Raw genomic sequence first — 71,090 nt, 5'->3', positions numbered from 1 at the left:
TACTGTCCCTCCAACAGAGCAATGTTCCCTCTGTGCTGCCCCTCCGACAGGGCAGCGCTCCCGCAATACAGCCCCTCCGTCAGTACAGCGCTACCTCAGTACTGCCGCCAGACTTTGCAGTGCTCCCTCAGTAATGCCCCACCGACAGTGCAGCGCACCTTCAGTACTGCCCCTCCAACAGTGCAGCACTCCCTCAGTACAGCCACTCCGACTGTGCGGAGCTCCCTCTGTACTAACACTCCAACAGTGCAGCGCTCCCTCAGTACTGCCCCTCCGACAGTGCAGCGCTCCCTCAGTACAGGCCCTCCGACAGAGCAGCGCTCCCTCAGCACAGCTCCTCCAACAATGTGGCGCTCCCTCATTACTGCCCGTCCGAAAGTGCAGCGCACCCTCAGTGCTGCCCCTCTGACAGTGCAGCGCACCCACAATACTGCCACTCCGACAGTGCAGCACACCCTGAGTACTGCCCCTCCGACAGTGTGATGCTACCTCAGTACAGCCCCTCCGACAGTGCTGTGCTTGCTCAGTACTGCCCCTCCGATAGTGCAGCGCACTTTCAGTACTGCCCTCCGACAGTGCAGCAGTCCCTCAGTACTGCCCCTCAGAAAGTGCAGTGCCCTCTGTACTGCCCCACCAACACTGCAGTGCTCCCTCAGTACAGCCCCTCAGACCGAGCAGCGCTAACTCAGTACAGCTCCTCCGACAGTGCAGCGCTCTAATTACTGCCCCTCCGACAGTGCAATGCACCCTAAGTACAGCCCGTCCAACAAGGCAGTGCTCCCTCAGTACCGCCCGTCCGACAGTGCAGCGCTCCCTCAGTACAGCCCCTCCGATAGTGCGGCGCTCCCTCAGTGCTCTCCTTCTGTCAGTGCAGTGCTCCCTTTGTACTGCCCTTCCAACAGTGCAGCGCTGCCTCAATACTGCCCCTCCGACAGAGCAGTGCTCCCTCAGTATTGCCCCTCCGACAGTGCAGCGCTCCCTCAGTACTGCCCCTCTGAGAGTGCAGCGCTCCCATAGTACTGCCCCTGCAACAGTGCAGCACTACCTCAGTACAGCCCCTCCGACAGTGCGGCGCTCCTTCAGTACTGTCATTCCTCCAGTGCAGCGCTCCCTCAGTACTGCCCCTCCCACAGTGCAGCAATCCCTCATTACCACCCCTCCGACAGTGCAGTGCTCCCTCAGTGCTGTCCCTCTGACAGTGCAGCGCTCCCTCAGTACTGCCCCTCCGACAGTGCAGCACTCCCTCAGTACTGCCCCTCAGCCACTGCATTGCTCCCTCAGTACTGACCCTCCGACAATGCAGCTCTCGCTCAGTATTGCCACTCCGACAGGGCAGCACTCCCTCAGTGCAGCCCCTCCGACAGTGCAGCGCTGCCTCAATACTGCCACTCCGACACAGCAGTGCACCCTCAGTACTGCTCCGCCAGCAGTGCAGCGCTCCCTTAGTACTGCCCCTCTGACTGTGTAGCACTCCCTCAGTACTGCCCCTTCAACAGTGCAGCACTCCCTCAAAACCACCCCTCCGACAGTGCAGTGTTCCCAGAGTACTGGCCCTCGCAAAGTGCAGCGCTCCCTCAGTACTGCCCATCTGACAGTGCAGTGCTCCCTCAGTACAGCCACTCCGACTGTGCGGCGCTCCCTCTGTACTACACCTCCAACAGTGCAGCGCTCCCTCAGTACTGTCTCTCCGACAGTCCAGTGCTCCCTCAGTACTTACCCTCCGACAGTGCTGCACTCCCTCAGTACTGCCCCCCGACAGTGCAGCGCTCTCAGTATTGCCCCGTTAACACTGCACTGTGCCCTTAGTACAGCCCCTCCGACAGGGCAGCGCTCCGTCAGTAGAGCCCCTTCGACAGTGCAGTGCTCCCTCAGTACTACCCTCCGACAGTGCAGCGCTCTCTCAGTACAGCCCTCCGACAGGGCAGCGCTCCCTCAGTACAGCCCCTCCGACATTGCAGCGCCCCCTCAGTACTGCCCCTCCAAAGAGCAGCACTACCTCAGTACAGCCCCTCCGACAGTGCAGCGCTCCTTCAGTACTGTCATTCCTCCAGTGCAGCGCTGCCTCAATACTGCCCCTCTGACAGTGCAGTGCTCCCTCAGTGCTGTCCCTCTGACAGTGCAGCGCTCCCTCAGTACTGCCCCTCCGACAGTGCAGCACACCCTCAGTACTGCCCCTCAGACACTGCAGTGCTTCCTCTGTACTGTCCATCCATCAGAGCAACGCTCCCTCTGTACTGCCCCTCCAACAGGACAGGGCTCCCTCAGTACAGCTCCTCCGACAGTGTAGCTCTCCCTCATTACCACCCCTCCAACAGTGCAGTGCTCCCTCAGTACAGCCCTCCGACAGTGCAGCACTCCCTCAGTACTGCCCCTCAGACACTTCAGTGCTTCCTCTGTACTGTCCATCCATCAGAGCAACGCTCCCCCTGTACTGCCCCTCCAACAGGACAGGGCTCCCTCAGTACAGCTCCTTCGACAGTGCAACTCTCCCTCATTACCACCCCTCCGACAGTGCAGTGCTCCCTCAGTACTGCCCCCCGACAGTGCAGCACTCCCTCAGTACTGCCCCGCAGACACTTCAGTGCTTCCTCTGTACTGTCCATCCATCAGAGCAATGCTCCCTCAGTACTGCCCCTCCGACAGTGCAGCGCACCCACCATACTGCCCTTCCGACAGTGCAGCACACACTCATTAATGCCCCACCGACAGTGCGGCACTCCCTCAGTACTCCTCCTCCGACAGTGCAGAACTCCCTCATTACAGCCCCTCCAACTGTGCGGTGCTCCCTCAGTACTGCCCCTCCAACAGTGTAGTGCACCCTAGGTACTGCCCCTCAGGCAGTGCAACACTACCTCAGTACTGCCATCCGACAGTGCAACGCATCCTTAGTATTGCCACTCCAACAGGGCAGAGCTCCCTCAGTACAGCACCTCCGACCCCTTAGACAGTGCAGCGCTCCCTCAGTACTGCCCTCCGACAGCGCAGTACTCTCTTAGTACAGCCCCTCTGACAGAGGAGTGCTCCCTCAGTACCGCCCCTCCGACAGAGCAGTGCTCCCTCAGTACTGCCCCTCTGACAGTGCAGCGCTCCCTCAGTAGTGCCCCTCTGAGAGTGCAGCACTCCCTCAGTACTGCCCCTCAGACACTGCAGCACTCCCCCTCAGACACTGCAGCACTCCCTCCTTACCGCCCCTCCGACAGTGCAGTGCTCCCTCAGTACTGACCCTCCAACACTGCAGACCTCCCTCAGTACTGCCCCTCTGACAGTGCAGCACTCCCTCAGTACTGCCCCTCAGACACTGCAGTGCTCCCTCAGTACTCTCCGTCCAACAGTGCAGCTCTCCCTCTTTACCACCCCTCCGACAGTGCAGTGCTCCCTCAGTACTGATCGTCTGACAGTGCAGCCCTCCCTCAGTACTGCCCCTCCAACAGTGCAGCACTCCATTAGTACTGACCTCAGACACTGCAGCACTCCCCCTCAGACACTGCAGCACTCCCTCCTTACCGCCCCTCCGACAGTGCAGTGCTCCCTCAGTACTGACCCTCCAACACTGCAGACCTCCCTCAGTACTGCCCCTCTGACAGTGCAGCACTCCCTCAGTACTGCCCCTCAGACACTGCAGTGCTCCCTCAGTACTCTCCGTCCAACAGTGCAGCTCTCCCTCTTTACCACCCCTCCGACAGTGCAGTGCTCCCTCAGTACTGATCGTCTGACAGTGCAGCCCTCCCTCAGTACTGCCCCTCCAACAGTGCAGCACTCCATTAGTACTGACCTCAGACACTGCAGTGCGCCCTCTGTACTGTCCCTCCAAAAGTGCAACGCTCCATCAGTGGTGCCTCTCCGACAGGGCAGCGCTCCCGCAGTACAGCCCCTTCAACAGTGCAGCGCTATCTCAGTACAGCACCCCAACTGTGCAGCGCTCCCGCAGTACTGCCCCTCCGACAGTACAGCGCTCCCTCAGTACAGCCCCTTCGAAAGTGTGGCGCTCCCTCAGTACAGCCCCTCCAACAGTGCAGCGTTCCCTCAGTACTGCCCCTCCGACAGTGCAGGGCTGCCTCAGTACAGCCCCTCCAACAGTGCAGTGCTCCCTCAGTACAGCTCCTCCGACAGTGCAGCGCTCCCTCAGTGCAGCCCCTCCGACAGTGCGGCACTCCCTCAGTAGTGACCCTCCGACAGCGCAGTGCTCCCTCAGTACTGCTCCGCAGACACTGCAGTGCTCCCTCTGTACTGTCCCTCCGACAGGGCAGCGCACCATCAGTACAGCCACTCCGACAGTGCAGTGCTCCTTCAGTCCTGCCCCTCCAACAGTGCAGCGCTCCCTCAGTACTTACACTCCGACAGTGCTGCACACCCTCAGTGCAGCGCTCCGTCAGCACTGCCCTTCCGACAGTCCCGTGCTCCCTCAGTACTTACAATCCGACAGTGCTGCACACCCTCAGTACTGCCCTCCGACACTGCAGCGCTCTCTCAGTACAGCCCCTTCGACAGTGCAGCGCTCCCTCAGTGCTGCCCCTCTGACAGTGCAGTGCCCCCTCAGTTCTGCCCCTCCAACAGTGCAGCGCGCCTTCAGTACGGCCCCACCGACAGTGCAGCGCTCCCTCAGTACAGCACAGCCGACAGTGCAGCGCACACTCAATACAGCCCCTCCGACATTGCGGCGCTCCCTCAGTACAACCCCTTTGACAGTGCAGTGCTCCCTCAGTACTGCCCCTCCAACAGTGCAGCACACATTCAGTACTGCCCCTCCAAAAATGCAGCGCTCCCTCAGTACAGCCCCTCCGACATTGCGGTGCTCCCTCAGTACTGTCTCTCCGACAGTCCAGTGCTCCCTCAGTACTGCGCCTCCGACAGTGCAGCGCTCTCAGTAGTGCCCCGTCAACACTGCATTGCTCCCTTAGAACAGCCCCTCCGACAGGGCAGCGCTCCGTCAGTAGAGCCCCTTCAACAGTGCAGTGCTCCCTCAGTACTGCCCTCCGACAGTGCAGTCATCTCTCAGTACAGCCCTCCGAAAGCGCAGCGCTCCCTCAGTACAGCCCCTCTGACATTGCAGCGCCCCCTCAGTACTGCCCCTCCTAAATGCAGCACTACCTCAGTACAGCCCCTCCGACAGTGCGGCGCTCCTTCAGTACTGTCATTCCTCCAGTGCAGCGCTCCCATAGTACTGCCCCTCCGACAGTGCAGCGCTGCCTCAATACTGCCCCTCTGACAGTGCAGTGCTCCCTCAGTGCTGTCCCTCTGACAGTGCAGCGCTCCCTCAGTACTGCCCCTCCGACAGTGCAGCACACCCTCAGTACTGCCCCTCAGACACTGCAGTGTTTCCTCTGTACTGTCCATCCATCAGAGCAACGCTCCCTCTGTACTGCCCCTCCAACAGGACAGGGCTCGCTCAGTGCAGCCCCTCCGACAGTGCAGCTCTCCCTCATTACCACCCCTCCGACAGTGCAGTGCTCCCTCAGTACTGCCCTCCGACAGTGCAGCACTACCTCAGTACTGCCCCTCAGACACTGCAGTGCTTCCTCTCTACTGTCCATCCATCAGAGCAACTCTCCCTCTGTACTGCCCCTCCAACAGGGCAGGGCTCCCTCAGTACAGCCCCTCCGACAGTGCGGCGCTGCCTCAATACTGCCACTCCGACACAACAGTGCACCCTCAGTACTGCTCCGCCAACAGTGCAGCGCTCCCTTAGTACTGCCCCTCTGACTGTGCAGCACTCCCTCAGTACTGCCCCTTCAACAGTGCAAACCTCCCTCAAAAACACCCCTCCGACAGTGCAGTTTTCCCTCAGTACTGACCCTCCCAATGTGCAGCGCTCCCTCAGTACTGCCCCTCCGACATTGCAGCACTCCCTCAGTACTGCCCCTCAGACACTGCAGTGCACCCTCAGTACACTCCCTCCAACAGTGCAGCACTCCCTCATTACCGCCCCTCTGACAGTGCAGTGCTCCCTCAGTACTGTCCCTCCAACAGTGCAGTGCTCCCTCAGTACTGACAACCCGACAGTGCAGCCCACCCTCTGTACTGTCCCTCCAACAGAGCAACGTTCCCTCAGTGCTGCCCCTCCGACAGTGCAGCGCACCCACCATACTGCCCTTCCGACAGTGCAGCACACACTCATTAATGCCCCACCGACAGTGCGGCACTCCCTCAGTACTCCTCCTCCGACAGTGCAGAACTCCCTCATTACAGCCCCTCCAACTGTGCGGTGCTCCCTCAGTACTGCCCCTCCAACAGTGTAGTGCACCCTAGGTACTGCCCCTCAGGCAGTGCAACACTACCTCAGTACTGCCATCCGACAGTGCAACGCATCCTTAGTATTGCCACTCCAACAGGGCAGAGCTCCCTCAGTACAGCACCTCCGAGAGTGCAGCGCTCCCTCAGTACAGCCCCTTAGACAGTGCAGCGCTCCCTCAGTACTGCCCTCCGACAGTGCAGCGCTCTCTCAGTACAGCCCCTCTGACAGTGGAGTGCTCCCTCAGTACCGCCCCTCCGACAGTGCAGCCCTCCCTCAGTACTGCCCTTCTGACAATGCAGCCCTCCCTTAATACTGATCCTCCGACAGAGGAGTGCTCCCTCAGTACTGCCCCTCTGACAGTGCAGCACTCCCTCAGTACTGCCCCTCAGACACTGCAGCACTCCCCCTCATACACTGCAGCACTCCCTCCTTACCGCCCCTCCGACAGTGCAGTGCTCCCTCAGTACTGACCCTCCAACACTGCAGACCTCCCTCATTACTGCCCCTCTGACAGTGCAGCACTTGCTCAGTACTGCCCCTCAGACACTGCAGTGCTCCCTCAGTACTCTCCGTCCAACAGTGCAGCTCTCCCTCATTACCACCCGTCCGACAATGCAGTGCTCCCTCAGTACTGACCGTCTGACAGTGCAGCCCTCCCTCAGTACTGCCCCTCCAACAGTGCAGCACTCCATTAGTACTGACCTCAGACACTGCAGTGTGCCCTCTGTACTGTCCCTCCAAAGTGCAATGCTCCATCAGTAGTGCCTCTCCGACAGGGCAGCGCTCCCGCAGTACAGCCCCTCCAACAGTGCAGCGCTATCTCAGTACAGCACCCCAACTGTGCAGCGCTCCCTCAGTACTGCCCCTCTGACAGTACAGCGCTCCCTCAGTACAGCCCCTTCGACAGTGCGGTGCTCCCTCAGTACTGCCCCGCCAACAGTGCAGCGTTCCCTCAGTACTGACCCTCCGACAGTGCAGGGCGCCCTCAGTAAAGCCCCTCCAACAGTGCAATGCTCCCTCAGTACAGCTCCTCCGACAGTGCAGCGCTCCCTCAGTACAGCCCCTCCGACAGTGCGGCACTCCCTCAGTACTGACCCTCCGACAGCGCAGTGCTCCCTCAGTACCGCTCCGCAGACACTGCAGTGCTCCCTCTGCACTGTCCCTCCAACAGGGCAGCGCACCATCAGTACAGCCCCTCCAACAGTGCAGCGCTCCCTCAGTACAGCCCCTCCCAGAGTGCAGTGCTCCCTCAGTAAAGCTTCTCCGACAGTGCAGCGCTCTCTCAGTACAGCCCCTCCGACATTGCGGCGCTCCCTCAGTACTGTCTCTCTGACAGTCCAGTAGTCCCTCAGTACTTACACTCTGCCAGTGCTGCACACCCTCAGTTCTGCCCCTCCGACAGTGCAGCGCTCCGTCAGTACTGCCCCTTCGACAGTGCAGCACTCTCAGTATTGCCCCGTCAACACTGTATTGCTCCCTTCGTACAGCCCCTCCGACAGTGCAGCACTCCCGCAGTATTATTCCACCGACAGTGCGGAATATCCTCAGTACTACCCCTCCGACAGTGCGGCACTCCCACTGCCCCTCCAACAGTGCAGTGCTCCCACATTACTGCCGCGCCAACAGTGCAGCGCCCTCTCAGTACAGCCCCTCCAACAGTGCAGCGCTCCCTTACTACTGCCCCTCCGACAGAGCAGCGCTCCCTCAGTACTGCCCCTCTGAAAGTGCAGCGCGCCCTCAGTACTGCCCTCCAAGAGTGCAGCACTCCCTCATTACCACCCCTCCGACAGTGCAGCCCTCCCTCAGTACCTCCCCTCCGACAGTGCAGCGCTTCCTCAGTACAGCCCCTCTGACAGTGCAGCACTCACTCAGTACTGCCCCTCCAACAGTGCAGCACTCCCTCGTTACCGCCCCTCCAACAGTGCAGTGCTCCCTCATTACTGACTCTCCGACAGTTCAGCCCCCCCTCAGTACTGCCCCTTCGACAGTGCAGCACTCCCTCATTACTGCCCCTCAGACACTGCAGTGCTCCCTCTGTACTGTCCCTCCAACAGTGCAACGCTCCCTCAGTACTGCCCCTTCGACAGGGCAGCGCTCCCGCAGTACTGCCCCTCCGACAGGGCAGCGCTCACTCTGTACAGCCCCTCCGACAGTGCAGCGTTCCCTCAGTACTGCCCATCCAACAGTGCAGCGCTCCTTCAGTACTGCCCCTCCGACAGTGCAGTGCACCCTCCGTGCTGCCCCTCCATCAATGCAGCGCTCCCTCAGTACTGCCCATCCGACAGTGCAGCGCACCCACCATACTGCCCTTCCGACAGTGCAGCACACACTCATTAATGCCCCACCGACAGTGCGGCACTCCCTCAGTACTCCTCCTCCGACAGTGCGGAACTCCCTCATTACAGCCCCTCCAACTGTGCGGCGCTCCCTCAGTACTGCCCCTCCAACAGTGCAGTGCACCCTAGGTACTGCCCCTCAGGCAGTGCAACACTACCTCAGTACTGCCATCCGACAGTGCAACGCATCCTTAGTATTGCCACTCCAACAGGGCAGAGCTCCCTCAGTACAGCACCTCCGACCGCTTAGACAGTGCAGCGCTCCCTCAGTACTTCCCTCCGACAGCGCAGTGCTCTCTTAGTACAGCCCCTCTGACAGTGGAGTGCTCCCTCAGTACCGCCCCTCCGACAGAGCAGTGCTCCCTCAGTACTGCCCCTCTGACAGTGCAGCGCTCCCTCAGTAGTGCCCCTCTGAGAGTGCAGCGCTCCCTCAGTACTGCCCCTCAGACACTGCAGCACTCCCTCTCAGACACTGCAGCACTCCCTCCTTACCGCCCCTCCGACAGTGCAGTGCTCCCTCAGTACTGACCCTCCAACACTGCAGACCTCCCTCAGTACTGCCCCTCCGACAGTACAGCGCTCCCTCAGTACAGCCCCTTCGAAAGTGCGGCGCTCCCTCAGTACTGCCCCGCCAACAGTGCAGCGTTCCCTCAGTACTGCCCCTCCGACAGTGCAGGGCTCCCTCAGTACAGCCCCTCCAACAGTGCAGTGCTCCCTCAGTACAGCTCCTCCGACAGTGCAGCGCTCCCTCAGTGCAGTCCCTCAGACAGTGCGGCACTCCCTCAGTAGTGACCTCCGACAGCGCAGTGCTCCCTCAGTACTGCTCCGCAGACACTGCAGTGCTCCCTCTGTACTGTCCCTCCGACAGGGCAGCGCACCATCAGTACAGCCACTCCGACAGTGCAGTGCTCCCTCAGTCCTGCCCCTCCAACAGTGCAGCGCTCCCTCAGTACTTACACTCCGACAGTGCTGCACACCCTCAGTGCAGCGCTTCATCAGTACTGCCCCTCCGACAGTCCCGTGCTCCCTCAGTACTTACACTCTGACAGTGCTGCACACCCTCAGTACTGCCCTCCGACACTGCAGCGCTCTCTCAGTACAGCCCCTTCGACAGTGCAGCGCTCCCTCAGTGCTGCGCCTCTGACAGTGCAGTGCCCCCTCAGTTCTGCCCCTCCAACAGTGCAGCGCGCCTTCAGTACTGCCCCACCGACAGTGCAGCGCTCCCTCAGTACAGCACATCCGACAGTGCAGCGCACACTCAATACAGCCCCTCCGACATTGCGGCGCTCCCTCAGTAGAACCCCTTTGACAGTTCAGTGCTCCCTCAGTACAGCCCCTCCGACATTGCGGTGCTCCCTCAGTACTGTCTCTCCGACAGTCCAGTGCTCCCTCAGTACTGCCCCTCCGACAGTGCAGCGCTCTCAGTATTGCCCCGTCAACACTGCATTGCTCCCTTAGAACAGCCCCTCCGACAGGGCAGCGCTCCATCAGTAGAGCCCCTTCAACAGAGCAGTGCTCCCTCACTACTGCCCTCCGACAGTGCAGTGATCTCTCAGTACAGCCCTCCGAAAGTGCAGCGCTCCCTCAGTACAGCCCCTCTGACATTGCAGCGCCCCCTCAGTACTGCCCCTCCTAAATGCAGCACTACCTCAGTACAGCCCCTCCGACAGTGCAGCGCTCCTTCAGTACTGTCCCTCTGACAGTGCAGCGCTCCCTCAGTACTGCCCCTCCGACAGTGCAGCACACCCTCAGTACTGCCCCTCAGACACTGCAGTGTTTCCTCTGTACTGTCCATCCATCAGAGCAACGCTCCCTTTGTACTGCCCCTCCAACAGGACAGGGCTCGCTCAGTGCAGCCCCTCCGACAGTGCAGCTCTCCCTCATTACCACCCCTCCGACAGTGCAGTGCTCCCTCAGTACTGCCCTCCGACAGTGCAGCACTACCTCAGTACTGCCCCTCAGACACTGCAGTGCTTCCTCTCTACTGTCCATCCATCAGAGCAACTCTCCCTCTGTACTGCCCCTCCAACAGGGCAGGGCTCCCTCAGTACAGCCCCTCCGACAGTGCGGCGCTGCCTCAATACTGCCACTCCGACACAACAGTGCACCCTCAGTACTGCTCCGCCAACAGTGCAGCGCTCCCTTAGTACTGCCCCTCTGACTGTGCAGCACTCCCTCAGTACTGCCCCTTCAACAGTGCAAACCTCCCTCAAAAACACCCCTCCGACAGTGCAGTTTTCCCTCAGTACTGACCCTCCCAATGTGCAGCGCTCCCTCAGTACTGCCCCTCCGACATTGCAGCACTCCCTCAGTACTGCCCCTCAGACACTGCAGTGCACCCTCAGTACTCTCCCTCCAACAGTGCAGCACTCCCTCATTACCGCCCCTCTGACAGTGCAGTGCTCCCTCAGTACTGTCCCTCCAACAGTGCAGCGCTCCCTCAGTACTGCACCCCTGACAGTGCAGCACATGCTCAGTACTGCCCCTCAGACACTGCAGTGCTCCCTCAGTACTCTCCCTCCAACAGTGCAGCACTCCCTCATTATCAGCCCTCCGACAGTGCAGTGCTCCCTCAGTACTGACAACCCGACAGTGCAGCCCACCCTCTGTACTGTCCCTCCAACAGAGCAACGTTCCCTCTGTGCTGCCCCTCCGACAGGGCAGCGCTCCCGCAATACAGCCCCTCAGTCAGTACAGCGCTACCTCAGTTCTGCCACCAGACATTGCAGTGCTCCCTCAGTAATGCCCCACCGACAGTGCAGTGCTCCTTCAGTACTGCCCCTCCAACAGTGCAGCACTCCCTCAGTACAGCCACTCCGACTGTGCGGAGCTCCCTCTGTACTAACACTCCCACAGTGCAGCGCTCCCTCAGTACTGCCCCTCCGACAGTGCAGCACTCCCTCAGTACAGGCCCTCCGACAGAGCAGCGCTCCCTCAGTACAGCTCCTCCAACAATGTGGCGCTCCCTCATTACTGCCCATCCGAAAGTGCAGCGCACCCTCAGTGCTGCCCCTCTGACAGTGCAGCGCACCCACAATACTTCCACTCCAACAGTGCAGCACACCGAGTACTGCCCCTCCGACAGTTCTGTGCTCCCTCAGTACTGCCCCTCCGATAATGCAGCGCACTTTCAGTACTGCCCTCCGACAGTGCAGCAGTCGCTCAGTACTGCCCCTCAGAAAGTGCAGTGCCCTCTGTACTGCCCCACCAACACTGCAGTGCTCCCTCAGTACAGCCCCTCATACCGAGCAGCGCTAACTCAGTACAGCTCCTCCGACAGTGCAGCGCTCTAATTACTGCCCCTCCGACAGTGCAATGCACCCTAAGTACAGCCCGTCCGACAGGGCAGTGCTCCCTCAGTACCGCCCGTCCGACAGTGCGGCGCTCCCTCAGTACAGCCCCTCCGATAGTGCGGCGCTCCCTCAGTGCTCTCCTTCCGTCAGTGCAGTGCTCCCTTTGTACTGCCCCTCCAACAGTGCAGCGCTGCCTCAATACTGCCCCTCCGACAGAGCAGTGTTCCCTCAGTATTGCCCCTCCGACAGTGCAGCGCTCCCTCAGTACTGCCTCTCTGAGAGTGCAGCGCTCCCATAGTACTGCCCCTGCAACAGTGCAGCACTACCTCAGTACAGCCCCCCTGACAGTGCGGCGCTCCTTCAGTACTGTCATTCCTCCAGTGCAGCGCTCCCTCAGTACTGCCCCTCCAACAGTGCAGCAATCCCTCATTACCACCCCTCCGACAGTGCAGTGCTCCCTCAGTGCTGTCCCTCTGACAGTGCAGCGCTCCCTCAGTACTGCTCCTCCGACAGTGCAGCACTCCCTCAGTACTGCCCCTCAGCCACTGCATTGCTCCCTCAGTACTCTCCCTCCAACAGTGCAGCTCTCCCTCATTACCACCCCTCCGACAGTGCAGTGCTCCCTCAGTACTGACCCTCCGACAATGCAGCTCTCGCTCAGTATTGCCACTCCGACAGGGCAGCACTCCCTCAGTACAGCCCCTCCGACAGTGCAGCGCTGCCTCAATACTGCCCCTCCGACAGTGCGGCGCTGCCTAAAATACTGCCACTCCGACACAGCAGTGCACCGTCAGTACTGCTCCGCCAGCAGTGCAGCGCTCCCTTAGTACTGCCCCTCTGACTGTGCAGCACTCCCTCAGTACTGCCCCTTCAACAGTGCAGCACTCCCTCAAAACCACCCCTCCGACAGTGCAGTGTTCCCTCAGTACTGGCCCTCGCAAAGTGCAGCGCTCCCTCAGTACTGCCCATCTGACAGTGCAGTGCTCCCTCAGTACAGCCACTCCGACTGTGCGGCGCTCCCTCTGTACTATACCTCCAACAGTGCAGCGCTCCCTCAGTACTGTCTCTCCGACAGTCCAGTGCTCCCTCAGTACTTACCCTCCGACAGTGCTGCACTCCCTCAGTACTGCCCCCCGACAGTGCAGCGCTCTCAGTATTGCCCCGTTAACACTGCATTGCGCCCTTAGTACAGCCCCTCCGACAGGGCAGCGCTCCGTCAGTAGAGCCCCTTCGACAGTGCAGTGCTCCCTCAGTACTGCCCTCCGACAGTGCAGCGCTCTCTCAGTACAGCCCTCCGACAGGGCAGCGCTCCCTCAGTACAGCCCCTCCGACATTGCAGCGCCCCCTCAGTACTGCCCCTCCAAAGTGCAGCACTACCTCAGTACAGCCCCTCCGACAGTGCAGCGCTCCTTCAGTACAGTCATTCCTCCAGTGCAGCGCTCCCTTAGTACTGCCCCTCCGACAGTGCAGCGCTGCCTCAATACTGCCCCTCTGACAGTGCAGTGCTCCCTCAGTGCTGTCCCTCTGACAGTGCAGCGCTCCCTCAGTACTGCCCCTCCGACAGTGCAGCACACCCTCAGTACTGCCCCTCAGACACTGCAGTGCTTCCTCTGTACTGTCCATCCATCAGAGCAACGCTCCCTCTGTACTGCCCCTCCAACAGGACAGTGCTCCCTCAGTACAGCTCCTCCGACAGTGCAGCTCTCCCTCATTACCACCCCTCCGACAGTGCAGTGCTCCCTCAGTACAGCCCTCCGACAGTGCAGCACTCCCTCAGTACTGCCCCTCAGACACTTCAGTGCTTCCTCTGTACTGTCCATCCATCAGAGCAACGCTCCCTCTGTACTGCCCCTCCAACAGGGCAGGGCTCCCTCAGTACAGCCCCTCCAACAATGCGGCGCTGCCTCAATACTGCCACTCCGACACAGCAGTGCACCCTCAGTACTGCTCCGCCAACAGTGCAGCGCTCCCTTAGTACTGGCCCTCTGACTGTGCAGCACTCCCTCAGTACTGCCCCTTCAACAGTGCAGCACTCCCTCAAACCCACCCCTCCGATAGGGCAGTTTTCCCTCAGTACCGACCCTCACAAAGTGCAACTCTCCCTCAGTACTGCCCCTCCGACACTGCAGCACTCCCTCAGTACTGCCCCTCAGACACTGCAGTGCACCCTCAGTACTCTCCCTCCAACAGTGCAGCACTCCCTCATTACCGCCCCTCCAACAGTGCAGTGCTCCCTCAGTACTGTCCCTCCGACAGTGCAGTGCTCCCTCAGCACTGCACCTCTGACAGCGCAGCCCACCCTCTGTACTGTCCCTCCATCAGAGCAACGCTCCCTCTGTACTGCCCCTCCGACAGGGCAGCGCTCCCGCCATACAGCCCCTCCGTCAGTACAGCGCTACCTCAGTACTGCCCCCAGACTTTGCAGCGCTCCCTCAGTAATGTCCCTCCGACAGTGCAGCACTCCTTCAGTACTGCCCCTCCGACAGTGCAGCACTCCCTCAGTAGTGCCTTCTGACACTGCAGTGCTCCCTCTATACTGTCCCTCCAACAATGCAACTCTTGCTCAGTACTGCCGCTCCGACAGGGCAGCGCTCCCTCAGTACTGCCCCTCCGACATTGCAGCACTCCCTCAGTACAGCCACTCCGACTATGCGGCGCTCCCTCTGTACTAACCCTCCAACAGTGCAGCGCTCCCTCAGTACTGCCTCTCCGACAGTGCAGCGCTCCCTCAGTACAGGCCCTCCAACAGAGCTGTGCTCCCTCAGTACAGCTCCTCCAAAAATGTGGCGCTCCCCCATTACTGCCCCTCCGACAGTGCAGCGCACCCTCAGTGCTGCCACTCTGACAGTGTGGTGCTACCTCAGTACAGCCCCTCCGACAGTGCTGTGCTCCCTCAGTACTGCCCCTCCGATAGTGCAGCGCACCCTCAGTACTGCCCTCCGACAGTGCAGCAGTCCCTCAGTACTGCCCCTCAGACAGTGCAGCGCTCTCTGTACTGCCCCGCCAACACTGCAGTGCTCCCTCAGTACAGCCCCTCAACCGAGCAGCGCTAACTCAGTACAGCTCCTCCAACAGTGCAGCGCTCTCATTACTGCCCCTCCGCCAGTGCAGTGCACCCTAAGTACAGCCCCTCCGACAGTGCAGCGCTCACTCAGTACAGCCCCTCCGATAGTGCGGCGCTCCCTCAGTGCTCTCCTTCCGTCAGTGCAGCGCTCCCTTAGTACTGCCCCTCCGACAGTGCAGCGCTCCCTCAATACTGCCCCTCCGACAGAGCAGTGCTCCCTCAGTACTGCCCCTCTGACAGTGCAGAGCTCCCTCAGTACTGCCCCTCTGAGAGTGCAGCGCTCCCTCAGTACTGCCCCTGCAACAGTGCAGCACTCCCTCTGAATTGATTTCTTTGTGGGTTCAATGACGACACATTCATGAAAGAGAATGAGTTTTAATCTAAAGTCTGTTCAACTCTTTATACAGCATTTACAGGAGACATCAAGCTGGTGATGCATCTGGAACGAAACTGAAACTAAACTGAACTGCCTTGCTTGTCTTGGTCACATGCCCTCTGCTGGTCAGGCACAAGCAATCAATACATGCAAACATGCTGTTAAGGCATCATAATCGAACAGGCAAATACCATCTCTATTTGCTGATATCATTGCATCTCCTTTTCTTAAAACAAAAGTATTTTACTTTTAACTAACAACATGTTTTCTTTGTATTAATCTGCATTTCAACTGTAACACTTAATGAACTTACATTATCAGTATCATGATCAAAGCTTTTTAACCTTGCTTTGTGTGTTCACATGAAATATATCAATACACTAGAACTTGAAGAAAGAATAAGATAACATTACTTCCTTCTATAACAATAGTCCTTAAATTTGCTCAATGAGTCTCTCAGGAGGCTTCACGTGTCTTGAGGATTTTCTGATTGATTGTCCTTGAATCTGAGTTGTTGCCTCAGATGATTGGTTCTCAGCTGTGTGATCAGGTTGTTCAACAGTATCAGTCTCTTGACCTGCTGTGGCTGGTCCCATGAGAAGATCTCGACGATTTCTTCTCAGAACAGCACCCTCATCTGTCTGAATGGTGTATGATCTTGGTTGAACTTCACTCAGGACAGTTCCCTTCTGAGTCTATGTGTTTGTTTTGTCTTTGAACCTTACTTGGTCACCAGTGTGGAGTTCAGGTAGGTTTTGTGTTCCTCTGTCATAGTAGTACTTTTGCTTTTCTTTCTGTTGTTCTTTGAACTTCCTCACTTTCTCCCCCTCTTTTGCTTTCAGGAGGTTCTCTGGGATGGGTAGGTTTGACCTTAGCCGACGTCCCATCAGGAGTTGGGCTGGTGACTTACCACACTCGAGCGGCATTGTGCTGTATACAAGCATGCTTTGGTAGAAGTCAGTTCCACTGTCTTTTGCCTTGTACATCAGTCTTTCACTGTTTTTGCGGGCTCTCCTGGGTCAACAGCTCTGGACAACGTGTCTGCTGTATACATCAGCTTACCCGGTGTGTACGCAACATTCAGTTCATCATAGACTGTCTCTCCTTCGCTTTCCACAACGAGGACTCTCTTTACCAGGTTCAGTCTCTCACAGGCTTTTTAAACCTAGTATGGCTTGCACATCCTTTGGCACCACGATTAATGCTAGCGTGTGCTCTCTGTCCTTGTGTGTTACTTTGACAATGCATCTTCCTTTCACTGGTATATCAGTACCTGAGTATACTGTCACTTTTACTTTTATTCCATGTATCTTTGGTCAGGGTCTAATTTTCTTAAAATCAGTCTCTGATATCACATTAACTTGTGCTCCAGTATCCAATTTAAATGGAATGTGTATGTCATTCACTTTTAGTGTCAACATCCAGCCTCTTTCTTCTTTTTTGTTTTCAGACACAACATCTACATAGAACTCCTCTATGTCGCTTTCATCTACTGCATGGACCTTGCTTTGTTGCATTTGGTTCTTACAGCAACGGGCATAATGGTTGTTCTTGTTGCAACTATTGCATGTTTTACCATATGCTGGACACTTTCTTGGTGGATGCTATGTGCCGCATCGACTACATGACGTTCGATTGTCCCTTTCATTTTCGTTCGCTGGCCACGCCTCTTTTTTCACATTGGCGCTCTTTTTGTTAAACGGTTTGTGTCCGTTCTTACTCACTGCATCAACGTTGCAGCTACTGTCACTGAACAGCTCCTTTGCTTGCGACTTCACAGTCTCTGTAGCCTTACGCAGTGCTATGGCTTTTCCCAGGTCTAGATCTTGCTCTCTTAGCAGCCTTTCCCTTAGACCATTATCTGGAATACCACACACCAGTCTGTCTTTTATCAGCGAGTCTGTCAGTCCCTCAAATTCACACGATTTGCTTCTGTTTCTCAGTTCAGTCACATACTGATCAATAGTCTCTCCCGTTTTCTGTACACATGTGAAAAATCTGTGCCTCTCAAACGTCACTTTACGTTTAGGTATGCAGTAGGCCTCAAACTGTTCCATTATTTTATCTAGCTTTATTTTGTCTCCATTAGCAGCGAATGTGAAGTTATTATACACCTCCAGCGCTTCATCACCCACGACATGTAAGAACAGTTCCCTCAGTACTGCCCCTCAAGCAGTGCAGCGCACCCTAAGTACTGCCCCTCAGACACTGCAGTGCTCCCTCAGTACTCTCACTCCAACAGTGCAGCTCTCCCTCATTACCACCCCTCTGACAGGGCAGCGCTCCTGCAATGCAGCCCCTCCGACAGTGCAGCACTACCTCAGAACAGCCCCACAACTGTGCAGCGCTCCCTCAGTACAGCCCCTCCAACAGTGCAGCGTTCTCTCAGCACTGCCCCTTCGACAGTGCAGGGCTCCCTCAGTACTGTCCCTCCGACAGTGCAGCACTCCCTCAGCACAGCCCCTCCGACAGTGCAGCGCTCCCTCAGTGCAGCTCCTCTGACAGTGCAGCACTCCATCAGTACTGCCCCTCTGACTGTGCAGCGCTCTCAGTACTGCCTCACCAACACTGCAGTGCTCCCTCAGTGCAGCCCATCTGAAGGTGCAGCTCTCCATCAGTGCTGCCCCTCCGACCGAGCAGCTATCACTCAGTACTGCCCCTCCAACTGTGCAGCGCTCCATCAGTACAGCCCCTCTGACAGTGCAGCGCTCCCTCAGTATAGCCCCTCCAGCAGAGCAGCACACCCTTAATACTGCCCCGACAGTGCAGCGCTGCCTCAATACCACCCCTCTGACAGAGCAGTGCTTCCTCAGTGCTGCCCCTCTGACAGTGCAGCACTCCATCAGTACTGCCCCGTGACAGTGCAGCCTTCCCTCAGTACAGCCCCTCCGACAGTGCAGCACTCCCTCAGTATTTCCCCTCAGACACTTCAGTGCTCCCTCTGTACTGTCCTCCAGCATTGCAACGCTCCCTCAGTACTGCCCCTCCGACAGAGCAGTGCTCCCTCAGTACTGCCCCTCAGACACTGCAGTGCTCTCTCTGTGCTGTCCCTCCACCAGTTCAAAGTTCCCTCAGTACTGCCCCAACAACAGGGCAGCGCTCCCGCAGTTCAGCCCCTCCGACAGGACAGCGCTCCCTCTGTACAGCCCCCTGACTGTGCAACGCTCCCTCAGTACTGCCCCTCCAACAGTGCAGCGTTCCCTCAGTACTGCCCCTCCGACAGTGCAGTGCACCCTCAGTACTGCCCCTCAGACACTGCAGTGCTCCCTCAGTACTCTCACTCCAACAGTGCAGCTCTCCCTTATTACCACCCATCCGACAGGCAGCACTCCTGCAATACAGCCCCTCCAACAGTGCAGCGCTACCTCAGAATAGCGCCACGACTGTGCAGCGCTCCCTCAGTATAGCCCCTCCAACAGTGCAGCATTTCCTCAGTACTGCCCCTTCGGCAGTGCAGGCCTCCCACAGTACAGCCCCTCTGACAGTGCAGCGCTCCCTCAGGACAGCTTCTCCGACAGTGCAGTGCTCCCTCAGTACAGCCCTCCGACAGTGCGGCACTCCCTCAGTCCTACTGCTCCCACAGTGCAGCACTCCTTCAGTACTGCCCCTCCAACAGTGCAGCGCTCCCTCAGTACAGCCCCTCTGACAGTGCAGCACTTCCTCAGTACAGCCCCTGCAACAGAGCAGCACACTCTCAGTACTGTAGGGGGTGGCCTTCTTTTAACTGGTTTAAGGTAATTTACCGGTTCTGCATCATTGCTGCTACACTGTAAACCAATTTCCAATAAACCAATTTTAAAACAGCGGTTTCGAATCGCTACCCCACCTTCCAGTTCTGACTGCAGGACTTATAATTAATGATATTAAAAACGGACACGTGGTTTGGATGAGAGAAAAATGAAGTTTTATTAACTAAAAGAAACTATAATCAAATATCAAACTATACCACACGAACACAGTAATTACAGTAAAATTGCTTAAATGGGGGCATGCAGATGGCAAAAATGAGGGATAAGTGACTACAATGTTGATTAAACAATCTTAGCAATATCCCCTTAATTAGCAGCCCCAAATTCCTTACTAGGTTGCTTTGCTGAGGAGTCAGAAACTCTGCTCACATGTGGTCCAGCGAATTGAGAGAGAGAGAGTGAGAGAGAGAGAGAGAGAGAGGGAGAGAGGCTCACCTGTGGTCCCAGGAAGTAAAGAGAGCGATAGCTTCTCAGGAGCTATCATATATACCTTGTGAGCCCCCCTCCCCCGCTCTGTTTGCCTACCTGGAAAATTCGCGCCCAAAAAGTTCCAACACACAAGAGAAAAGCTGTGATTGGCTAACTCAAAGTGGTTGGTCTGGGTGAGTGTGTCTGCACTGTGGGGCCGAAATGTTCCTGCCCACATCCGGAGCCCACCTGGGCTAAAACAAAAGGGAAATTCAACTGCTCTATTGTCCAGAATGCTAGGTGATTTAAACCCATTCAGTTCTTAAACGGTTGCAGATCAAAAGTCCATTTCAGGGTTTCAGTCTCTCATTGTCTGTGAGGGAGCTCTGAATGGCTGTGTAAACAGAAGCAGTTTCAAATCGATTGTCCTGCGGTCAGTTCTCAAGTGGGCAAATGCTTAAGTCAATAAACAACTTCAAGTGCTGAGAGGGAACCACCCTTTGATTGGCAGGCCTGACTGAGCCACTGCTAGATCCTCCCACTTTATACACACAGACAACTCGAGCTGTGAGCTGTTCCTTTTGCCATGCTTTCGGTGGCCATTTAAAATACATTTGTGATTGCCCAAACTCCAGGGAACGACTTTATTAAAATGTACTGTCTCAAGGTGTGTGAATATTTTCCACAGAATTCCTCGACTCCCGTGTTGTCCACGTTCTTTCCATCTCAGAAAAGTCTTTTTTTTGCGGTTCTAGGCACATTTTTAAACATTGTTGACCAGTCACATCAATCAATTCTTCGGCCAGGATGTGGACCAATATATTCAATCTTCAGGGAAATAGGGGAAATTTTGCAACCCCTACAGTACCACCCTCCGACAGTGTAGCGCACCCTCAGTAGAGCCCTTCCGACAGGGCAGCGCACCCTCAGTACAGCCGCTCCAAAAGTGCAGCGCTCCCTCAGTACAGCCCCTCCGACTGTGTGGCGCTCCCTCAGTACTGTCCTTCCACCAGTAAAGCGCACCCTTAATACTGCCCCAGCGACAGTGCAGCGCTGCCTCAATACTATCCCTCCGACAGAGCAGTGCTTCCGTAATGCTGCCCCTCCAACAGTGCAGTGCTCCCTCAGTACTGCCCCTATGACAGTGCAGCGCTCCCTCAGTACTGCCCCTCCAACAGTGCCGCACTCCCTCAAAACCACCCATCTGACAGTGCAGTGCTCCCTCACTACTGACGCTCACAAAGTGCAGTGCTCCCTCAGTACTGCCCTTCTGACAGTGCAGAACTCCCTCAGTACAGCCCCTCCGACATTGCGGCACTCCCTCAGTACTCTGTCTCTCTGAAAGTCCAGTGCTCCCTCAGTACTTAGCCTTTGACAGTGCTGCGCTCCCTCAGTACTGCCCGGCCGACAGTGCAGCACACCCTCAGTACTGCCCCTCAGACACTGCCGTGCTCCCTCAGTACTCTCCCTCCAACAGTGCAGCTCTCCCTCATTACCACCCCTCCGACAGTGCAGTGCCCCCCAGTGCTGACCCTCCGACAGTGCAGCCCTCCCTCAGTACTGCCCTTCCGACAGTGCAGAACTCCCTCAGTACTGCCCCTCAGACACTGCAGTGCTCCCTCTGTGCTGTCCCTCCATCAGTGCAACGTTCCCTCAGTACTGCCCTAACAACAGGGCAGCACTCCCGCAGTTCAGCCACACCGACACAACAGCGCTCCCTCTGTAAAGCCCCCCGACTGTGCTACGCTCCCTCAGTTCTGACCCTCCGACAGTGCAGCGCTCCCTCAGTACTGCCCCTCTGCCAGTGCGATGCTCCCTCAATACTGCCCCTCCAACAGTGCAGCGTTCCCTCAGTACTGCCCCTCCGACAGTGCAGCACACCCTCAGTACTGCCCCTCAGACACTGCAGTGCTCCCTCAGTACTCTCACTCCAGCAGTGCAGCTCTCCATCATTACCACCCCTCTGACAGGGCAGCACTCCTGCAATGCAGCCCCTCCGACAGTGCAGCACTACCTCAGAACAGCTCCCCAACTCTGCAGCACTCCCTCAGTACAGCCCCTCCAACAGTGCAGCATTCTCTCAGTACTGCCCCTTTGATAGTGCAGGGCTCCCTCAGTACTGTCCATCCGACAGTGCAGCACTCCCTCATCACAGCCCCTCCGACAGTGCAGCGCTCCCTCAGTGCAGCTCCTCTGACAGTGCAGCACTCCCTCAGTACTGCCCCTCTGACTGTGCAGCGCTCTCAGTACTGCCGCGCCAACACTGCAGTGCTCCCTCAGTGCAGCCCATCCGACAGTGCAGCTCTCCGTCAGTGCTGCCGCTCCGACCGAGCAGCTATCCCTCTGTACTGCCCCTCCGACAGTGCAGCGCTCCTTCAGTACAGCCCCTCTGACAGTGCAGCGCTCCCTCAGTACAGCCCATCCGACAGAGCAGCACATTTTCAGTATTGCCCCTCAGACACTGCAGTGCTCCCTCTGTACTGTCCCTCCAGCATTGCAACGCTCCGTCAGTACTGCCCCACCAACAGTGCAGTACTCCCTCAGTACTGCCCCTCAGACACTGCAGTGCTCTCTCTGTGCTGTCCCTCCACCAGTTCAACTTTCCCTCAGTACTGCCCCAACAACAAGGCAGTGCTCCCGCAGTTCAGCCCCTCCGACAGAACAGCGCTCCCTCTGTACAGCCCCCTGACTGTGCAAAGCTCCCTCAGTACTGCCCCTCTGACAGGGCAGTGCCCCCTCAGTACTGCCCCTCCGACAGTGCAGCGCACCCTCTGTACTGCCCCTCAGACACTGCAGTGCTCCCTCAGTACTCTCACTCCAGCAGTGCAGCTCTCCCTTATTACCACCCATCCGACATGGCAGCACTCCTGCAATACAGCCCCTCCAACAGTGCAGCGCTACCTCAGAATAGCCCCCCGACTGTGCAGTGCTCCCTCAGTATGGCCCCTCCAGCAGTGCAGCATTTCGTCAGTACTGCCGCTTCGACACTGCAGGCCTCCCACAGTACAGCCCCTCCGACAGTGCAGCGCTCCCTCAGGACAGCTTCTCCGACAGTGCAGTGCTCCCTCAGTACAGCCCTCCGACAGTGCGGCGCTCCCTCAATCCTGCCGCTCCCACAGTGAAGCACTCCTTCAGTACTGACCCTCCTACAGTGCAGCACTCCCTCAGTACTGCTATCCGACAGTGCAATGCACACTTAGTTCTGCCCCTTTGAAAGTGCAGCTCTCGCTCAATACTGCCCCTCCGACAGAGCAGTGCTTCCTCAGTACTGCCCCTCCAACAGTGCAGCGCTCCCTCAGTACAGCCCCTCTGACAGTGCAGCGCTCCCTCAGTACAGCCCCTGCAACAGAGCAGCACACTCTCAGTACTGTAGGGGGTGGCCTTCTTTTAACTGGTTTAAGGTAATTTACCTGTTCTGCATCATTGCTGCTACACTGTAAACCAATTTCCAATAAACCAATTTTAAAACAGCAGTTTCGAATCGCTACCCCACCTTCCAGTTCTGACTGCAGGACTTATAATTAATGATATTAAAAACGGACACGTGGTTTGGATGAGAGAAAAATGAAGTGTTATTAACTAAAAGAAACTATAATCAAATATCAAACTATACCACACGAACACAGTAATTACAGTAAAATTGCTTAAATGGGGGAATGCAGATGGTAAAAACGAGGGGTAAGTGACTACAATGTTGATTAAACAATCTTAGCAATATCCCCTTAATTACCATCCCCCAACTCCTTACTAGGTTGCTTTGCTGAGGAGTCAGAAACTCTGCTCACATGTGGTCCAGCGAATTGAGAGAGAGAGAGTGAGAGAGAGAGAGAGAGGGAGGCTCACCTGTGGTCCCAGGAAGTAAAGAGAGCGATAGCTTCTCAGGAGCTATCATATATACCTTGTGAGCCCCCCCCCCACTCTGCTGTTTGCCTACCTGGAAAATTCGCGCCCAAAAATTTCCAACACACAAGAGAAAAGCTGTGATTGGCTAACTCAAAGTGATTGGTCTGGGTGAGTGTGTCTGCACTGTGGGGCCGAAATGTTCCTGCCCACATCCGGAGCCCACCTGGGCTAAAACAGAAGGGAAATTCAACTGCTCTATTGTCCAGAATGCTAGGTGATTTAAACCCATTCAGTTCTTAAACGGTTGCAGATCAGAAGTCCATTTCAGGGTTTCAGTCTCTCATTGTCTGTGAGGGAGCTCTGAATGGCTGTGTAAACAGAAGCAGTTTCAAATCGATTGTCCTGCGGTCAGTTCTCAAGTGGGCAATTGCTTAAGTCAATAAACAACTTCAAGTGCTGAGAGGGAACCTCCCTTTGATTGGCAGGTCTGACTCAGCCACTGCTAGATCCTCCCACTTTATACACACAGACAACTCGAGCTGCGAGCAGTTCCTTTTGCCATGCTTTCTGTGGCCATTTAAAAACCTTTTGTGATTGCCCAAACTCCAGGGAACGACTTTATTAAAATGTACTGTCTCAAGGTGTGTGAATATTTTCCACATAATTCCTGGACTCCCGTGTTGTCCACATTCTTTCCATCTCAGAACAGTCTTTTTTTGCAGTTCTAGGCACATTTTTAAACATTGTTGACCAGTCACATCACCCAATTCTTCGTCCACGATGTGGACCAATATTTTCAATCTTCAGGGAAATAGGGGAAATTTTGCAACCCCTACAGTACCACCCTCCGACAGTGTAGCGCACCCTCAGTAGAACCCTTCCGACAGTGCAGCGCACCCTCAGTACAGCCACTCCAAAAGTGCAGCGCTCCCTCAGTACAGCCCCTCCGACTGTGTGGCGCTCCCTCAGTACTGTCCTTCCACCAGTAAAGCGCACCCTTAATACTGCCCCAGCGACAGTGCAGTGCTGCTTCAATACTACCCCTCCGACAGAGCAGTGCTTCTTTAATGCTGCCTCTCCGACAGTGCAGTGCTCCCTCAGTACTGCCCCATGACAGTGCAGCGCTCCCTCAGTACTGCCCCTCCAACAATGCAGCACTCCCTCAAAACCACCCATCCGACAGTGCAGTGCTCCCTCACTACTGATGCTCACAAAGTGCAGCGCTCCCTCAGTACTTCCCCTCTGACAGTGCAGCACTCCCTCAGTACTGCCCCTCAGACACTGCAGTGCACCCTCAGTACTCTCCCTCCAACAGTGCAGCTCTCCCTCATTACCACTCCTCCGACAGAGCAGTGCTCCCTCAGTACTGACCCTCCGACAGTGCAGTCTACCCTCAGTCCTGCCCCTGCAGCATTGCAACGCTCCCTCAGTACTGCCTCCCCAACAGGGCAGCGCTCCCACAGTACAGCTCCTCCGACAGTGCAGCGCTCCCTCGGTACAGCCCCACCGACAGTGCGGTGCTCCCTCAGTACTGTCCTTCCACCCGTGCAGCGCTCCCTTAGTACTGCCCTCCGAGAGTGCAGCACTGCCTCAGTAATGCCCCTCCAACAGTGGAACACTCATTCATTACCGCCCCTCCGACAGTGCAGCGCTCCCTCAGTAGAGACCCTCCGACAGTGCAGCGCTCCCTCAGTAATGCCCCTCCGACAGTGCAGCACACCCTCAGTACTGCCCCTCCGATAGTGCTGCGCTCCCTCAGTACTGGCCCTCCAACAGTGCAGCTCTCCCTCATTACCACCCCTCCGACCGGGCAGCGCTCCCACAAAACAGCCCCTCTGACAGTGCAGCGCTACCTCAGTACAGCCCCCCGACTGTGCTGCGCTCCCTCAGTACTGCCCCTCCAACAGTGAAGCATTCCCTCAGTACTGCCCCTTCGACAGTGCAGGGCTCCCTCAGTACAGCCCCTCCGACAGTGCAGTGCTCCCTCAGGACAGCTCCGACAGTGCAGTGCTCCCTCAGTACAGCCCCTCTGACAGTGCGGCGCTCCCTCAGTCCTGCCACTCCAAAAGTGCAGCTGTCCTTCAGTACTGCCCCTCCTACAGTGCAGCGCTCCCTCAGTACAGCTCCTCCGACAGTGCAGCACTCACTCAGTACAGCCCCTCCGACAGTGCAGCGCTCTCAGTACTGCCCCGACAACACTGCAGTGCTCCCTCAGAACAGCCCTTCAGACAGTGCAGCTCTCCCTCAGTACTGCCCCTCCGACCGAGCAGTGCTCCCTCAGTACAGCCCCTCCTCACTGCAGCGCTCTCAGTATTGCTACTCCGACAGCGCAGCGCTCCCTCTGTACTGCCGTCCGACATTGCAACGCAACCTTAGTACTGCCCCTTTGAAAGTGCAGCACTCCCTCAATACTGCCCCTCCGACACAGCAGTGCTTCTTCAGTACTGCCCCTTCAACTGCAACGCTCGCTCAGTACTGCCCCTCTGACAGTGCAGCGCTCGCTCAGTACAGCCCCTCTGACAGAGCAGCACTCCCTCAGTACCACTCCTCTGACAATGCAGCGCTCCCTCAGTACAGCCCCTCCGACAGAGCAGCACGCCCTCAGTACCACCCCTCTGACAGTGCAGTGCTTCCTCAGTACTGCCCCTCCCACAGTGCTGCTCTCCCTCATTACCACGCCTCCGACAGAGCAGTGCTCCCTCATTACTGACCCTCCCAATGTGCAGCCTTCCCTCAGTACTGCCCCTCCGACAGTGCAGCAATCCCTAAGTACTGCCCCTCAGAACCTGCAGTGCTCCCTCTGTACTGTCCCTCCAACAGTGCAACGCTCCCTCAGTACTGCCCCTCCTACAGGGCAGGACTCCTGCAATACAGCTCCTCCGACAGTGCAGTGCTCCCTTAGTAATGCCCTCCGATAGTGCAGTGCTGCCTCAATACTGCCCCTCTGACAGAGCAGTATACCCCCAGTACTGCACCTCCGACAGCACAGCGCTCCCTCAGTAATGCCCCTCCAACAGTGCAGCACTCATTCATTACCGCCCCTCCGACAGTGCAGTACTACCTCAGTACTGACCCTCCGACAGTGCAGTCCTCCCTCAGTACTGCCCTTCCGACAGTGCAGCACACCCTCAGTACTGCCCCTCAGACACTGCAGTGCTCCCTCAGTACTCTCCCTCCAACAGTGCAGCTCTCCCTCATTACCACCCCTCTGACAGGGCAGCGCTCCCGCAATACAGCCCCTCCGACATTGTAGCACTACCGCAGTACAGACCCCCGACAGTGCAGCGCCCCCTCAGTACTGCCTCGACAACACTGCAGTGCTCCCTCAGTACAGCCCGTCCGACAGTGCAGTGCTCCTAGTACTGCCCCTCCTACAGTGCAGCGCTCCCTCGGTACTGCCATTCGACAGTGCAACGCACCCTTAGTACTGCCCATTTGAAAGTGCAGCGCTCCCTCAATACTGCCCCTCCAACAGTGCAATGCTTCCTCAGTACTGCCCCTCCGACAGTGCAGCGCTCCCTCATTACACCCCCTCCGACAGAGCAGCACTCCCTCAGTACCAACCCTCCGACAGTGCAGCGCTCACTCAGTACAGCCCCTCTGACAGTGCAGTGCTCCCTCAGTACAGCCCCTGCAAAAGTGCAGCACTCCCTCAGTACTGCCTCTCTGACAGTGCAGCGCTCCCTCAGTAATGCCCCTCCAGCCGTGCAGCACTCATTCATTACCGGCCCTCCGACAGTGCAGTGCTCCATCAGTACTGACCCTCTGACAGTGCAGTCCTCCCTCAGTACTGCCCCTCCGACAGTGCAGCGCTCCCTCAGTACTGCCATCCGACAGTACAACGCACCCTTAGTACTGCCCGTTTGAAAGTGCAGCGCTCCCTCAATACTGCCCCTCTGACAGAGCAGTGCTTGCTCAGTACTGCCCCTCCGACAGTGCAGTGCTCCCTCAGTACTGCCCCGCTCACAGTGCAGCGCTCCATCATTACAACCCCTCCAACAGAGCAGCACTCCCTCAGTACCAACCCTCCGACAGTGCAGCGCTCCCTCAGTACAGCCCCTCTGACAGTGCAGTGCCCCCTCAGTACAGCCCCTGCAAAGGTGCAGCGCTCCCTCAGTACTGCCCCTCCAACAGTGCAGCGCTCCCTCAGTAATGCCCCTCCAACAGTGCAGCACTCCCTCAAAACCACCCCTCCGACAGTGCAGTGCTCCCTCAGTACTGACCCTCCGACAGTGCAGCACTCCCTCAGTACAGCCCCTCTGACAGTGCAGTGCCCCCTCAGTACAGCCCCTGCAAAGGTGCAGCGCTCCCTCAGTACTGCCCCTCTGACAGTGCAGCGCTCCCTCAGTAATGCCCCTCCAACAGTGCAGCACTCCCTCAAAACCACCCCTCCGACAGTGCAGTGCTCCCTCAGTACTGACCCTCCGACAGTGCAGCCCTCCCTCAGTACTGACCCTCCAACAGTGCAGTGCTCCCTCAGTACTGCCCATCCAACATAGATACATAGAAGATAGGAGCAGGAGTATGCCATTCGGCCCCTCGAGCCTGCACCGCCATTCAATGAGATCATGGCTGATCATCCAAATTCAGTCCCCTTTCCCTGCCATCTCCCCATATCCCTTGATCCCTTTAGCCTTAAGAAATATATCCAACACTTTCTTGAATATATTTAATGAACTGGCCTCCACCGCCCTCTGTGGCAGAGAATTCCACAGGTTCACCACTCTCTGGGTGAAGAAATTCCTCCTCATTTCAGTCCTAAATGGCTTATCCCTTATCCTTAGACTATGACCCCTGGTTCTGGAGTCCCCAGCCATCAGAAACATCCTTTCTGCATCTAGTCTGTCCAGGCCTGACAGAATTTTATAGGGTTCGATGAGATCCCCTCTCAATCTGCTAAATTCTAGTGAGTATAAGCCCAATCGACACAATCTCTCCTCATACGTCATTCCTGCCATCCCAGGTATCAGCCTGGTGAATCTTCGCTGCTCTCCTTCCATGGCAAGAACGTCCTTCCTCAGGTAAGGCGACCAAACCTGCACACAATACTCAAGGTGCGGTCTCACCAAGGCCCTGTACAACTGTAGCAAGACATCCTTGTTCCTGTACTCGAACCCTCTCGCTACGAAGGCCAACATACCATTTGCCTTCTTAACCGCCTGCTGCACCTGCATGCTTACCTTCAGCGACTGGTGCACAAGAACACCCAGGTCTCTTTGCACTTCCCCTTCTCCCAATCTATTGCCATTCAAATAATAATCTGCCTTCCTGTTTTTGCCACCAAAGTGGATAACCTCACATTTATCCACATTGTAGTGCATTTGCTATGTTTCTGCCCAATCACCCAACCTGTCCAAATCATACTGGAGTTTCACGACATCCTCCTCACAGCTTACCCTCCCACCCAGCTTTGTGTCGTCTGCAAATTTGGAGATATTACATCCAATTCCCTCGTCCAGATCATCATTAATATATATTGTGAACAGCTGGGGTCCTAGGACCAATCTTTGCTGTACCCCACTAGTCACTGCCTGCCACTCGGAAAACGGCCCATTTATTCCAACTCTTTGCTTTCTGTCCGCCAACCAGTTCTCTATCCAAGTCAATACCTTGCCCACAATCCCATGTGCCTTAATTTTGCACGCTAATCTCTTATGCGGGACCTTATTGAAAGCCTTCTGAAAGTCCAAATACACCACATCCACTGGTTCTCCCTTATCTATTTTAACAGTTACATCCTCAAAAAATTCCAGTAGATTAGTCAAGCACAATTTACCTTTTGTAAATCCACGTTGACTTTGTCCGATCCTGTCACTGCTTTCCAAGTGCCCTGCTATTACATCTTTTATAATGGACTCTAGCATTTTCCCCACTACCGATGTCAGGCTTACCGGTCTATAATTCCCCGCTTTAACTCTACCACACTTTTTGAATAGTGGGGTAACATTAGCTACCCTCCAATCCATGGATACTGTTCCAGAGTCTATCGAGTTCTGGAAGATGACCAGCAATGCATCTACTATTTCTAGGGCCACTTCCTTAAGTACCCTGGGATATAGATTATCAGGCCCTGGGGATTTATCGGCCTTCAGTCCCATCAACTTTCCTAACACCATTTCCCTACAAATACTGATTTCTGACAGTGCAGCGCTCCCTCAGTACAGCTCCTTCAACAGTGCAGCACTCCCTCAAAACCACCCCTCCAACAGTGCAGTGCTCCCTCAGTACTGCCCCTCAGATACTGCAGTGCACCCTCAGTACTCCCCCTCCAACAGTGCGGATCTCCCTCATTACCACCCTCCGACAGAGCAGTGCTCCCTTAGTACTGACCCTCCAACAGTGCAGCCTTCCCTCAGTACTGCCCCTCCAACAGTGCAGCACTCCCTCAATACTGCCCTTCAGACACTGCAGTGCTCTCTCTGTACTGTCCCTCCAACAGTGTAACGCTCCCTCAGTACTGCCCCTCCGACAGGGCAGTGCTCCCACAGTACAGCCCCTCCGACAGTGCAGCGCTACCTCAGTACATTCCCAACACTGTGCAGCGCTCACTCGGTACTGCCCCTCCAACAGTGCAGCATTCCCTCAGTACTGCCCCGCCGACAGTGCAGCGCTCCCTCAGTACTTCACTTCCAACAGTGCAGCGCTCCCTCAGTACAGCTCCTCCGACAGTGCAGCGTTCCCACAGTGCAGACCCTCTGATAGTACGGCGCTCCCTCAGTACTGCCCATCCAACAGTGCAGCGCTCCCTCAGAACAGCTCCTCAGACAGTGCAGCGCTCCCTCAGTACAGCTCCTTCAACAATGCAGCGCTCCCTCAGTACAGCCACTCCGACATTGCGGCTCTCCCTCTGTACTGCCCCTCCGATGATGCAGCGCTCTCAGTACTGTCCCGTCAACACTGCAGCGCTCCCTCAGTACAGACCCTCAGACTGAGCAGCGCTAACTCAGTACAGCCCCTCCGACAGTGCAGCGCTCTCAGTACTGCCCCTTCGACAGTGCAGCGCTCCCTCCGTACTGCCATCCGATGGTGCAACGCACCCTTAGTACTGCCCCTTTGAAAGTGCAGTGCTCCCTCAGTACTGCCTTCCGACATTGCAGCGCTCTCTCAGTACAGCCACTCCACCAGTGCAGCGCTCCTTCAGGACTGCTCCTCTGACAGTGCAGCACTCCCTCAGTACAGCCCCTCCGCCAGTGGGGCACTTCCTCAGAACTGCCCCTCCAACAGTGCAGCGTTCCCTCAGTACTGCTCCTCCGACAGTGCAGGGCTCCTTCTGTCCAGCCCCTTCGACAATGCAGAGCTCCCTCAGTACAGCTCCTCCGAGAGTACAGTGCCCCTTCATTTCAGCCCTCCGACAGTGCGGCGCTCCATCAGTACTGACCCTCCAACAGTGCAGCCTTCCCTCAGTACTGCCCCTCCGACAGTGCAGCACTCCCTCAGTACTGCCCTTCAGAAACTGCAGTGCTCTCTCTGTACTGTCCCCCCAACAGTGTCATGCTCCCTCAGTACTGCCCCTCCGACAGAGCAGCGCTCCCACAGTACAGCCCCTCCGACAGTGCAGCGCTGCCACAGTACAATCCCCCGACTGTGCAGCGCTCACTCGGTACTGCCCCTCCAACAGTGCAACATTCCCTCAGTACTGCCCCGCCGACAGTGCAGCGCTCCCTCAGTACATCACTTCCAACAGTGCAGCGCTCCCTCAGTACAGCTCCTCCGACAGTGCAGCGCTCCCTCAGTACAGACCCTCCGATAGTGCGGCACTCCCTCAGTACTGTCCCTCCAACAGTGCAGCGCTCCCTCAGTACAGCTCCTCCGACAGTGCAGCGCTCCCTCAGTACAGCTCCTTCAACAGTGCAGCGCTCCCTCAGTACAGCTCCTCCGACAGTGCAGCGCTCCCTCAGTACAGCTCCTTCAACAGTGCAGTGCTCCCTCAGTACAGCTACTCCGACATTGCGGCGCTCCCTCTGTACTGCCCCTCCGACGGTGCAGCGCTCACAGTACTGCCCCGTCAACACTGCAGCGCTCCCTCAGTACAGACCCTCAGACTGAGCAGCACTAACTCAGTACAGCCCCTCCGACAGTGCAGCGCTCTCTGTACTGCCCCTCCGACCGTGCAGCACTCCCTCCGTACTGCCATCCGACGGTGCAACGCATTCTTTGTACTGCCCCTTTGAAAGTGCAGTGCTCCCTCAGTACTGCTCTCCGACAGTGCAGCGCTCTCTCAGTACAGCCCCTCCACCAGTGCAGCGCTGCCTCAGCACTGCCCCTCCGACAGTGCAGCACACCCTCAGTACAGCCCCTCCGCCAGTGGGGCGCTCCCTCAGTACTGCCCCTCCAACAGTGCAGCATTCCCTCAGCACTGCCCCTCCGACAGTGCAGGGCTCCCTCTGTCCAGCCCCTCCGACAGTACAGCGCTCCCTCAGTAATGCCCCTCCGACAGTGCAGCACAACCTCAATACAGCCCCTCAGACACTGAAGAGCTCCCTCAGTACTCTCCCTCCAACAGTGCATCTCTCCCTCATTACCACCCCTCCGACAGGGAGCGCTCCCAAAATTAAGCGCCTCCGACAGTGTAGCGCTACTGCATTACAGCCCCCCGACTGTGCAGCGATCCCTCAGTACTGCCCCGAAAACACTGCAGTGCCCCCTCAGTACAGCCCCTCCGACAGTGCAGTGCTCTCAGTACTGCCCCTCCGACAGTGCAGCGCTCCCCCAGTACTGCCGTCCGACAGTGCAACGCACCCTTAGTACTGCCCCTTTGAAAGTGCAGCGATCCCTCAATACTGCCACTCCGACAGAGCAGCGCTTCCTCAGTACTGCCCCTCCGACAGTGCAGCGCTCCCTCAGTACTGCCCCTCTGACAGTGCAGCGCTCCCTCAGTACAGCCACTCCGACGGTGCAGCGCTCTCAATACTGCCCCGCCAACACTGCAGTGCTCCCTCAGTACAGCCCCTCTGACCGAGCAGCGCTGACTCAGTACAGCCCCTCCGACAGTGCAGCACTCTCTCAGTACAGCCCCTCCGACAGTGCAGCGCTCCAACAGTACTGCCCCTCCGCCAGTGCGGCACTCCCTCAGTACTGCCCCTCCAACAGTGCAGCGATCCCTCAGTACAGCCCATCCGACCGTGCAGCGCTCCCTCAGCACAGCAACTCCGCCAGTGCGGCTCTCCTTCAGTGCTGCCCCTGCAACATTGCAGCACTCCCTCAGTACTGCCCCTATAACAGTGCAGTGCTCCCTCAGTACAGCCCCTCTGACAGAGCAGCACTCCCTCAGTACCACCCCTCCAACAATGCAGTGCTCCCTCAGTACAGCCCCTCCAACAGTGCAGCGCCCCCTCAGTACAGCTCTTCCAAAAGTGCAGCGCTAACTCAGTACAGTGCCTCTGACAGTGCAGCACTACCTCAGTACAACCCCCCGACTGTGCAGCGCTCCCTCAGTACTGGCCCTCCAGCAGTGCAGTGTTTCCTCAGTACTGCCCCGCCGACAGTGCAGAGCTCCCTTAGTACATCAGCTCCGACAGTGCAGCGCTCCCTCAGTACAGCTCCTCCGACAGTGCAGCTCTCCCTCAATACTGCCCCTCCAACAGTGCAGCGCTCCCTCAGTACAGCTACTCCGATAGTGCAGCGCTCCCTCAGTACAGCTCCTTCAACAGTGCAGCGCTCCTTCAGTACAGCCACTCCGACATTGTGGCGTTCCCTTTGAACTGCCCCTCCGACAGTGCAGCGCTCCATCAGTGCTGCCCCTCCGAATGTGCAGCACCCCCACAGTACTGCCCCTCTGCCGGTGCAGCGCTCTCAGTACTGCCCCGCCAACACTGCAGTGCTCCCTCAGTACAGCCCCTCAGACCGAGCAGCGCTAACTCAGTACAGCCTCTCCGACCGTGCAGTGGTCTCAGTCCTGCCCCTCCAACAGTGCAGCGCTCTCTCAGTACAGCCCCTCCGACAGTGCAGCGCTCCCTCAGTACTGCCCCTCTGAAAGTGCAGCGCTCCCTCAGTGCAGCCCCTCCACCAGTGCGCCGCTCCCACAGTACTGCCACTCCAACAGTGCAGCTTTCCCTCAGTACAGCCCCTCCAACAGTCCAGGGCTCCCTCTGTACAGCCCTTCCGACAGTGAAGCGTTCCCTCAGTACTGCCCTTCCGACAGTGCAGGGCTCCCTCTGGACAGCCCCTCCGACAATGCAGCACTCCCTCAGTACAGCTCCTCCGACAGTGCAGTGCGCCGTCATTTCAGCCAGTCCGACAGTGTAGCGCACTCTCAGTACTGCCCCTCCAACAGTGCAGCGCTCCCTCAGTACTGCCCCTTCGACAGTGCAGCACACCCTCGGTACTGCCGCTCAGACACTGCAGTGCTCCGTCAGTACTCTCCCTCTAACAGTGCAGCTCTCCCTCATTACCACCCCTCAGAGAGGGCAGCACACCCGCAATACAGCCCCTCCGACAGTGTAGTGCTGCCACAGTACAGACCCCCAACTGTGCAGCGCTCCATCAGTACTGCCCCAATAACACTGCAGTGCTCCCTCAGTACAGCCCCTCCGATAGTGCAGCGATCTCAGTACTGCCCCTCTGTCAGTGCAGCGCTTCATCAGTACTGCCCCTCAGACAGTGCAACGCACCCTTAGTACTGCCCCTTTGAAAGTGCAGCGCTCCCTCAATACTGCTCTCCGAAAGAGCAGTGCTTCCTCAGTACTGCCCCTCTGACAGTGCAGCGCTCCCTCAGTACTGCCCCTCTGACAGTGCAGTGCTCCCTCAGTACAGCCCCTCTGACAGTGCAGCTCTCTCACATTACCACCCCTCCGACAGAGCAGTGCTCCCTCAGTACTGACCCTCCGACAGTGCAGACTTCCCTCACTACTGCCCCTCCAACAGTGCATCACTCCCTCAGTACTGTCCTTCAGACACTGCAGTGCTCTCTCCGTACTGTCCCTCCAACAAAGTAATGCTCCCTCCGTACTCCCCCTCCGACAGGGCAGCGCACCTACAGAACAGCCCCTCCGACAGTGCAGCGCTACCTCAGTACATCCCCCCGACTGTGCAGCCCTCCCTCAGTACTGCCCCTCTGACAGTGCAGCGCTCCCTCAGTACTGACCCTCTGACTGTGCGGCGCTCCCTCGGTACTGCCTGTCCAACAGTGCAGCGTTCCCTCAGGACTGCCCCGCCGACAGTGAAGCACTCCCTTAGTACTGCCATCCGACAGTGCAGCGCACACTCAGTACAGCCCCTCCGACAGTGCAGCGCTCCCTCAGTACAGCCCCTCCGACAGTGCAGCGCTCCCTCAGTACAGCCCCTCCGACAGTGCAGCGCTCCCTCAGTACAGCCCCTCCGCCAGTGCGGCGCTCCCTCAGTACTGCCCCTCCAACAGTGCAGCGCTCCCTCAGTACTGCCCCTCTGACAGTGCAGCGCCCCCTCAGTACAGCCCCTCCAAAAGTGCAGCGCTCACTCAGTACAGCCCCTCTGACAGTGTGGCGCTCCCTCAGTACTGTCCTTCCACCAGTGCAGCGCACCCTTAATACTGCCCTACCGACGTGCAGCGCTGCCTCAATACTGCCCCTCCGACAGAGCAGTGCATCCTCAGTTTTGACCCTCCGACAGTGAAGCGCTCCCTCAGTACTACCCTCCAGCAGTGCAGCTCTCACTCAGTACTGCCCCTCAGACACTGCAGTGCACCTTCAGTAATCCCCCTCCAACAGTGCAGCTCTCCCTCGTTACCACCCCACCAATAGAGCAGCGCTAACTCCGTACAGACCCTCCGACAATGCAGACTTCCCTCAGTTCTGCCCCTCCGACAATGCAGCACTCCCTCAGTACTGCCCTTCAGACAGTGCAGTGGTCTCTCTGTAATGACCTTCCAACAGTGCAACGCTCCCTCAGTACTGCCCCTCCGACAGGGCAGCGCTCCCACAGTACAGCCCCTCCGAAACTGCAGCGCTACTTCAGTACATGCCACTGACTGTGCAGCGCTCTCTCAGTACTGCCCGTCCGACAGTGCAGCGCTCCCTCAGTACAGCCCCTCCGATAGTGCTGCGCTCCCTCTGTACTGCCCCTCCAACAGCACAGCGCTCCCTCAGTGCTGCCCCTCCGAATGTGGAGCAACCCCTCAGTACTGCCCCTCTGATGGTGCAGCGCTCTCAGTACTGCCCCGCCAACGCTGCAGTGCTCCCTCAGTACAGCCCCTCAGACCGAGCAGCGCTAACTCAGTACAGCCCCTCCGGCAGTTCAGCGCTCTCAGTACTGCCCCTCCGACAGTGCAGGGCTCCCTCCATACAGCCCCTCCGACAATGCAGCGTTCCCTCAGTACTGCCCCTCCGACAGTGCAGGGCTCCCTCTGTACAGCCCCTCCGACAATGCAGCACTCCCTCAGTACAGCTCCTCCGACAGTGCAGTGCTCCGTCATTTCAGCCCCCCCGAAAGTGTAGCGTACATTGAGTACTGCCCCTCCAACAGTGCAGCGCTCCCTCAGTACTGCCCATCCGACAGTGCAGCACACCCTCAGTACTGCCGCTCAGACACTGCAGTGCTCCCTCAGTACTGCCCCAATAACACTGCAGTGCTCCCTCAGTACAGCCCCTCTGACAGTGCAGCGCTCTCAGTACTGCCCCTCTGACAGTGCAGCGCTCCCTCCGTACTGCCATCCGACAGTGCAACGCACCCTTAATACTGCTCCTTTGAAAGTGCAGTGCTCCCTCAGTACTGCCATCCGACAGTGCAGAGCTCCCTCAGTACAGCCCCTCTAACAGTGCAATGCTCCCTCAGTACTGCCCCTCCAGCAGTGCAGCGTTCCCTCAGTACTGCCCCGCCGATAGTGCAGCACTCCCTCAGTACAGCTCCTCCGACAGTGCAGCACTCCCTCAGTACAGACCCTCCAATAGTGCGGCGCTCCCTCAGTACTACCACTACAACAGTGCAGTGCTCCCTCAGTACAGCTCCTCCGACAGTGCAGCACTCCCTCAGTGCAGCTCCTTCAACAGTGCAGCGCTCCCTCAGTACAGCCAATCTGACATTGCGGCGCTCCCATTGTACTGCCCCTCCAACAGTGCAGCGCTCCCTCAGTGCTACACCTCCAAATGTGCAGCATCCCCTCAGTACTGCCTCTCCGATGGTGCAGCACTCTCAGTACTGCCCCGCCAACACTGCAGCGCTCCCTCAGTACAGCTCCTTCAACAGTGCAGCGCTCCCTCAGTACAGCCACTCCGACATTGCGGCGCTGCCTTTGTACTGCCCCTCCGACAGTGCAGCGCTCCCTCAGTGCTACCCCTCCGAATGTGCAGCACCCCCTCAGTACAGCCCCTCCGCCAGTGGGGCGCTCCCTCAGTACTGCCCCTCCAACAGTGCAGCATTCCCTCAGCACTGCCCCTCCGACAGTGCAGGGCTCCCTCTGTCCAGCCCCTCCGACAGTACAGCGCTCCCTCAGTAATGCCCCTCCGACAGTGCAGCACAACCTCAATACAGCCCCTCAGACACTGAAGAGCTCCCTCAGTACTCTCCCTCCAACAGTGCATCTCTCCCTCATTACCACCCCTCCGACAGGGAGCGCTCCCAAAATTAAGCGCCTCCGACAGTGTAGCGCTACTGCATTACAGCCCCCCGACTGTGCAGCGATCCCTCAGTACTGCCCCGAAAACACTGCAGTGCCCCCTCAGTACAGCCCCTCCGACAGTGCAGTGCTCTCAGTACTGCCCCTCCGACAGTGCAGCGCTCCCCCAGTACTGCCGTCCGACAGTGCAACGCACCCTTAGTACTGCCCCTTTGAAAGTGCAGCGATCCCTCAATACTGCCACTCCGACAGAGCAGCGCTTCCTCAGTACTGCCCCTCCGACAGTGCAGCGCTCCCTCAGTACTGCCCCTCTGACAGTGCAGTGCTCCCTCAGTACAGCCACTCCGACATTGCGGCGCTCCCTCTGTTCTGCCCCTCCGACAGTGCAGCGCTCCCTCAGTGCTGCCCCTCCGACTGTGCAGCACTCCCTCAGTACTGCCCCTCCGATGGTGCAGCGCTCTCAATACTGCCCCGCCAACACTGCAGTGCTCCCTCAGTACAGCCCCTCTGACCGAGCAGCGCTGACTCAGTACAGCCCCTCCGACAGTGCAGCGCTCCCTCAGTACTGCCCCTCCAACAGTGCAGCGATCCCTCAGTACAGCCCATCCGACCGTGCAGCGCTCCCTCAGCACAGCAACTCCGCCAGTGCGGCTCTCCTTCAGTGCTGCCCCTGCAACATTGCAGCACTCCCTCAGTACTGCCCCTATAACAGTGCAGTGCTCCCTCAGTACAGCCCCTCTGACAGAGCAGCACTCCCTCAGTACCACCCCTCCAACAATGCAGTGCTCCCTCAGTACAGCCCCTCCAACAGTGCAGCGCCCCCTCAGTACAGCTCTTCCAAAAGTGCAGCGCTAACTCAGTACAGTGCCTCCGACAGTGCAGCACTACCTCAGTACAACCCCCCGACTGTGCAGCGCTCCCTCAGTACTGGCCCTCCAGCAGTGCAGTGTTTCCTCAGTACTGCCCCGCCGACAGTGCAGAGCTCCCTTAGTACATCAGCTCCGACAGTGCAGCGCTCCCTCAGTACAGCTCCTCCGACAGTGCAGCTCTCCCTCAATACTGCCCCTCCAACAGTGCAGCGCTCCCTCAGTACAGCTACTCCGATAGTGCAGCGCTCCCTCAGTACAGCTCCTTCAACAGTGCAGCGCTCCTTCAGTACAGCCACTCCGACATTGTGGCGTTCCCTTTGAACTGCCCCTCCGACAGTGCAGCGCTCCATCAGTGCTGCCCCTCCGAATGTGCAGCACCCCCACAGTACTGCCCCTCTGCCGGTGCAGCGCTCTCAGTACTGCCCCGCCAACACTGCAGTGCTCCCTCAGTACAGCCCCTCAGACCGAGCAGCGCTAACTCAGTACAGCCTCTCCGACCGTGCAGTGGTCTCAGTCCTGCCCCTCCAACAGTGCAGCGCTCTCTCAGTACAGCCCCTCCGACAGTGCAGCGCTCCCTCAGTACTGCCCCTCTGAAAGTGCAGCGCTCCCTCAGTGCAGCCCCTCCACCAGTGCGCCGCTCCCACAGTACTGCCACTCCAACAGTGCAGCTTTCCCTCAGTACAGCCCCTCCAACAGTCCAGGGCTCCCTCTGTACAGCCCTTCCGACAGTGAAGCGTTCCCTCAGTACTGCCCTTCTGACAGTGCAGGGCTCCCTCTGTACAGCCCCTCCGACAATGCAGCACTCCCTCAGTACAGCTCCTCCGACAGTGCAGTGCTCCGTCATTTCAGCCAGTCCGACAGTGTAGCGCACTCTCAGTACTGCCCCTCCAACAGTGCAGCGCTCCCTCAGTACTGCCCCTTCGACAGTGCAGCACACCCTCGGTACTGCCGCTCAGACACTGCAGTGCTCCGTCAGTACTCTCCCTCTAACAGTGCAGCTCTCCCTCATTACCACCCCTCAGAGAGGGCAGCACACCCGCAATACAGCCCCTCCGACAGTGTAGTGCTGCCACAGTACAGACCCCCAACTGTGCAGCGCTCCATCAGTACTGCCCCAATAACACTGCAGTGCTCCCTCAGTACAGCCCCTCCGATAGTGCAGCGATCTCAGTACTGCCCCTCTGTCAGTGCAGCGCTTCATCAGTACTGCCCCTCAGACAGTGCAACGCACCCTTAGTACTGCCCCTTTGAAAGTGCAGCGCTCCCTCAATACTGCTCTCCGAAAGAGCAGTGCTTCCTCAGTACTGCCCCTCTGACAGTGCAGCGCTCCCTCAGTACTGCCCCTCTGACAGTGCAGTGCTCCCTCAGTACAGCCCCTCTGACAGTGCAGCTCTCTCACATTACCACCCCTCCGACAGAGCAGTGCTCCCTCAGTACTGACCCTCCGACAGTGCAGACTTCCCTCACTACTGCCCCTCCAACAGTGCATCACTCCCTCAGTACTGTCCTTCAGACACTGCAGTGCTCTCTCCGTACTGTCCCTCCAACAAAGTAATGCTCCCTCCGTACTCCCCCTCCGACAGGGCAGCGCACCTACAGAACAGCCCCTCCGACAGTGCAGCGCTACCTCAGTACATCCCCCCGACTGTGCAGCCCTCCCTCAGTACTGCCCCTCTGACAGTGCAGCGCTCCCTCAGTACTGACCCTCTGACTGTGCGGCGCTCCCTCGGTACTGCCTGTCCAACAGTGCAGCGTTCCCTCAGGACTGCCCCGCCGACAGTGAAGCACTCCCTTAGTACTGCCATCCGACAGTGCAGCGCACACTCAGTACAGCCCCTCCGACAGTGCAGCGCTCCCTCAGTACAGCCCCTCCGACAGTGCAGCGCTCCCTCAGTACAGCCCCTCCGCCAGTGCGGCGCTCCCTCAGTACTGCCCCTCCAACAGTGCAGCGCTCCCTCAGTACTGCCCCTCTGACAGTGCAGCGCCCCCTCAGTACAGCCCCTCCAAAAGTGCAGCGCTCACTCAGTACAGCCCCTCTGACAGTGTGGCGCTCCCTCAGTACTGTCCTTCCACCAGTGCAGCGCACCCTTAATACTGCCCTACCGACGTGCAGCGCTGCCTCAATACTGCCCCTCCGACAGAGCAGTGCATCCTCAGTTTTGACCCTCCGACAGTGAAGCGCTCCCTCAGTACTACCCTCCAGCAGTGCAGCTCTCACTCAGTACTGCCCCTCAGACACTGCAGTGCACCTTCAGTAATCCCCCTCCAACAGTGCAGCTCTCCCTCGTTACCACCCCACCAATAGAGCAGCGCTAACTCCGTACAGACCCTCCGACAATGCAGACTTCCCTCAGTTCTGCCCCTCCGACAATGCAGCACTCCCTCAGTACTGCCCTTCAGACAGTGCAGTGGTCTCTCTGTAATGACCCTCCAACAGTGCAACGCTCCCTCAGTACTGCCCCTCCGACAGGGCAGCGCTCCCACAGTACAGCCCCTCCGAAACTGCAGCGCTACTTCAGTACATGCCACTGACTGTGCAGCGCTCTCTCAGTACTGCCCGTCCGACAGTGCAGCGCTCCCTCAGTACAGCCCCTCCGATAGTGCTGCGCTCCCTCTGTACTGCCCCTCCAACAGCACAGCGCTCCCTCAGTGCTGCCCCTCCGAATGTGGAGCAACCCCTCAGTACTGTCCCTCTGATGGTGCAGCGCTCTCAGTACTGCCCCGCCAACGCTGCAGTGCTCCCTCAGTACAGCCCCTCAGACCGAGCAGCGCTAACTCAGTACAGCCCCTCCGGCAGTTCAGCGCTCTCAGTACTGCCCCTCCGACAGTGCAGGGCTCCCTCCATACAGCCCCTCCGACAATGCAGCGTTCCCTCATGTACTGCCCCTCCGACAGTGCAGGGCTCCCTCTGTACAGCCCCTCCGACAATGCAGCACTCCCTCAGTACAGCTCCTCCGACAGTGCAGTGCTCCATCATTTCAGCCCCCCCGAAAGTGTAGCGTACATTGAGTACTGCCCCTCCAACAGTGCAGCGCTCCCTCAGTACTGCCCATCCGACAGTGCAGCACACCCTCAGTACTGCCGCTCAGACACTGCAGTGCTCCCTCAGTACTGCCCCAATAACACTGCAGTGCTCCCTCAGTACAGCCCCTCTGACAGTGCAGTGCTCTCAGTACTGCCCCTCTGACAGTGCAGCGCTCCCTCCGTACTGCCATCCGACAGTGCAACGCACCCTTAATACTGCTCCTTTGAAAGTGCAGTGCTCCCTCAGTACTGCCATCCGACAGTGCAATGCTCCCTCAGTACTGCCCCTCCAGCAGTGCAGCGTTCCCTCAGTACTGCCCCGCCGATAGTGCAGCACTCCCTCAGTACAGCTCCTCCGACAGTGCAGCACTCCCTCAGTACAGACCCTCCAATAGTGCGGCGCTCCCTCAGTACTACCACTACAACAGTGCAGTGCTCCCTCAGTACAGCTCCTCCGACAGTGCAGCACTCCCTCAGTGCAGCTCCTTCAACAGTGCAGCGCTCCCTCAGTACAGCCAATCTGACATTGCGGCGCTCCCATTGTACTGCCCCTCCAACAGTGCAGCGCTCCCTCAGTGCTACACCTCCAAATGTGCAGCATCCCCTCAGTACTGCCCCTCCGATGGTGCAGCACTCTCAGTACTGCCCCGCCAACACTGCAGCGCTCCCTCAGTACAGCTCCTTCAACAGTGCAGCGCTCCCTCAGTACAGCCACTCCGACATTGCGGCGCTGCCTTTGTACTGCCCCTCCGACAGTGCAGCGCTCCCTCAGTGCTACCCCTCCGAATGTGCAGCACCCCCTCAGTACAGCCGCTCTGACAGTGCAGCGCTCTCAGTACTGCCCCTCCGACAGTGCAGCGCTCCCTCCGTACTGCCATCCGACAGTGCAACGCACACTTAGTACTGCTCCTTTGAAAGTGCAGTGCTCCCTCAGTACTGCATTCCGACAGTGCAGAGCTCCCTCAGTACAGCCCATCTAACAATGCGACGCTCCCTTGCTACTGCCCCTCCAGCAGTGCAGCATTCCCTCAGTACTGCCCCGCCGACAGTGCAGCGCTCCCTCAGTACATCACCTCCGACAGTGCAGCGCTCCCTCAGTACAGCTCCTCTGACAGTGCAGCGCTCCCTCAGTACAGACCCTCTGATAGTGCGGCGCTCCCTCAGTACTGCCCCTCCAACAGTGCAGCGCTCCCTCAGTACAGCTCCTCCGACAGTGCAGCGCTCCCTCAGTACAGACCCTCCGATAGTGCGGCGCTCCCTCAGTACTGCCCCTCCAACAGTGCAGCGCTCCCTCAGTACAGCTCCTCCGACAGTGCAGTGCTCCCTCAGTACAGACCCTCTGATAGTGCGGCGCTCACTCAGTACTGCCACTTCAACAGTGCAGCGCTCCCTCAGTACAGCCACTCCGACATTACGGCGCTCCCATTGTACTGCCCCTCCGACAGTGCAGCGCTCCCTCAGTGCTACACCTCCAAATGTGCAGCATCCCCTCAGTACTGCCCCTCCGACAGTGCAGTGCTCCCTCAGTGCAGCCCCTCCAACAGTGCGGCGCTCCCTCAGTTCTGCCCCTCCAACAGTGCAGCGTGCCTTCAATACAGCCCCTCCGACAGCGCAGGTCTCCCTCAGTACAGCTCCTCCGACAGTGCAGTGCTCCGTCATTTCAGCCCCTCCGACAGTGCAGTGCTCCGTCATTTCAGCCCCTCCGACAGTGTAGCGTACCTTCAGTACTGCCCCTCCAACAGTGCAGCGCTCCCTCAGTACTGCCCATCCGACAGTGCAGCACACCCTCAGTACTGCCCCTCAGACACTGCAGTGCTCCCTCAGTGCAGCCCCTCCACCAGTGCGGCGCTCCCTCTGTACAGCCCCTCCAACAATGCAGAGTTCCCTCAGTACTGCCCCTCCGACAGTGCAGGGCTCCCTCTGTACAGCCCCTCCGACAATGCAGCGCACCCTCAGTGCAGCTCCTCCGACAGTGCAGTGCTCCGTCATTTCAGCCCCTCCAACAGTGTAGCTTACCTTCAGTACTGCCCCTCCAACAGTGCAGCGCTCCCTCAGTACTGCCCATCCAACAACACAGCACACCCTCAGTACTCTCCCTCCAACAGTGCAGCTCTCCCTCATTACGACCCCTCCGACAGGGCAGCGCACCCGCAATACAGCCCCATCGACAGTGTAGCGCTACCGCAGTACAGACCCCCAAATGTGCATCGCTCCCTCAGTACTGTCCCAATAACACTGCAGTGCTCCCTCGGTACAGCTCCTCCGACAGTGCTGCACTCCCTCAGTACAGCTCCTTCAACAGTGCAGCGCCCCCTCAGTGCAGCCACTGCGACATTGCGGCGCTCCCATTGTACTGCCCCTCCGAGAGTGCAGCGCTCCCTCAGTACAGCCACTCCGACATTGCGGCGCTCCCATTGGACTGCTCCTCCGACACTGCAGCACTCCCTCAGTGCTACCCCTCCAAATGTGCAGCATCCCCTCAGTACTGCCCCTCCGACAGTGCAGCGCTCTCAGTACTGCCCCGCCAACACTACAGCGCTCCCTCAGTGCAGCCCCTCCGACAGTGCAGGGCTCCCTCTGTACAGCCCCTCCGACAAATCAGCGTTCCCTCAGTACTGCCCCTCCGACAGTGCAGGGCTCCCTCTGTACAGCCCCTCCGACAATGCAGCGCTCCCTCAGTACAGCTCCTTCAACAGTGCAGCGCTCCCTCAGTACAGCCACTCCGACATTGTGGCGCTCCCATTGTACTGCCCCTCCGACAGAGCAGCGCTCCCTCAGTGCTACCCCTCCGAATGTGCAGCATCCCCTCAGTACTGCCCCTCCGACGGTGCAGCGCTCTCAGTACTGCCCCACCAACACTGCGGCGCTCCCTCAGTACAGCCACTCCAACATTGCGGCGCTCCCTTTGTACTGCCCCACCGACAGTGCAGCGCTCCCTCAGTGCTACCCCTCCGAATGTGCACACCCCCTCAGTACAGCCTCTCTGACAGTGCAGCGCTCAGTACTGCCCCGCCAACACTGCAGCGCTCCCTCAGTACAGCCACTCCAACATTGCGGTGCTCCCTTTGTACTGTCCCACCGAAAGTGCAGCGTTCCCTCAGTGCTACCCCTCCGAATGTGCAGCACCCCCTCAGTACAGCCCCTCCGACAGTGCAGCGCTCCCTCAGTACTGCCCCTCCGACAGTGCAGTGCTCCCTCAGTGCAGCCCCTCCACCAGTGCGGTGCTCCCTCAGTACTGCCCCTCCAACAGTGCAGCGTTGTTTCAGTACAGCCGCTGCGACAGCGCAGGGCTCCCTCAGTACAGCTCCTCCAACAGTGCAGAGCTCCGTCATTTCAGCCCCTCCGACAGTGTAGCGTACCTTCAGTACTGCCCCTCCAACAGTGCAGCGCTCCCTCAGTACTGCCCATCCGACAGTGCAGCACACCCTCTGTACTGCCCCTCAGACACTGCAGTGCTCCCTCAGTACTCTCCCTCCAACACTGCAGCGCTCCTTCATTACAGCCACTCCAACATTGCGGCGCACCCTTTGTACTGCCCCTGCGAAAGTGCAGCGCTCCCTCAGTGCTACCCCTCCGAATGTGCAGCACCCCCTCAGTACTGCCCCTCCGACCGTGCAGCGCTCCCTCAGTACTGCCCCTCTGACAGTGCAGTGCTCCCTCAGTGCTACCCCTCCGAATGTGCAGCACCCCCTCAGTACAGCCCCTCCGACAGTGCAGCGCTCCCACAGTACTGCCCCTCCGACAGTGCAGTGCTCCCTCAGTGCAGCCCCTCCACCAGAGCGGCGCTCCCTCATCACTGCCCCTCCAACAGTGCTGCGTTCCCTCAGTACAGCCCCTTCCGACAGTGCAGGGCTCCCTCTGTACAGCCCCTCCGACAATGCAGCGTTCCCTCAGTACTGCCCCTCCGACAGTGGAGGGCTCCCTCTGTACAGCCCCTCCGACAATGCAGCGCTCCCTCAGTACAGCTCCTCCGACAGTGCAGTGCTCCGTCATTTCAGCCCCTCCAACAGTGTAGCATACCTTCAGTACTGCCCCTCCAACAGTGCAGCGCTCCCTCAGTACTGCCCATCCGACATTGCAGCACACCCACAGTACTGCACCTCAGGCACTGCAGTGCTCCCTCAGTACTCTCCCTCCAACAGTGCAGCTCTCCCTTGTTAAGTATGTGTATTGTATTGAACAATTAACACAAAGACTTAAACGTATAACTCAAACAGGCCTTTACTGGTTGGAGGTAGGGACTGCACATAGGTCTTTACTTCATGCCCACAGGCGGGAACTGAGGGGGATCAGTACCCACAGTACTATTTATACCCCTATGGCCAGGAGTGGTACTGCGTATCACTACGCCCAACAAGTAGTGCAGTCCTGTCCATAGGTTCAAAGTAGCACACATATTACATACACAACATTCCTCCCTTCCTAGCTTTACAGTCATCTCCCCATTTAACATAACGTAATAACATATATACATATATAACTTCAGGTTTACATAACAGAATAACATAGATACATAGATAACTTCATGTCAAAAACAGATCACAGATTCAGTCTCTGTGGAAAACAGTTCACAGATTCAATCTCTGTGGTGTAGTCGGTTCACGTTGCTAGAGTGACTCATTCAATAGTCCTTCCATGGATTTAACAGTTTGAACTTCCGAACTGAATTGGCTCCGTTCGGAGGGACCACGTGTGTGATCTGGTAGAGGTGATAATGGTTCAGATGGGTCATCTTCTGTTTTTACTTTTCCTTTTCTGCTTCTTGGAGACTCTCTGGGCTCCATTGTCAGCTGCCACAGCTGCCAGCTGCATGCGCAGTTCCTCCTTCTCTTCCTCCTGTTTCCGTCGTAGAGCCAGCTTCTCCCGATGTTCCGTAGACTTTTGGTGCTCCTCCATGATTTCTGCACTTTGGGAGTCGAAGTTACAAGCTGGGCAGGACAGGACATCGTAATATTCGGTGTCGTCTTGAGCTAGACCAGTGAGAGGGTCGTCTATTTCCTCCATACCTAGCTGGACGTTCGCCAGCTCTTGTTCCAAATCCAGACATCTTTCCTGAAGAGACTTCTTCATGTGTACCTCTGCATCCAGCTTTTTCTGGGCTTTCAGCAAGTCGTTTACTAGTGACCTCATTTGTGATTTTAATACTTCAACTTCCTTTGGAGATTGATTGATCGGACTATGCAATCCCTCTACCGGAGCAGCTGTTTCAGCGGTCTGTTGTTCTACGTTGACGTGAGTCAGCGTACTTTTGGCATCCAAGGGCTGCTCTGTTGCAGTCATCTCAGTCTGTGTTGCCACCTCAGCTCTTCCAATAACCTTTGAGAGCTCCGAACCCCTTTCGTTTGAATATTGAAGTTCATGTTCAAGTTTTTCCCATTTCAGAGTCCTGTCCTTCAGCATATGCAGGAGTTGGCTGACCGTTAACTCCTCTGACATCAGACGTTTTGTGTGCTCCTGCTCCATTTTCTCCATCAGCTGCTTCTGTTGTCTTTCCAGATTCTCCAACTCTATATCAAAGAACTCTTTCGTTGCATTCAACTCTTGCTCAAAACGGCGAAGCATTTGTTCTAATTGCTGTTGTAGTTTGAAATGGAGTTGAGTTCGAGCCCGGTGTCCCTCAGAAATGGGCACATCAGTAGACTTGCCAGACTCAGAATCCACAGTTAAACTATGTTGTTGTTGCTCAGTGGAATTCTGTGCTGAAACTTTGTCTTTTGCACCTGAGTTGGGCTTACCATCATCCGTTCCAGAGTCTGGGCCGACTATCTTCACCGAGTTCTCACTCGTTATTGTTTGTAGGAAATGCCAGTCCATATTCATTTTCCTAATCCACTCCCGTCCTAGTAGTGGAGGACCTCCTTCAGATATCACATATAAGTCCATTATTTGACTGTCTTCGCCCTTGTGGGCCACTGCAACCTCTATTTTCCCGATGGGGTACACTCTTTGCCCCGTGTATGTTTTCAATATAATCCCCGTATCCTGTAGGGGAATATGTTGGAAAAACTTTCCGTAATCTTTCTTATTTATGACCGTCAATGCCGATCCAGTGTCCAATTCCAGTTTTACTTGGACTCCTTCTATCTGAAGAGTGACCCAAATTGTCTGGAGGTCTGCACCCTTACCAGCGTTGAGTACTCTTAAGCTAGCCAGTTCATTACAGCTTAAGCTAGCCAGTTCATTACTGCTAGCGTCTGAATCGGACTCCTGTTCGGTCACCTTGTGTACCTTTGCGTATTTTCCTTGCGGTGACTTCTTGTTGCTAGTCTTCTTCCCTGACCTGCATACTCTAGCTATATGTCCAAGCCTACCACAAGTTCTACATTCTTGGTTTTTAAACCAACACTGGTTCTGATCATGCGTTGTCTTTCCACAACGATAACATTTGCCAGAACTCACACCCAATTTGTGTGCACTGAGCTCCGGTGACCGTAGCTGCATTACTGCCGTGCCTCTCGCTGCGGCTTCGTGTGCTGCTGCCATAGTGACTGCCTTCTCAAGCGTCAGCTCATTCTCCTCGAGCAGTCGCTTTTGTGTATCCTGTTTAAATAAACCACACACAAATTTGTCTCGTAGTGCATCTGTCAATCCCGTTCCAAACTGGCAATATTTCGCTAATTTACGCAATTCCAGCAAATATTCAGCATTGCTTTCATGCTGTAGCTGCCTTCTGTCGTAAAATTTAAATCGTTCCGCTAGCATCAGCGGCGTGGGGTTTAGATGATCTTTCAGGACAGTAACAATCTCATCGAACGTCTTATCCGCCGGTTCATCTGGTGATAACAGGTGTTTCAATTGCCCGTACGTCTTCGCACCCATTAAATTTAATAATGTTAGAGCTTTATCTTGGTCACGAATTTTATTGGCCTTACAATAATTTTTTACTCTTTCAACATATATGGCCCAATCTTCGAGGTCACTATCAAAGGTGCTAATATTCCCGTGTTTAGGCATTGTAGATTTGCAATTTCTCAGATTTTATTTTCTTTACTTGTTATCAAAGATGGCGGCTTCCCGCTCTTGCCGTCGTCCTCCGCCCACAAAATGGCGGTTTTCCCGCGCTTGGCGGTCTTCACCCGTCCCCCGACGCCGTCTCCCTTCAGCCCTCGAGTGCGGCCCTTATCTTCGCCGCGATCGATAGCCCGCGCTGTGCACCGCGACTCTCGCACCTTGAGCTTCTGCAGCCGCCGCGCCTTTCAGTCCGAGTGCGGCTCTTATCTTTGGTCCCGATCGCTGGCCCGGCTGCGCCCCTCACTTCAAAGCGGCCCGGCCCTTATCTGCCGATCGCTATCGCCCTACCTCTCTCTCTTCCCCAGTCCTGTCTTTACTCCGGTTCACAAGCTGATGGAGGCTTCAGGGTCCTAATGCCTGTCGCTTCCAGTAGCTGGAAGCTGTCAGGATTTCTGCTGCCCTTCAGTTTTGAGTGGGGTGTTGAGGATTGAAACCTCTCTTCAACGTCCTGTCTTTGGACGAAGCCGCCTGGAATAACTGCCGCAGGGTAAGAGCCTGACTCGTCGCCAGTGTTAAGTATGTGTATTGTATTGAACAATTAACACAAAGACTTAAACGTATAACTCAAACAGGCCTTTACTGGTTGGAGGTAGGGACTGCACATAGGTCTTTACTTCATGCCCACAGGCGGGAACTGAGGGGGATCAGTACCCACAGTACTATTTATACCCCTATGGCCAGGAGTGGTACTGCGTATCACTACGCCCAACAAGTAGTGCAGTCCTGTCCATAGGTTCAAAGTAGCACACATATTACATACACAACATCCCTCATTACGACCTCTCCAACAGGGCAGCGCACCCGCAATACAGCCCCTCCGACAGTGTAACGCTACCGCAGAACAGACCCCCAACTGTGCAGCGCTCCCTGAGTACTGCCCCAATAACACTGCAGTGCTCCCTCATTGCAGCCCCTCCGACAGTGCAGCGCTCTCAGTACTGCCCCTCCGACAGTGCAGTGCTCCCTCCGTACTGCCATTCGACAGTGCAACGCAACCTTAGTACTGCTCCTTTGAAAGTGCAGTGCTCCCTCAGTTCTGCATTCCGACAGCGCGACGCTCCCTCGGTGCTGCCCCTCCAGCAGTGCAGCGTTCCCTCAGTACTGCCCCTCCAACAGTGCAGGGCTCCCTCTGTACATCCCCTCCGACAACGCAGCGCTCCCTCAGTACAGCTCCTCCGACAGTGCAGTGCTCCGTCATTTCAGCCACCCCGAGAGTGTAGCTTACCTTCAGTACTGCCCCTCCAACAGTGCAGCGCTCCCTCAGTACTGCCCCTCAGAAACTGCAGTGCTCCCTCAATATTCTCCCTCCAACAGTGCTGCTCTTCCTCATTACCACCCCTCCGACAGGGCAGCGCACCCGCAATACAGCCCCACCGACAGTGTAGCGCTACCGCAGTACAGACCCACAACTGTGCAGCGCTCCCTAAGTACTGCCCCAATTACACTGCAGTGCTCCCTCAGTACTTCCCCTCCAACAGTGCAGCGCTCCCTCAGTACAGCTCCTCCGACAGTGCAGCGCTCCCTCAGTACAGCTCCTTCAACAGTGCATCGCTCCCTCATACAGCCAATCCAACATTGCGGCACTCCCATTGTACTGCCCCTCCGACAGTGCAGCGCTCCCTCAGTGCTACCCCTCTGAATGTGCAGCATCCCCTCAGTACTGCCCCTCCGACGGTGCAGCGCTCTCAGAACTGCCGCGCCAACACTGCAGCGCTCCCTCAGTACAGCCACTCCAACATTGCGGCGCTCCCATTGTACTGCCCCTCCGACAGTGCAGCGCTCCCTCAGTGCTACCCCTCCGAATGTGCAGCACCCCTCAGTACAGCCCCTCCGAGAGTGCAGCGCTCCCTCAGTACTGCCCCTCCGACAGTGCAGTGCTCCCTCAGTGCAGCCCCTCCACCAGTGCGGCGCTCCCTCAGTTCTGCCCCTCCAACAGTGCAGCATTCCTTCAGTACAGCCCCTCCGACAGCGCAGGGCTCCCTCAGTATAGCTCCTCCGACAGTGCAGTGCTCTGTCATTTCAGCCCCTCCGATAGTGTAGCGTACCTTCAGTACTGCCCCTCCAACAGTGCAGCGCTCCCTCAGTACTGCCGATCCGACAGTGCAGCACACCCTCAGTACTGCCCCTCAGACACTGCAGTGCTCCCTCAGTACTCTCCCTCCAACAGTGCAGCGCTCCCTCAGTACATCACCTCCGACAGTGCAGCGCTCCCTCGGTACATCTCCTCCGACAGTGCAGCACTCCCTCAGTACAGACCCTCCGATAGTGCGGCGCTCCCTCAGTACTGCCCCTCCAACAGTGCAGTGCTCCCTCAGTACAGCTCCTCCGACAGTGCAGCGCTCCCTCAGTGCAGCTCCTTCAACAGTGCAGCGCTCCCTCAGTACAGCCACTCCGACGTTGCGGCGCTCCAATTGTACTGCCCCTCCAACAGTGCAGCGCTTCCTCAGTGCTACCCCTCCAAATGTGCAGCACCCTCTCAGTACTGCCGCTCCGATGGTGCAGCGCTCTCAGTACTGCCCCGCCAACACTGCAGCGCTCCCTCAGTACAGCTCCTTCAACAGTGCAGCGCTCCCTCAGTACAGCCAATCCAACATTGCGGCGCTCCCTTTGTACTGCCCCTCCGACAGTGCAGCGCTCCCTCAGTGCTACCCCTCCAAAGGTGCAGCACCCCCTCAGTACTGCCCCTCAGACACTGCAGTGCTCCCTCAGTACTCACCCTCCAACACTGCAGCTTTCCCTCATTACCATCCCTCCAACAGGGCAGCGCACCCGCAATACAACCCCTCCGACAGTGTTGCGCTACCGCAGTACAGACCCCCAACTGTGCAGCACTCCCTCAGTACTGCCCCAATAACACTGCAGTGCTCCCTCAGTACAGCCCCTCCGAAAGTGCAGCTCTCTCAGTACTGCCCCTCCGACAGGTGCAGCGCTCCCTCAGTACAGCCGTCCGACAGTGCAACGCACCCTTAGTATTGCCCCTTCGAAAGTGCAGCGCTCCCTCAATACTGTTCTCCGAAGGAGCAGTGCTTCCTCAGTACTGCCCCTCAGGCAGTGCAACGCACCCTTAGTACTGCCCTTTTGAAGGTGCAGCGTTCCCTCAGTGCTGCCCCGCCGACAGTGCAGCGCTCCCTCAGTACATTACCTCCGACAGTGCAGCGCTCCCTCAGTACTGCTCCTCCGACGGTGCAGCGCTCCCTCAGTACAGACCCTCCAATAGTGCGGCACTCCCTGAGTACTTCCCCTCCAGCAGTGCAGCGCTCCCTCAGTACAGCTACTTCAACAGTGCAGCGCTCCCTCAGTACAGCCACTCTGACATTGCGGCATTCCCTTTGTACTGCCCCTCCGACAGTGCAGCGCTACCTCAGTGCTGCCCCTCCGAATGTGCAGCACCCCCTCAGTACTGCCCCTCCAATGGTGCAGCGCTCTCAGTACTGCCCCGCCAACACTGCAGTGCTCCCTCAGTACAGCCCCTCTGACCGTGCAGCGCTCTCAGTACTGCCCCTCCGACAGTGCAGCACTCCCTCAGTGCAACCCCTCCACCAGTGCGGCGCTCCCTCAGTACTACCCCTCCAACAGTGCAGCGTCCCTCAGAACAGCCCCTCCGACATTGAAGGGCTCCCTCTGTACAGCCCCTCCGACAATGCAGAGTTCCCTCAGTACTGCCCCTCCGACAGTGCAGGGCTCCCTCTGTACAACCCCTCCGACAATGCAGCGCTCCCTCAGTACTGACCCTCCGAAAGAGCAGTGCTTCCTCAGTACTGCCCCTCCGACAGTGCAGCGCTCCCTCAGTACTGCCCTTCTGACAGTGCAGTGCTCCCCCAGTACAGCCCCTCCAACAGTGCAGCACCCCCTCTGTACAGTCCTTCCACCAGGTCAGCACACCCTTAATACTGCCCGAACAATGTGCAGCGCTGCCTCAATACTGCCCCTCCCGCAGAGCAATGCATCCTCAGTACGGCCCCTCCGACAGTGCAGCGCTCCCTCAGTACTGCCCCTCTGACAGTGCAGCCCTCCCTCAGTACTCCCCATCCGACAGTGCAGCACTCCCTCAGTACTGCACCTCAGACACTGCAGTGCACGCTCAGTACTCCCCCTCCAGCAGTGCAGCTCTCCCTCATTACCACCCCTCCGGCAGAGCAGTTCTCCCTCAGTACTGACCCTCCGACAGTGCAGACTTCCCTCACTACTGCCACTCCAACAGTGCAGCACTCCCTCAGTACTGCCCTTCAGACACTGCAGTTCTCTCTCTGTACTGTCCCTCCAACAGAGTAATGATCCCTGAGTACAGCCCCTCCGACAGGGCAGCGCTCCGACAGAACAGTCCCTCCGACAGTGCAGCGGTAGATCAGTACATTCCCCCGACTGTGCAGCGCTCCCTCAGTACTGCCCCTCTGACAGTGCAGCACTCCCTCAGTACTGCCCCTCTGACAGTGCAGCGCTCCCTCAGGACAGCTCCTCTGACAGTGCAGCGCTCCCTCAGTACTGCCCCTCCAACAGTGCAGCGTTCCCTCAGTACTGCCCCGCCGACAGTGAAGTGCTCCCTCAGTACTGCCATCCGACAGTGCAGCGCTCACTCAGTAGAGCCCCTCCGACAGTGCGGCGCTCCCTCAGTACTGGCCCTCTGCCAGTACGGCACTCACTCAGTGCTGCCCCTCCAACAGTGCAGCGCTCCGACAGTACAGCCCCTCCGACAGTGCAGCGCTCCCTCAGTACAGCCCCTCCGCCAGTGCGGTGCTCCCTCAGTACTGCCGCTCCAACAGTGCAGCGCTCCCTCAGTACTGCCCCTCTGACAGTGCAGCGCCCCCTCAGTACAGCCCCTCCAAAAGTGCAGCGCTCACTCGGTACAGCCCCTCTGACTGTGCAGCGCTCCCTCAGTACTACCCATCTGACAGTGCAGCACTCCATCAGTACTGCCCCTCCAACAGTGCAGCACTCCCTCAAAACCACCCCTCTGACAGTGCAGTGCTCCCTCAGTACTGACCCACCGACAGTGCAGCCCTCCCTCAGTACTGCCCCTCCGACAGTGCAGCACTCACTCAGTACTGCCCCTCAGACACTGCAGTGCACCTTCAGTACTCCCCCTCCAACAGTGCAGCTCTCCCTCATTACCACCCCTCCGGCAGAGCAGTGCTAACTCCGTACTGACCCTCCAACAATGCAGACTTCCCTCAGTAACGCCCCTCCGACAATGCAGCACTCCCTCAGTACTGCCCTTCAGACAATGAAGTGCTCTCTCTGTATTGTCCCTCCAACAGTGCAACGCTCCCTGAGTACTGCCCCTCCGACAGGGCAGCGCTCCCACAATACAGCCCCTCCGACAGTGCAGCACTACATCAGTACATCCCCCCGACTGTGCAGCGCTCCCTCAATACTGCCCCTCAGTACAGCTCCTCCGACAGTGCAGCGCTCCCTCAGTACAGACCCTCCGATAGTGCGGCGCTCCCTCAGTACTGCCCCTCCAACAGTGCAGCACTACATCAGTACATCCCCCCGACTGTGCAGCGCTCCCTCAATACTGCCCCTCAGTACAGCTCCTCCGACAGTGCAGCGCTCCCTCAGTACAGACCCTCCGATAGTGCGGCGCTCCCTCAGTACTGCCCCTCCAACAGTGCAGCGCTCCCTCAGTACTGCCCCTCCAACAGTGCAGCGCTCCCTCAGTACAGCCCCTCCGACAGTGCAGCGCTCCCTCAGTACTGGCCGTCTGCCAGTGCAGCACACCCTCAGTGCTGCCCCTCCAACAGTGCAGCGCTCCCTCAGTACAGCCCCTCCGACAGTGCAGCGCTCCCTCAGTACTGCCCCTCCAACAGTGCAGCACTCACTCAAAACCACCCCTCCGACAGTGCAGAGCTCCCTCAGTACTGACCCACCGACAAAGCAGACCTCCCTCAGTACTGCCCCTCCGGCAGTGCAGCGCTCCCTCAGTACTGCCCCTCCAACAGTGCAGCACTCACTCAAAACCACCCCTCCGACAGTGCAGAGCTCCCTCAGTACTGACCCACCGACAATGCAGACCTCCCTCAGTACTGCCCCTTCGAACGTGCAGCACTCACTCAGTACTGCCTCTCAGACACTGCAGTGACACCTTCAGTACTCCCCCTCCAACAATGCAGCTCTCCCTCATTAACACCCCTCCGACAGAGCTGTGCTAACTCCTTTTGACCCTCCGACAATGCAGACTTCCCTCAGTACTGCCCCTCTGACAATGCAGCACGCCCTCAGTACTGCCCTTCAGACAATGCAGTGCTCTCTCTGTATAGTCCCTCCAAAAGTGCAACGCTCCCTCAGTACTGCCCCTCCGACAGTGCAGTGCTCCCACAGTACAGCCCCTCCAGCAGTGCAGCGTTCCCTCAGTACTGCCCCACCGACAGTGCAGCGCTCCCTCAGTACATCACCTCCGACTGTGCAGCACTCCCTCAGTACAGCTCCTCCGACAGTGCAGCGCTCCCTCAGTACAGACCCTCCGATACTGCGGTGCTCCCTCAGTACTGCCCCTCCAACAGTGCAGCGCTCCCTCAGTACAGCTCCTCCAACAGTGCAGCGCTCCCTCAGTACAGCTCCTTCAACAGTGCAGCGCTCCCTCAGTACAGCCACTCCGACATTGCGGCGCTCCCTCTGTAATGCCCTTCCGACAGTGCAGCACTCCCTCAGTGCTGCCCCTCCAAATGTGCAGCACCCCCTCAGTACTGCCCCTCTGATGGTGCAGCGCTCTCAGTACTGCCCCGCCAACACTGCAGCGCTCCCTCAGTACAGCTCCTTCAACAGTGCAGCGCTCCCTCAGTACAGCCATTCCGACATTGCGGCGCTCTCTTTGTACTGCCCCTCCAACAGTGCAGAGCTCCCTCAGTACTGCACCTCCGACAGTGCAGTGCTCCCTCAGTGCAGCCCCTCCACCAATGCGGCGCTCCCTCAGTACTGCCCCTCCAACAGTGCAGCGTTTCCTCAGTACAGCCCCTCTGACAGTGCAGGGCTCCCTCTGTACAGCCCCTCCGACAATGCAGCGTTCCCTCAGTACTGCCCCTCTGACAGTGCAGGGCTCCCTCTCTACAGCCCCTCCGACAATGCAGCGCTCCCTCAGTACAGCTCCTCCGACAGTGCAGTGCTCCATCATTTCAGCCCCTCCGACAGTGTAGCGTACCTTCAGTACTGCCCCTCCAACAGTGCAGCGCTCCCTCAGTACTGCCCATCTGACAATGCAGCACACCCTCAGTACTGCCCCTCAGACACTGCAGTGCTCCCTCAGTACTCTCCCTCCAACACTGCAGCTCTCCCTCATTACCACCCCTCCAACAGGGCAGCGCACCCGCAATACAGCCCCTCCGACAGTGTTGCGCTACCGCAGTCCAGACCCCCAACTGTGCAGCGCTCCCTCAGTACTGCCCCAATAACACTGCAGTGCTCCCTCAGTACAGACCCTCCGACAGTGCAGCGCTCTCAGTACTGCCCCTCCGACAGGTGCAGCGCTCCCTCAGTACTGCCATCCGACAGTGCAACGCACCCTTAGTATTGCCCCTTTGAAAGTGCAGCGCTCCCTCAATACTGTTCTCCAAAGGAGCAGTGCTTCCTCAGTACTGCCCCCAGACAGTGCAACGCACCCTTAGTACTGCCCTTTTGAAGGTGCAGCGTTCCCTCAGTACTGCCCCGCCGACAGTGCAGCGCTCCCTCAGTATTTACCTCCGACAGTGCAGCGCTCCCGCAGTACTGCTCCTCCGACAGTGCAGCGCTCCCTCAGTACAGACCCTCCGATAGTGCGGCACTCCCTGAGTACTTCCCCTCCAGCAGTGCAGCGCTCCCTCAGTACAGCTACTTCAACAGTGCAGCGCTCCCTCAGTACAGCCACTCTGACATTGCGGCATTCCCTTTGTACTGCCCCTCCGACAGTGCAGCGCTCCCTCAGTGCTGCCCCTCCGAATGTGCAGCACCCCCTCAGTACTGCCCCTCCGATGGTGCAGCGCTCTCAGTACTGCCCCGCCAACACTGCAGTGCTCCCTCAGTACAGCCCCTCAGGCCGAGCAGCGCTAACTCAGTACAGCACCTCCGACCGTGCAGCGCTCTCAGTACTGCCCCTCCGACAGTGCAGCACTCCATCAGTGCAACCCCTCCACCAGTGCGGCGCTCCCTCAGTACTACCCCTCCAACAGTGCAGAGTTCCCTCAGTACTGCCCCTCCGACAGTGCAGTTCTCCCTCTGTACAACCCCTCCCACAATGCAGCGCTCCCTCAGAACTGCCCCTCCAAAAGTGCTGCGCTCCCTCAGTACTGCCCCTCAGATACTGCAGTGCTCCCTCAGTACACTCCCTCCAACAGTGCAGCTCTCCCTCATTACCACCCCTCCGACAGGGCAGTGCACCCGCAATACAGCCCCTCCGACAGTGTAGCGCTACCGCAGTACAGACCCCCAACTGTGCAGCGCTCCCTCAGTACTGCACCAATAACACTGCAGTGCTCCCTCAGTACAGCCCCTCCGACAGTGCAGCGCTCTCAGTACTGCCCCTCCGACAGTGCAGCGCTCCCTCAGTACTGTCGTCCGACAGTGCAACGCACCCTTAGTACTGCCCCTTTGAAAGTGCAGCACTCCCTCAATAATTTTCTCCGAAAGAGCAGTGCTTCCTCAGTACTGCCCCTGCGACAGTGCCGCGCTCCCTCAGTACTGCCCTTCTGACAGTGCAGTGCTCCCTCAGTACAGCCCCTCCAACAGTGCAGCACCCCCTCTGTACAGCCCCTCCAAAAAAGCAGCGCTCCCTCAGTACAGCCCCTCCGACAGTGTGGCGCTCCCTCAGTACTGTCCTTCCACCAGTGCAGCGCACCCTTAATACTGCCCCAACAAAGTGCAGCGCTGCCTCAATACTGCCCCACCGGCAGAGCAGTGCATCCTCAGTACGGCCCCTCCGACAGTGCAGCGCTCCCTCAGTACTGCCCCTCTGACAGTGCAGCCCTCCCTCAGTACTCCCCATCCGACAGTGCAGCTCTCCCACAGTACTGCACCTCAGACACTGCAGTGCACGCTCAGTACTCCCCCTCCAGCAGTGCAGCTCTCCCTCATTACCACCCCTCCGGCAGAGCAGTTCTCCCTCAGTGCTGACCCTCCGACAGCGCAGACTTCCCTCACTACTGCCACTCCAACAGTGCAGCACTCCCTCAGTACTGCCCTTCAGACACTGCAGTGCTCTCTCTGTACTGTCCCTCCAACAGAGTAATGATCCCTGAGTACAGCCCCTCCGACAGGGCAGCGCTCCCACAGAACAGCCCCTCCGACAGTGCAGCGATAGATCAGTACATCCCCCCGACTGTGCAGTGCTCCCTCAGTACTGCCCCTCTGACAGTGCAGCACTCCCTCAGTACAGCACCTCTGACAGTGCAGCGCTCCCTCAGTACTGCCCCTCCAACAGTGCAGCGTTCCCTCAGTACTGCCCCGCCGACAGTGAAGTGCTCCCTCAGTACTGCCATCCGACAGTGCGGCGCTCACTCAGTAGAGCCCCTCCGACAGTGCAGCGCTCCCTCGGTACTGGCCCTCTGCCAGTGCGGCACTCCCTCAGTGCTGCCCCTCCAACAGTGCAGCGCTCCCACAGTACAGCCACTCCGACAGTGCAGCGCTCCCTCAGTACAGCCCCTCCGCCAGTGCGGTGCACCCTCAGTACTGCCGCTCCAACAGTGCAGCGCTCCCTCAGCATTGCCCCTCTGACAGTGCAGCGCCCCCTCAGTACAGCCCCTCCAAAAGTGCAGCGCTCACTCAGTACAGCCCATCTGACTGTGCAGCGCTCCCTCAGTACTGCCCATCTCACAGTGCAGCGCTCCCTCATTACTGCCCCTCCAACAGTGCAGCACTCCCTCAAAACCACCCCTCCGACAGTGCAGTGCTCCCTCAGTACTGAGCCACCGACAGTGCAGCCCTCCCTCAGTACTGCCCCTCCGACAGTGCAGAACTCACTCAGTACTGCCTCCCAGACACTGCAGTGCACCTTCAGTACTCCCCCTCCAACAGTGCAGCTCTCCCTCATTACCACCCCTCCGACAGAGCAGTGCTAACTCTGTACTGACCCTCCCACAATGCAGACTTCCCTCAGTACCGCCCCTCCGACAATGCAACACTCCCTCAGTACTGCCCTTCAGACAATGAAGTGCTCTCTCTGTATTGTCCCTCCAACAGTGCAACGCTCCCTGAGTACGGCCCCTCCGACAGTGCAGCACTACATCAGTACATCCCCCCGACTGTGCAGCGCTCCCTCAGTACTGCCCCTTCGACAGTACAGCGCTCCCTCAGCACAGCTCCTCCGACAGTGCAGCGCTCCCTCAGTACAGACCCTCCGATAGTCCGGCGCTCCCTCAGTACAGCCCCTCCAAAAGTGCAGCGCTCACTCGGTACAGCCCCTCTGACTGTGCAGCGCTCCCTCAGTACTACCCATCTGACAGTGCAGCACTCCATCAGTACTGCCCCTCCAACAGTGCAGCACTCCCTCAAAACCACCCCTCTGACAGTGCAGTGCTCCCTCAGTACTGACCCACCGACAGTGCAGCCCTCCCTCAGTACTGCCCCTCCGACAGTGCAGCACTCACTCAGTACTGCCCCTCAGACACTGCAGGGCACCTTCAGTACTCCCCCTCCAACAGTGCAGCTCTCCCTCATTACCACCCCTCCGGCAGAGCAGTGCTAACTCCGTACTGACCCTCCAACAATGCAGACTTCCCTCAGTAACGCCCCTCCGACAATGCAGCACTCCCTCAGTACTGCCCTTCAGACAATGAAGTGCTCTCTCTGTATTGTCCCTCCAACAGTGCAACGCTCCCTGAGTACTGCCCCTCCGACAGGGCAGCGCTCCCACAATACAGCCCCTCCGACAGTGCAGCACTACATCAGTACATCCCTCCGACTGTGCAGCGCTCCCTCAATACTGCCCCTCAGTACAGCTCCTCCGACAGTGCAGCGCTCCCTCAGTACAGACCCTCCGATAGTGCGGCGCTCCCTCAGTACTGCCCCTCCAACAGTGCAGGGCTCCCTCTGTACAGCCCCTCCGACAATGCAGCACTCCCTCAGTACAGCTCCTCCGACAGTGCAGTGCGCCGTCATTTCAGCCCCCCCGAAAGTGTAGCGTACATTGAGTACTGCCCCTCCAACAGTGCAGCGCTCCCTCAGTACTGCCCATCCGACAGTGCAGCACACCCTCAGTACTGCCGCTCAGACACTGCAGTGCTCCCTCAGTACTGCCCCAATAACACTGCAGTGCTCCCTCAGTACAGCCCCTCTGACAGTGCAGCGCTCTCAGTACTGCCCCTCTGACAGTGCAGCGCTCCCTCCGTACTGCCATCCGACAGTGCAACGCACCCTTAATACTGCTCCTTTGAAAGTGCAGTGCTCCCTCAGTACTGCCATCCGACAGTGCAGAGCTCCCTCAGTACAGCCCCTCTAACAGTGCAATGCTCCCTCAGTACTGCCCCTCCAGCAGTGCAGCGTTCCCTCAGTACTGCCCCGCCGATAGTGCAGCACTCCCTCAGTACAGCTCCTCCGACAGTGCAGCACTCCCTCAGTACAGACCCTCCAATAGTGCGGCGCTCCCTCAGTACTACCACTACAACAGTGCAGTGCTCCCTCAGTACAGCTCCTCCGACAGTGCAGCACTCCCTCAGTGCAGCTCCTTCAACAGTGCAGCGCTCCCTCAGTACAGCCAATCTGACATTGCGGCGCTCCCATTGTACTGCCCCTCCAACAGTGCAGCGCTCCCTCAGTGCTACACCTCCAAATGTGCAGCATCCCCTCAGTACTGCCCCTCCGATGGTGCAGCACTCTCAGTACTGCCCCGCCAACACTGCAGCGCTCCCTCAGTACAGCTCCTTCAACAGTGCAGCGCTCCCTCAGTACAGCCACTCCGACATTGCGGCGCTGCCTTTGTACTGCCCCTCCGACAGTGCAGCGCTCCCTCAGTGCTACCCCTCCGAATGTGCAGCACCCCCTCAGTACAGCCCCTCCGCCAGTGGGGCGCTCCCTCAGTACTGCCCCTCCAACAGTACAGCATTCCCTCAGCACTGCCCCTCCGACAGTGCAGGGCTCCCTCTGTCCAGCCCCTCCGACAGTACAGCGCTCCCTCAGTAATGCCCCTCCGACAGTGCAGCACAACCTCAATACAGCCCCTCAGACACTGAAGAGCTCCCTCAGTACTCTCCCTCCAACAGTGCATCTCTCCCTCATTACCACCCCTCCGACAGGGAGCGCTCCCAAAATTAAGCGCCTCCGACAGTGTAGCGCTACTGCATTACAGCCCCCCGACTGTGCAGCGATCCCTCAGTACTGCCCCGAAAACACTGCAGTGCCCCCTCAGTACAGCCCCTCCGACAGTGCAGTGCTCTCAGTACTGCCCCTCCGACAGTGCAGCGCTCCCCCAGTACTGCCGTCCGACAGTGCAACGCACCCTTAGTACTGCCCCTTTGAAAGTGCAGCGATCCCTCAATACTGCCACTCCGACAGAGCAGCGCTTCCTCAGTACTGCCCCTCCGACAGTGCAGCGCTCCCTCAGTACTGCCCCTCTGACAGTGCAGCGCTCCCTCAGTACAGCCACTCCGACATTGCGGCGCTCCCTCTGTTCTGCCCCTCCGACAGTGCAGCGCTCCCTCAGTGCTGCCCCTCCGACTGTGCAGCACTCCCTCAGTACTACCCCTCCGATGGTGCAGCGCTCTCAATACTGCCCCGCCAACACTGCAGTGCTCCCTCAGTACAGCCCCTCTGACCAAGCAGCGCTGACTCAGTACAGCCCCTCCGACAGTGCAGCGCTCCCTCAGTACTGCCCCTCCAACAGTGCAGCGATCCCTCAGTACAGCCCATCCGACCGTGCAGCGCTCCCTCAGCACAGCAACTCCGCCAGTGCGGCTCTCCTTCAGTGCTGCCCCTGCAACATTGCAGCACTCCCTCAGTACTGCCCCTATAACAGTGCAGTGCTCCCTCAGTACAGCCCCTCTGACAGAGCAGCACTCCCTCAGTACCACCCCTCCAACAATGCAGTGCTCCCTCAGTACAGCCCCTCCAACAGTGCAGCGCCCCCTCAGTACAGCTCTTCCAAAAGTGCAGCGCTAACTCAGTACAGTGCCTCCGACAGTGCAGCACTACCTCAGTACAACCCCCCGACTGTGCAGCGCTCCCTCAGTACTGGCCCTCCAGCAGTGCAGTGTTTCCTCAGTACTGCCCCGCCGACAGTGCAGAGCTCCCTTAGTACATCAGCTCCGACAGTGCAGCGCTCCCTCAGTACAGCTCCTCCGACAGTGCAGCTCTCCCTCAATACTGCCCCTCCAACAGTGCAGCGCTCCCTCAGTACAGCTACTCCGATAGTGCAGCGCTCCCTCAGTACAGCTCCTTCAACAGTGCAGCGCTCCTTCAGTACAGCCACTCCGACATTGTGGCGTTCCCTTTGAACTGCCCCTCCGACAGTGCAGCGCTCCATCAGTGCTGCCCCTCCGAATGTGCAGCACCCCCACAGTACTGCCCCTCTGCCGGTGCAGCGCTCTCAGTACTGCCCCGCCAACACTGCAGTGCTCCCTCAGTACAGCCCCTCAGACCGAGCAGCGCTAACTCAGTACAGCCTCTCCGACCGTGCAGTGGTCTCAGTCCTGCCCCTCCAACAGTGCAGCGCTCTCTCAGTGCAGCCCCTCCACCAGTGCGCCGCTCCCACAGTACTGCCACTCCAACAGTGCAGCTTTCCCTCAGTACAGCCCCTCCAACAGTCCAGGGCTCCCTCTGTACAGCCCTTCCGACAGTGAAGCGTTCCCTCAGTACTGCCCTTCTGACAGTGCAGGGCTCCCTCTGGACAGCCCCTCCGACAATGCAGCACTCCCTCAGTACAGCTCCTCCGACAGTGCAGTGCTCCGTCATTTCAGCCAGTCCGACAGTGTAGCGCACTCTCAGTACTGCCCCTCCAACAGTGCAGCGCTCCCTCAGTACTGCCCCTTCGACAGTGCAGCACACCCTCGGTACTGCCGCTCAGACACTGCAGTGCTCCGTCAGTACTCTCCCTCTAACAGTGCAGCTCTCCCTCATTACCACCCCTCAGAGAGGGCAGCACACCCGCAATACAGCCCCTCCGACAGTGTAGTGCTGCCACAGTACAGACCCCCAACTGTGCAGCGCTCCATCAGTACTGCCCCAATAACACTGCAGTGCTCCCTCAGTACAGCCCCTCCGATAGTGCAGCGATCTCAGTACTGCCCCTCTGTCAGTGCAGCGCTTCATCAGTACTGCCCCTCAGACAGTGCAACGCACCCTTAGTACTGCCCCTTTGAAAGTGCAGCGCTCCCTCAATACTGCTCTCCGAAAGAGCAGTGCTTCCTCAGTACTGCCCCTCTGACAGTGCAGCGCTCCCTCAGTACTGCCCCTCTGACAGTGCAGTGCTCCCTCAGTACAGCCCCTCTGACAGTGCAGCTCTCTCACATTACCACCCCTCCGACAGAGCAGTGCTCCCTCAGTACTGACCCTCCGACAGTGCAGACTTCCCTCACTACTGCCCCTCCAACAGTGCATCACTCCCTCAGTACTGTCCTTCAGACACTGCAGTGCTCTCTCCGTACTGTCCCTCCAACAAAGTAATGCTCCCTCCGTACTCCCCCTCCGACAGGGCAGCGCACCTACAGAACAGCCCCTCCGACAGTGCAGCGCTACCTCAGTACATCCCCCCGACTGTGCAGCCCTCCCTCAGTACTGCCCCTCTGACAGTGCAGCGCTCCCTCAGTACTGACCCTCTGACTGTGCGGCGCTCCCTCGGTACTGCCTGTCCAACAGTGCAGCGTTCCCTCAGGACTGCCCCGCCGACAGTGAAGCACTCCCTTAGTACTGCCATCCGACAGTGCAGCGCACACTCAGTACAGCCCCTCCGACAGTGCAGCGCTCCCTCAGTACAGCCCCTCCGACAGTGCAGCGCTCCCTCAGTACAGCCCCTCCGCCAGTGCGGCGCTCCCTCAGTACTGCCCCTCCAACAGTGCAGCGCTCCCTCAGTACTGCCCCTCTGACAGTGCAGCGCCCCCTCAGTACAGCCCCTCCAAAAGTGCAGCGCTCACTCAGTACAGCCCCTCTGACAGTGTGGCGCTCCCTCAGTACTGTCCTTCCACCAGTGCAGCGCACCCTTAATACTGCCCTACCGACGTGCAGCGCTGCCTCAATACTGCCCCTCCGACAGAGCAGTGCATCCTCAGTTTTGACCCTCCGACAGTGAAGCGCTCCCTCAGTACTACCCTCCAGCAGTGCAGCTCTCACTCAGTACTGCCCCTCAGACACTGCAGTGCACCTTCAGTAATCCCCCTCCAACAGTGCAGCTCTCCCTCGTTACCACCCCACCAATAGAGCAGCGCTAACTCCGTACAGACCCTCCGACAATGCAGACTTCCCTCAGTTCTGCCCCTCCGACAATGCAGCACTCCCTCAGTACTGCCCTTCAGACAGTGCAGTGGTCTCTCTGTAATGACCCTCCAACAGTGCAACGCTCCCTCAGTACTGCCCCTCCGACAGGGCAGCGCTCCCACAGTACAGCCCCTCCGAAACTGCAGCGCTACTTCAGTACATGCCACTGACTGTGCAGCGCTCTCTCAGTACTGCCCGTCCGACAGTGCAGCGCTCCCTCAGTACAGCCCCTCCGATAGTGCTGCGCTCCCTCTGTACTGCCCCTCCAACAGCACAGCGCTCCCTCAGTGCTGCCCCTCCGAATGTGGAGCAACCCCTCAGTACTGCCCCTCTGATGGTGCAGCGCTCTCAGTACTGCCCCGCCAACGCTGCAGTGCTCCCTCAGTACAGCCCCTCAGACCGAGCAGCGCTAACTCAGTACAGCCCCTCCGGCAGTTCAGCGCTCTCAGTACTGCCCCTCCGACAGTGCAGGGCTCCCTCCATACAGCCCCTCCGACAATGCAGCGTTCCCTCATGTACTGCCCCTCCGACAGTGCAGGGCTCCCTCTGTACAGCCCCTCCGACAATGCAGCACTCCCTCAGTACAGCTCCTCCGACAGTGCAGTGCTCCGTCATTTCAGCCCCCCCGAAAGTGTAGCGTACATTGAGTACTGCCCCTCCAACAGTGCAGCGCTCCCTCAGTACTGCCCATCCGACAGTGCAGCACACCCTCAGTACTGCCGCTCAGACACTGCAGTGCTCCCTCAGTACTGCCCCAATAACACTGCAGTGCTCCCTCAGTACAGCCCCTCTGACAGTGCAGTGCTCTCAGTACTGCCCCTCTGACAGTGCAGCGCTCCCTCCGTACTGCCATCCGACAGTGCAACGCACCCTTAATACTGCTCCTTTGAAAGTGCAGTGCTCCCTCAGTACTGCCATCCGACAGTGCAATGCTCCCTCAGTACTGCCCCTCCAGCAGTGCAGCGTTCCCTCAGTACTGCCCCGCCGATAGTGCAGCACTCCCTCAGTACAGCTCCTCCGACAGTGCAGCACTCCCTCAGTACAGACCCTCCAATAGTGCGGCGCTCCCTCAGTACTACCACTACAACAGTGCAGTGCTCCCTCAGTACAGCTCCTCCGACAGTGCAGCACTCCCTCAGTGCAGCTCCTTCAACAGTGCAGCGCTCCCTCAGTACAGCCAATCTGACATTGCGGCGCTCCCATTGTACTGCCCCTCCAACAGTGCAGCGCTCCCTCAGTGCTACACCTCCAAATGTGCAGCATCCCCTCAGTACTGCCCCTCCGATGGTGCAGCACTCTCAGTACTGCCCCGCCAACACTGCAGCGCTCCCTCAGTACAGCTCCTTCAACAGTGCAGCGCTCCCTCAGTACAGCCACTCCGACATTGCGGCGCTGCCTTTGTACTGCCCCTCCGACAGTGCAGCGCTCCCTCAGTGCTACCCCTCCGAATGTGCAGCACCCCCTCAGTACAGCCGCTCTGACAGTGCAGCGCTCTCAGTACTGCCCCTCCGACAGTGCAGCGCTCCCTCCGTACTGCCATCCGACAGTGCAACGCACACTTAGTACTGCTCCTTTGAAAGTGCAGTGCTCCCTCAGTACTGCATTCCGACAGTGCAGAGCTCCCTCAGTACAGCCCATCTAACAATGCGACGCTCCCTTGCTACTGCCCCTCCAGCAGTGCAGCATTCCCTCAGTACTGCCCCGCCGACAGTGCAGCGCTCCCTCAGTACATCACCTCCGACAGTGCAGCGCTCCCTCAGTACAGCTCCTCTGACAGTGCAGCGCTCCCTCAGTACAGACCCTCCGATAGTGCGGCGCTCCCTCAGTACTGCCCCTCCAACAGTGCAGCGCTCCCTCAGTACAGCTCCTCCGACAGTGCAGCGCTCCCTCAGTACAGACCCTCCGATAGTGCGGCGCTCCCTCAGTACTGCCCCTCCAACAGTGCAGCGCTCCCTCAGTACAGCTCCTCCGACAGTGCAGTGCTCCCTCAGTACAGACCCTCTGATAGTGCGGCGCTCACTCAGTACTGCCACTTCAACAGTGCAGCGCTCCCTCAGTACAGCCACTCCGACATTACGGCGCTCCCATTGTACTGCCCCTCCGACAGTGCAGCGCTCCCTCAGTACATCACCTCCGACAGTGCAGCGCTCCCTCAGTACAGCTCCTCTGACAGTGCAGCGCTCCCTCAGTACAGACCCTCCGATAGTGCGGCGCTCCCTCAGTACTGCCCCTCCAACAGTGCAGCGCTCCCTCAGTACAGCTCCTCCGACAGTGCAGCGCTCCCTCAGTACAGACCCTCCGATAGTGCGGCGCTCCCTCAGTACTGCCCCTCCAACAGTGCAGCGCTCCCTCAGTACAGCTCCTCCGACAGTGCAGTGCTCCCTCAGTACAGACCCTCTGATAGTGCGGCGCTCACTCAGTACTGCCACTTCAACAGTGCAGCGCTCCCTCAGTACAGCCACTCCGACATTACGGCGCTCCCATTGTACTGCCCCTCCGACAGTGCAGCGCTCCCTCAGTGCTACACCTCCAAATGTGCAGCATCCCCTCAGTACTGCCCCTCCGACAGTGCAGTGCTCCCTCAGTGCAGCCCCTCCAACAGTGCGGCGCTCCCTCAGTTCTGCCCCTCCAACAGTGCAGCGTGCCTTCAATACAGCCCCTCCGACAGCGCAGGTCTCCCTCAGTACAGCTCCTCCGACAGTGCAGTGCTCCGTCATTTCAGCCCCTCCGACAGTGCAGTGCTCCGTCATTTCAGCCCCTCCGACAGTGTAGCGTACCTTCAGTACTGCCCCTCCAACAGTGCAGCGCTCCCTCAGTACTGCCCATCCGACAGTGCAGCACACCCTCAGTACTGCCCCTCAGACACTGCAGTGCTCCCTCAGTGCAGCCCCTCCACCAGTGCGGCGCTCCCTCAGTACTGCCCCTCCAACAGTGCAGCCTTCCCTCAGTACAGCCACTCCGAAAGTGCAGGGCTCCCTCTGTACAGCCCCTCCAACAATGCAGAGTTCCCTCAGTACTGCCCCTCCGACAGTGCAGGGCTCCCTCTGTACAGCCCCTCCGACAATGCAGCGCACCCTCAGTGCAGCTCCTCCGACAGTGCAGTGCTCCGTCATTTCAGCCCCTCCAACAGTGTAGCTTACCTTCAGTACTGCCCCTCCAACAGTGCAGCGCTCCCTCAGTACTGCCCATCCGACAACACAGCACACCCTCAGTACTCTCCCTCCAACAGTGCAGCTCTCCCTCATTACGACCCCTCCGACAGGGCAGCGCACCCGCAATACAGCCCCATCGACAGTGTAGCGCTACCGCAGTACAGACCCCCAAATGTGCATCGCTCCCTCAGTACTGTCCCAATAACACTGCAGTGCTCCCTCGGTACAGCTCCTCCGACAGTGCTGCACTCCCTCAGTACAGCTCCTTCAACAGTGCAGCGCCCCCTCAGTGCAGCCACTGCGACATTGCGGCGCTCCCATTGTACTGCCCCTCCGAGAGTGCAGCGCTCCCTCAGTACAGCCACTCCGACATTGCGGCGCTCCCATTGGACTGCTCCTCTGACACTGCAGCACTCCCTCAGTGCTACCCCTCCAAATGTGCAGCATCCCCTCAGTACTGCCCCTCCGACAGTGCAGCGCTCTCAGTACTGCCCCGCCAACACTACAGCGCTCCCTCAGTGCAGCCCCTCCGACAGTGCAGGGCTCCCTCTGTACAGCCCCTCCGACAAATCAGCGTTCCCTCAGTACTGCCCCTCCGACAGTGCAGGGCTCCCTCTGTACAGCCCCTCCGACAATGCAGCGCTCCCTCAGTACAGCTCCTTCAACAGTGCAGCGCTCCCTCAGTACAGCCACTCCGACATTGTGGCGCTCCCATTGTACTGCCCCTCCGACAGAGCAGCGCTCCCTCAGTGCTACCCCTCCGAATGTGCAGCATCCCCTCAGTACTGCCCCTCCGACGGTGCAGCGCTCTCAGTACTGCCCCACCAACACTGCGGCGCTCCCTCAGTACAGCCACTCCAACATTGCGGCGCTCCCTTTGTACTGCCCCACCGACAGTGCAGCGCTCCCTCAGTGCTACCCCTCCGAATGTGCACACCCCCTCAGTACAGCCTCTCTGACAGTGCAGCGCTCTCAGTACTGCCCCGCCAACACTGCAGCGCTCCCTCAGTACAGCCACTCCAACATTGCGGCGCTCCCTTTGTACTGTCCCACCGAAAGTGCAGCGTTCCCTCAGTGCTACCCCTCCGAATGTGCAGCACCCCCTCAGTACAGCCCCTCCGACAGTGCAGCGCTCCCTCAGTACTGCCCCTCCGACAGTGCAGTGCTCCCTCAGTGCAGCCCCTCCACCAGTGCGGTGCTCCCTCAGTACTGCCCCTCCAACAGTGCAGGGCTCCCTCTGTACATCCCCTCCGACAACGCAGCGCTCCCTCAGTACAGCTCCTCCGACAGTGCAGTGCTCCGTCATTTCAGCCACCCCGAGAGTGTAGCTTACCTTCAGTACTGCCCCTCCAACAGTGCAGCGCTCCCTCAGTACTGCCCCTCAGAAACTGCAGTGCTCCCTCAGTATTCTCCCTCCAACAGTGCTGCTCTTCCTCATTACCACCCCTCCGACAGGGCAGCGCACCCGCAATACAGCCCCACCGACAGTGTAGCGCTACCGCAGTACAGACCCACAACTGTGCAGCGCTCCCTAAGTACTGCCCCAATTACACTGCAGTGCTCCCTCAGTACTTCCCCTCCAACAGTGCAGCGCTCCCTCAGTACAGCTCCTCCGACAGTGCAGCGCTCCCTCAGTACAGCTCCTTCAACAGTGCATCGCTCCCTCATACAGCCAATCCAACATTGCGGCACTCCCATTGTACTGCCCCTCCGACAGTGCAGCGCTCCCTCAGTGCTACCCCTCTGAATGTGCAGCATCCCCTCAGTACTGCCCCTCCGACGGTGCAGCGCTCTCAGAACTGCCGCGCCAACACTGCAGCGCTCCCTCAGTACAGCCACTCCAACATTGCGGCGCTCCCATTGTACTGCCCCTCCGACAGTGCAGCGCTCCCTCAGTGCTACCCCTCTGAATGTGCAGCATCCCCTCAGTACTGCCCCTCCGACGGTGCAGCGCTCTCAGAACTGCCGCGCCAACACTGCAGCGCTCCCTCAGTACAGCCACTCCAACATTGCGGCGCTCCCTTTGGACTGCCCCTCCGACAGTGCAGCGCTCCCTCAGTGCTACCCCTCCGAATGTGCAGCACCCCTCAGTACAGCCCCTCCGAGAGTGCAGCGCTCCCTCAGTACTGCCCCTCCGACAGTGCAGTGCTCCCTCAGTGCAGCCCCTCCACCAGTGCGGCGCTCCCTCAGTTCTGCCCCTCCAACAGTGCAGCATTCCTTCAGTACAGCCCCTCCGACAGCGCAGGGCTCCCTCAGTATAGCTCCTCCGACAGTGCAGTGCTCTGTCATTTCAGCCCCTCCGATAGTGTAGCGTACCTTCAGTACTGCCCCTCCAACAGTGCAGCGCTCCCTCAGTACTGCCGATCCGACAGTGCAGCACACCCTCAGTACTGCCCCTCAGACACTGCAGTGCTCCCTCAGTACTCTCCCTCCAACAGTGCAGCGCTCCCTCAGTACATCACCTCCGACAGTGCAGCGCTCCCTCGGTACATCTCCTCCGACAGTGCAGCACTCCCTCAGTACAGACCCTCCGATAGTGCGGCGCTCCCTCAGTACTGCCCCTCCAACAGTGCAGTGCTCCCTCAGTACAGCTCCTCCGACAGTGCAGCGCTCCCTCAGTGCAGCTCCTTCAACAGTGCAGCGCTCCCTCAGTACAGCCACTCCGACGTTGCGGCGCTCCAATTGTACTGCCCCTCCAACAGTGCAGCGCTTCCTCAGTGCTACCCCTCCAAATGTGCAGCACCCCCTCAGTACTGCCGCTCCGATGGTGCAGCGCTCTCAGTACTGCCCCGCCAACACTGCAGCGCTCCCTCAGTACAGCTCCTTCAACAGTGCAGCGCTCCCTCAGTACAGCCAATCCAACATTGCGGCGCTCCCTTTGTACTGCCCCTCCGACAGTGCAGCGCTCCCTCAGTGCTACCCCTCCAAAGGTGCAGCACCCCCTCAGTACTGCCCCTCAGACACTGCAGTGCTCCCTCAGTACTCACCCTCCAACACTGCAGCTTTCCCTCATTACCATCCCTCCAACAGGGCAGCGCACCCGCAATACAACCCCTCCGACAGTGTTGCGCTACCACAGTACAGACCCCCAACTGTGCAGCACTCCCTCAGTACTGCCCCAATAACACTGCAGTGCTCCCTCAGTACAGCCCCTCCGAAAGTGCAGCTCTCTCAGTACTGCCCCTCCGACAGGTGCAGCGCTCCCTCAGTACAGCCGTCCGACAGTGCAACGCACCCTTAGTATTGCCCCTTCGAAAGTGCAGCGCTCCCTCAATACTGTTCTCCGAAGGAGCAGTGCTTCCTCAGTACTGCCCCTCAGGCAGTGCAACGCACCCTTAGTACTGCCCTTTTGAAGGTGCAGCGTTCCCTCAGTGCTGCCCCGCCGACAGTGCAGCGCTCCCTCAGTACATTACCTCCGACAGTGCAGCGCTCCCTCAGTACTGCTCCTCCGACGGTGCAGCGCTCCCTCAGTACAGACCCTCCAATAGTGCGGCACTCCCTGAGTACTTCCCCTCCAGCAGTGCAGCGCTCCCTCAGTACAGCTACTTCAACAGTGCAGCGCTCCCTCAGTACAGCCACTCTGACATTGCGGCATTCCCTTTGTACTGCCCCTCCGACAGTGCAGCGCTACCTCAGTGCTGCCCCTCCGAATGTGCAGCACCCCCTCAGTACTGCCCCTCCAATGGTGCAGCGCTCTCAGTACTGCCCCGCCAACACTGCAGTGCTCCCTCAGTACAGCCCCTCTGACTGTGCAGCGCTCTCAGTACTGCCCCTCCGACAGTGCAGCACTCCCTCAGTGCAACCCCTCCACCAGTGCGGCGCTCCCTCAGTACTACCCCTCCAACAGTGCAGCGTCCCTCAGAACAGCCCCTCCGACATTGAAGGGCTCCCTCTGTACAGCCCCTCCGACAATGCAGAGTTCCCTCAGTACTGCCCCTCCGACAGTGCAGGGCTCCCTCTGTACAACCCCTCCGACAATGCAGCGCTCCCTCAGTACTGACCCTCCGAAAGAGCAGTGCTTCCTCAGTACTGCCCCTCCGACAGTGCAGCGCTCCCTCAGTACTGCCCTTCTGACAGTGCAGTGCTCCCCCAGTACAGCCCCTCCAACAGTGCAGCACCCCCTCTGTACAGTCCTTCCACCAGGTCAGCACACCCTTAATACTGCCCGAACAATGTGCAGCGCTGCCTCAATACTGCCCCTCCCGCAGAGCAATGCATCCTCAGTACGGCCCCTCCGACAGTGCAGCGCTCCCTCAGTACTGCCCCTCTGACAGTGCAGCCCTCCCTCAGTACTCCCCATCCGACAGTGCAGCACTCCCTCAGTACTGCACCTCAGACACTGCAGTGCACGCTCAGTACTCCCCCTCCAGCAGTGCAGCTCTCCCTCATTACCACCCCTCCGGCAGAACAGTTCTCCCTCAGTACTGACCCTCCGACAGTGCAGACTTCCCTCACTACTGCCACTCCAACAGTGCAGCACTCCCTCAGTACTGCCCTTCAGACACTGCAGTTCTCTCTCTGTACTGTCCCTCCAACAGAGTAATGATCCCTGAGTACAGCCCCTCCGACAGGGCAGCGCTCCGACAGAACAGTCCCTCCGACAGTGCAGCGGTAGATCAGTACATTCCCCCGACTGTGCAGCGCTCCCTCAGTACTGCCCCTCTGACAGTGCAGCACTCCCTCAGTACTGCCCCTCTGACAGTGCAGCGCTCCCTCAGGACAGCTCCTCTGACAGTGCAGCGCTCCCTCAGTACTGCCCCTCCAACAGTGCAGCGTTCCCTCAGTACTGCCCCGCCGACAGTGAAGTGCTCCCTCAGTACTGCCATCCGACAGTGCAGC

Source organism: Somniosus microcephalus, chromosome 13 (genome assembly GCF_052327205.1).
Source record: "Somniosus microcephalus isolate GS21.2 chromosome 13, FLI_Smic_1.0, whole genome shotgun sequence".
Taxonomy (NCBI): domain Eukaryota; kingdom Metazoa; phylum Chordata; class Chondrichthyes; order Squaliformes; family Somniosidae; genus Somniosus; species Somniosus microcephalus.
The sequence above is the reverse complement of the archived record's forward strand: the minus strand, read 5'-3'. Positions refer to the sequence as shown.